At 39.8% G+C, this 72,089-nt stretch overlaps 2 protein-coding genes and 1 pseudogene across 15 annotated transcripts; 2 read left to right on the top strand and 1 right to left on the bottom strand.

The window, feature by feature from the left end:
* Positions 1–24: 24 nt before the first annotated feature.
* On the bottom strand, positions 25–1,071 carry TAAR9 (trace amine associated receptor 9). The gene has a single exon (XM_081530894.1). The coding sequence runs from the start codon at positions 1,069–1,071 to the stop codon at positions 25–27; it is 1,047 nt and encodes a 348-aa protein (XP_081387020.1).
* A 17,019-nt stretch (positions 1,072–18,090) lies between these two features.
* On the top strand, positions 18,091–71,461 carry STX7 (syntaxin 7). 14 transcript variants are annotated; one of them, XR_014065775.1, is made up of 12 exons: positions 18,091–18,177; positions 27,257–27,407; positions 57,323–57,392; positions 59,553–59,646; positions 60,329–60,466; positions 61,238–61,290; positions 61,848–61,944; positions 63,320–63,392; positions 64,125–64,302; positions 66,344–66,585; positions 67,140–67,218; positions 70,095–71,461. XR_014065775.1 is itself a non-coding variant. In XM_081530895.1 (10 exons), exons 2-10 carry the CDS (start codon positions 27,323–27,325, stop codon positions 70,185–70,187), a joined length of 786 nt encoding a protein of 261 aa, XP_081387021.1. In that variant the 5' UTR covers positions 18,091–18,177; positions 27,257–27,322; the 3' UTR covers positions 70,188–71,461. The 14 variants fall into 14 exon arrangements, 1 of the variants encoding a protein (XP_081387021.1); XR_014065780.1 differs by lacking the exon at positions 66,344–66,585 and adding an exon at positions 65,235–65,306; XR_014065771.1 differs by lacking the exon at positions 66,344–66,585 and adding an exon at positions 65,235–65,306 and having other exon boundaries at positions 67,136–67,218.
* On the top strand, positions 39,172–39,285 carry LOC145522093 (U6 spliceosomal RNA; annotated as a pseudogene).
* Positions 71,462–72,089: the final 628 nt, after the last annotated feature.

The raw sequence follows: 72,089 nt of genomic DNA, 5'->3' as shown, positions 1-72,089 counted from the left end.
TTTTAAGTTCCTGAAGCAATCATGTCAATCTATGTCTGCTTCCTCAGAAAACAAATTAATTGTGGATGAATCACTTCTTAAGATTTGGCCACTTATGATAAGTTTTATTGCCTTCCGAAACCATGGATAAAAGAAAGCATAAATCAAGGGATTCATAGCCGAATTATAATAAACACACCACACTAAAATCTCATAAACATAAGGAGGAGTTATAAAATTCATATAAGCATCGATCACGGCATCAATAATATATGGAAGCCAAGAGACCAGAAAAGCTGCCATGGCAATACCCAGTGTTTTAGCGGCTTTTCTCTCTCTCTTTGCTACTCTTTCCTTGTAACTCTCTGAGGAGCACCAAGCTTGGCTGGCTGTACTTTCTATTTTCCTGGCCTGATATTTAGCTGCCAAAAATATCTTACCATATATAAACACCATGACAACAGTGGGTATAAAGAATAAGAGAAAACAGAGTAGAACCCAATTCTGATTCAATGGAGCCTGGCAGCCTCCTACACAGGTGAGAGCAACTACTAGGTCCTCAATCCCTTCCTCGTTGGCCCCCGTGTAAAAGATAGAAAAACTGTATGTGACAGAAAAGAACCAAGAGAGAACAATGCATATTCCTGAAACAGAGACTGTAAACTTGTTTGGATAGGTCAGAGGGTCAGTAACAGCAATATATCTATCGATCGAGATACAGCATAAATGAAATAAAGAAGCAAAACAGAAGGAAGTATCGAAACAAGTATGAAATTTACAGTAGCTCTCCCCAAAGTACCAGCAGCTCTCCACGGACCTCACTGTGCTGAAGGGCATCACAGTCACTCCTACCAAGAAGTCTGCACAGGCCAGAGATGCGATCAGAAAGTTAGTGGGTGTGTGCAGCTGTTTGAAGTGAAGAATAGCAATAATGACCAGCAAGTTTCCAAACACGGCCAGCACAGCCCCCAAAGCGAGGACTGCATATAGAATTGCCCGAGGACCTGGTGAGTAAGGAGTCTTAACACAGGACCCGTTCACGTTCTCGTAGCAGAGTTCCACAGCTTCAGCTTGGGAGAAATTGTTCACCATTGCCTTCTTGTATGAAAGAGTTTAGGGTTCTCCAATTCCCTATTTCAGCAATTTAAAACAAGGAGATGGCAATTTTAAAAGCTTCTGGAAGAAGAAAAAATTTCTAGTTAAAATAAATGAAAGTTAGTAACTTTTCTCTTATTTGGGGGAGCATATGAACTCTAACCTGTTGGTCTTTTCAAAAACTATTCCCAAGTTTTTAATATATTTAGAGTGGGAATTTGTTGCAGAAAGTTATTAAAATACAGTCAGCATTCTTAGTCCAATAATACATTTTATATAATTACATTATATAAAGAAAGTCCCTTTTTTGTGTGTTAGAAAGTCCCTTTTTTGTGTGTTACTTTACCTTTTGAAATCTTGCCTGTAATCTCCTGAGCTGAGAACTAATTAGGCTACCAAAAGCTGAATTTTATCTACTAAGTCATCTCCCCTGAGTAGTCCATCAGTAATGATAAACTGTACTTAATTTTTTCAAGAAGGAAGAAGTAAATGACATCTCCTTCAAATTATAGCCTCAAAAATCCCTATAGTATAGAGTGTAAAGACTAAGGAAATATTTACTCACAATAACTTGCTAAACTTATTTGGAGAGTGTATTTCCTCCACTGCTTATATTTTCAGAATTTGTGGGGAGTTTTGGTTTTTTGTTTTTTTGTATTCCTCCATGGTTTGGACTGCTTGAGATGATCTGGAGAACTATTCTTCCCAAATTGATACTAATATATAATCAGTGTATAAGTATCTTTCTGGCTAACAACCAGTTTTAGAAGTCTAAAATCAGTAAGATTGATTAAAATAAGCAATAACTTACCTAGCCCCTCACCTTTCATCCTTAAAAAAACAGAGACCTAGGTAATACCTGGAATGGTTTGGGCTAGGGTGGGGAAGTGGTAGATTAACTACCTCTCTGGTGGGAATGGATTCATTCAAGAGCATCCAAAATTCAAGGAAATACAAAGTTTGTTTCTCCCAGTGTTTGTTTTTATTTGTTTGTTTCTATACTGAAGAATACAGTCTTCAGACACTTTACAAAAGTCACCAAACAATTTAGTTCAGTTCATTCTCTCATTCATGTCCGACTCTTTGCAACCCCATGGACTGTAGCATGCCAAGCTTCCCTGTTCATCACTAGCTCCCAGAGCTTGCTCAAACTCATGCCCATCGAGTTGGTGATGCCATCCAGCCATCTCATCCTTTGTCGTCCTCTCCTCCTCCTGCCTTCAATCTTTCCCAGCATCAGGGTCTTTTCCAATGAGTCAGTTCTTCGCATCAGGTGGCCAAAGTATTGGAGTTTCAGCTTCAGCATCAGTCTTCCCAATGAATATTCAGGACCGATCTCCTTTAGGATGGACTGGTTGGATCTCCTTGCAGTCCAAGTGACTCTCTAGAGTCTTCTCCAGCACCACAGTTCAAAAGCATCAATTCTTTGGCACTCAGCCTTCTTTATGGTCCAACTCTCACACCCATACATGACTACTGGAAAAACCATAGCCTTAACTAGATGGACATGTGCCCATAAAGTAATGTCTCTGCTTTTTTAATATGCTATCTAGGTTTGTCATAGCTTTTCTTCCAAGGAGCAAGTGTCTTTTAGTTTCATAGCTGCAGCCACCATCTGCAGTGATTTAGGAGCCCCAGAAAATAAAGCCTGTCCCTGCTTCCATTGTCTCCCCATCTATTTGCCATGAAGTGATGGGACCAGATGCCATGATCTTCGTTTTTTGAATGTTGAATTTAAACCAGTTTTTCACTCTCCTCTTTCACTCTCATAAAGCTCTTTAGTTCCTCTTTGCTTTCTGCCATAAGGATGGTGTCATCTGCGTATATGAGGTTATCGATATTTCTCCCAGCAATCTTGATTCTACTTCATGTTTCATCCAGTCCAGCATTTTGCAGGATATACTCTGGATATAAGCTAAATAAGCAGGGTGACAGTATACAGCCTTGATGTACTCCTTTCCCAATTTGGAATCATTCTGTTGTTCCATGTCTGGTTCTAACTGTTGCTTCTTGACCTACATGCAGATTTCTCATGAGACAGGTCAGGTGGTCTGGCATTCCCATCTCTTTCAGAATTTTCCATAGTTTGTTGTGATCCACACAGTCAAATGCTTCAGCATACTCAGTGAAGTAGAAGTAGATGTTTTTCTGGAACTCTGTTGCTTTTTCTATTATCCAATGGATGTTGGCAATTTGATCTCTGGTTCCTCTGCCTTTTCGAAATCCAGCTTGAACATCTGGAAGTTCATGGTTCACGAACTGTTGAAGCCTGGCTCAGAGAATTTTGTGCATTACTTTGCCAGCGTGTGAGATGAGTGCAATTGTGCAGTAGTTTGAGCGTTCTTTAACATTGCTTTTCTTTGGGGTTGGAATGAAAACTGACCTTTTCCAGTCCTGTGGCCACTGCTGAGTTTTCCAAATTTGCTGGTATATTGAATGTAGCACTTGCACAGCATCATCTTTTAGGATTTGAAATAGCTCAACCGGAATTCCATCACCTCTACTAGCCTTGTTCGTAGTGATGCTTCCTAAGGCCCACTTTACTTCACAGTCCAGGATGTCTGGCTCTAGGTAAGTGATCACACCGTCATGGTTATCTGGGTTGTGAAGATCTTTTATGTATAGTTCTTCTGTGTATTCTTGCCATCTCTTCTTAATATCTTCTGCTTCTGTTAGGTCCATATTGTTTCTGTCCTTTATTGTGCCCATCTTTGCATGAAATGTTCCCTTGGTATCTCTAATTTTCTTGAGAGCTCTAGTCTTTCCCATTCTATTGTTTTCCTCTATTTCTTTGCATTGATCACTTTAGAAGGCTTTCTTATCTCTCCTTGCTATTCTTTGGAACTTTGCATTCAGATGGATATATGTTTCCTTTTCTCCTTTGCCTTTGCTTCTCTTCTTTTCTCAACTATTTGTAAGGCCTCCTCAGACACCCATTTTGCCTTTTTGCATTTCTTCTTCTTAGGGATGGTTTTGATCACCGTGTCCTGTACATGTTATGAACCTCCATCCATAGTTCGTCAAGCACTCTATCAGATCTAATCCTTTGAATGTATTTATCACTTCCACTGTGTAATCATAAGGAATTTGATTTAGGTCATACCTGAATGGTGTAGTGGTTTTCCCTACTTTCTTCAATTTCAGTCTGAATTTGGCAATAAGGAGTTCATGATCTGAGCCACAGTCAGCTCCTGGTCTTGCTTTTGCTGACTGTATAGAGCTTCTCCATCTTCAGCTGCAAAGGATATAATCAATCTAATTTCTGTATTGACCGTCTGGTGATGTCCATGTGTAGAATCATCTCTTACGTTGTTGAAAGAGGGTGTTTGCTACGACCAGTGCATTCTCTTGGCAAAACTCGGTTATCCTTTGCCGTGCTTCATTTTGTACTCCAAGGCCAAACTTGCCTGTTACTCCAGGTATCTCTTGACTTCCTACTTTTGCATTCTAGTCGCCTATGATGAAAAGGATATCTTTTTTTTTTTTTGGTGTTAGTTCTAGAAGGTCTTGTAGGTCTTCATAGAACCATTCAACTTCAGCTTCTTCTGCATTAGTGGTTGGGACATAGACTTGAATTACTACCTTGAGAACCCCATGAATAACACCAAACAATAGTAACTATTTTTAACTTCATTTAACCATGAAAAATTACAACCTTGAATCTGAATCTTAACTGAACTAGAGAGTAGATTACTTACTTACTTTACTGCCATCATACCATTGGCTTTCCAGGTGGCTCAGAGGTAAAGGGAGAAGGCAATGGCAACCCACTCCAGTACTCTTGCCTGGAAAATCCCATGGGCAGAGGAGCCTGGTAGGCTGCAGTCCATGGGGTCATGAAGAGTCAGACACAACTAAGCAACTTCACTTTCACTTTTCACTTTCATGCATTGGAGAAGGAAATAGCAACCCACTCCAGTGTTCCTGCCTGGCGAATCCCAGGGATGTTGGTGCCTGGTGGGCTGCCGTCTATGGGGTCGCACAGAGTTGGATACGACTGAAGCGACTTAGCAGCAGCAGCAGAAGTGGTAAGGAATCTGCCTGCCAGTGCAGAAGAGACAGGAGATGTGGGTTTGATCCCTGGGTTTGGAAGATTCCCTCGAGAAGGAAATGGCAACCCACTCCAGTATTCTTGCCTGGAAAACTCCATGGACAGAAGAGCCTGGCATGATACAGTTCATGGGACCACAAAGAGTTGGACACGACTGAGCGAATGAGCACACACAGCATACATATCTCATACCGTAGATTTGGCTTCTGTTGAAAGTGCAGGTTCTTAAAAAAAGCTGGGTGAACACAGTTGTGTGTATGTGTATCTTTTATCAACATGTCTATACTCTGTAGTTAATAAGCTTTGCCAATCTGTGAATTATAAATGTATATGTGTGGTATGTGTGTATATATGTCTGTGGCATTTTCAGGCCTTACTAGTCCATGAGTTTTAAATCAATTCATTTTTACTTTTATTTCTCAAGTTTATACTTATTTAAGTCCTCACTGGTTTAATGGCATAAATCTAAGTCTCCTCCTTAGAACAGATCTCATAGTTACTCCTCAGATTCCCAAGGTAGGTGCATACATGTATTCATAAGCCAGTTTACCCAATAAAATGACCATTTGACACTTCATGTTTCCTTCTTCTGCCACGTAATGGAGAAATTGTTTATTTAACAAAAGTATAAATTATGATGCTTGAAATCTAAATCCTTGAAATAGTAAGTAAAAGTATAAGGGGATTGAGGCAGCTTAACTCATTACTTGGCAAGTCTTTCTTAGTGATCTATTTCAGCAGTAATAATGTCTCCGTTCTTTGACACTTTCATTTTTCCCTTTACCCTGCTGCCCCTTAGTGGTCACTCTAAGCAATACTGGGCTGACCAAACAGAAGATTAAGTTAAAAGCCCAGAAATTGTTCAAAAATGTCACCACCCAACCCCCTCCCCAAAATAAGCTCCAAACCAAACACTTTGAAAAGAGTCTCTGTGTTGACTCAGATGGTAAAGAATCCACCTGCAGTGCAGGAGACCCAGATTTGATCCCTGGGTTGGGAAGATCCCCTGGAGAAGGGAATGGCAACCTATCCCAGTATTCTTGCCTGGAGAATTCCAGGGACAGAGAAACCTGGCTGACTGCAGTCCATGGTGCTGCAAAGAGTCAGACTTGATATAGCAACTGAACAACACCCTGAAAGCATGACAGCTAGAGACTACCCACTTTCTCCCTTGTAAGCTACCCCTGCATACAAACAAGTCAAAGAAAGATTTTTGAACTTGTTTTCATTAGAATCACATGAGGTGCTTAAGATGTCAGGCCTTGCACCCAGAAGTTCTAGAACTGTGGTGAAGTGTGCTTTTTAAATCAAGCACCACAAATGATTCCAGCATTCCACAGATCATTTTTTGAGAAACACTGCCCCAGGGGAAGTAGCCCTGGTAGAAAGGAAAATGCTCTCAACTCAATCAGAAAAATCAGGTCCATTCTTTCCACTCACACTTGCTAAGCACTTTCTAGAGCCAGGCATCCATGTTTGGTGCTAAGAATGCAGATAAAAGTCACAACCCCTAACCTGCTCATGGTCTAGTTTGGGAGAGGCCAAGTAAACAATTACAGAGCTCTGAGATAAGAACTCTGCAGAGAGGGAGGAGGAGCATTCCGGGGAACAAGGAGGGGGTGATGGGAGGTCCCTGGGAGAGCCAGGTTGATGTTTTTATTGTAGAATGTTCTCCAGTCAGAGACTCTGAAGTGAGTAAGGACAGATTGTATTCAAGTTTCTAATTTCTCTCACCCTGAACCCATCTTCAAACTCTCTGGGTTTCAATTTGTTATTTGTATAAGAAAAAGACAGATTATACACATGTCGATTTATACATGTGGTTTTACATACATGTTTAGCTGTTTCTGGCACTTTTCACTTTTACTTGACAGTGTGCTTACAGTTTGCCCTAGTGACAGTGTTTCTAATAGGTACAATGACGCCAAGATGTTATTCACTGTCTCCAAATATCTCCCACCCAATGTTTTATGATCCTATTTATGAATGTGATCCAGATGCCTTAGGAAGATCAGTTGGCTATTCTTTCAACTAAACCAAAGTCCTAACTGTTAAGTTGTGTCTGACTCTTTCTGACCGCATGGACTGTAGCCCACCAGGCTCCTCTGTCCATGGGGTTTCCAGGGCAAGAATACTGGAGTGAGTTGCCATTTCCTTCTCCAGGGGATCTTCCTGATCTGGGACTGAACCTGCGCCTCTTGCATGCATCTTGTGCATTGCAGGCAGATTCTTTACAACTGAGCCACCAGGGAAGCGCAAGGTCCTAATGGCTCACCGTATTTCATTATTAATTCATAATAATCTATCAAATAGAAATCTATAATGCATTTTTGTTTAATCTGTTCATTGATCATGGCACTTCAGTGAATCCCAAGAAAGATCCAAATGGAAAATAAAATGAGATAACATGAGATGAGGGGAGATGAGATGAACAGAGAGCAAAAGGCAAACAATAGATAAACAAAGGAAAAGATGAAGGAAACAGAAAGAGAAATGATTCTCCGTCCCCACTGCACATTTCAGTATCTCTTCCTCTTTCACATCCTAGCATCACAAAAACCTCCTCCAGAGGTCTTAAGCTGAAGCAAGGTCAACATCTATGCACACTGTTTTAATCCGGGCCATGACTCCTACAGTAGCAAGAACTAACACATACAGGGTACATACCCTGTGCTAGGTGCTCTCACAAACGTTGCACACTGTTAATTCATTTAATCATTAAAACAACTGTATGAGGTAATACGATTTCTACTTGATGTGTGAAAATAGAAGTACACAAACTTTGAGTAATTTATGCAAATTTAGGGAAAATAGGTGGCAAAACTAGAATTTCAACAAACTTATATCTTTGTCTTCAACTCTTTTTGTAACTACCTGAAGACAGATTTTTAGTCCCTTTCTCTACCTCCTTAATTCAGTGGCTTATGAAAAAATGAGGCACCAAAATTATATCGATGACTTCAACAAGGAAAAAAGAACTTGGAGGGGAAATGCTTTAGCAAGTTTTGAGTAGAATACCCTTTGAAGGTCATAACTAGGAATATTCAAAGCCACGGCTCAGCTGGATTATTTCCTGAAGTGTAAACTAACTGAGGAACTGTTATAAGAATTTTCTTCAATGTTTTTAACATGCACACTTTTTCTTTAACAGTCTTCAATAAGCTTCCATTCTAATTAACACCAGATTTTTTAAATTGAGATATAATTGGTATAAAGGTATAATTGACATATATCATTTTATTAATTTTAAGTGTGCAACACAATGATTTGATATAGGTACATACTGTGAGGTAACTACTAGAATAAGTTCATTTAACAACCATCACCACACTTACTGAATAACTACAATTTTTTTCCCGTGATATGAACTTTTAAGAACTGTTCTCTTAGGAACTTCCAAATATACATTATACCATTTTTAACTATAGTCACCATATTGTACATTACATTTCCAGGACTTTATTTTATAATTGGAAGTTTGTACCATTTGACAGGTAAGAAAATGGAGGCACAGAGAAGGTAAGTGAGTTGCCCAAGATTACACATCTATAAGTGCTAGAGCTGGAGTCTGAACCCAGGCAGCCTGATTCCAAAGAGCATATTCTTAATCACCACATGATGGTCTGCCTTTCCATCGTCTTTGTTAAAGCCACACTGTTGTCTGTGTGCAAATATCCTTAGGGAATCCCATTGACAGACATTTATTTTGTTCCCAAATCCTTGACACTTAAAATCATATTGTGATATGTCTTTTCAGCACACTTGTTCAGGCAATTCTTCAGTACAGATTTCTAAAGGTGTTGTTGATGGGCTGAAGAGTTAGTACATTGCATTTAAAAGTTTGCAGAAAGGCTGTGTCAATTTATAGAGCTGCCGCACTGTAAGATAGTGTCCCTTTCCCCATATATCTACCCCATTAGCACGATGTGGTATCATTCCTATATTCCCAGTCTCTCATGTGTGACAGTGTTGAGCCCTTTTTCACACAGGTAAGACTCATAGATGCCCTCCTTGTTTATGTATGACTAGGTGGGACAGACTAGGTCAAATTCCCATTTTTAGCCTCATAAATGATTAGCTGAACTTCTAGTCTCTACAAATCAATTAGAACAAAATGCTTGTTTTGTTCAAACTACCGTTAAGATTCCATCTTTCCCCCAGGTGCCTGAACTTTGGTCTATCCTCAGCCTTCCGACAAATGGCCAGCCCCTCCCTAACAGCCTCTCCTGAGAAAGGACTGGCCTCAGGAGAAAGCACTTTCTGATCTTGTCACTCTCTTTCATTCCAAGTCCTGACGCCTAGTTCTTCTTAGCCTGGTTTCCTCCTCTCTAGTAAAGAACTCACCAATTGCCTAACTCTCAAGACCTTAGAGATCTTGTGATCTAAAGGCTCTCCTCACAGCAACAGCTCCTTTCTCTCCACTGCAATAATTTTCAAGGAAATTCCCTTTTCACTAAGTCCGGATTTGTTTTTTAACAGGTCAAAACAACAACCACAAAACAGCATGCTTTATTTTGCTTTTCCTTTGTACTCTTGTTGGCTTTTTAAGTACAATTATTGGCTATTTTGATTTCTTCTCCTGCAGTTTAAAAACTTCTCCAGATACGCTCAGTCCCAGGTAATTTCAGCCATTTGTTTCCAGGAGATCCAACCACCAGGGACAGTCCAACCCAGCTGCATCTCTCTGCCTCCCTAGTCTCTACATGCAAAGTTACCTAAATTTTGGTTTGCTGACGTGGCCTCCTGGGCAGGAATGGACTTAGAAATGCATCTCAACACTGCTAAGAGACTGGACCTTGATTATTCCCATCAATATCAAACTCTCAAAAATTAATAGAATGAATAGACAGAAAAGTAGAAGGATATTAGTAGACCTGAAAAGCACTATGAACCAATTCAATATAAATAAGATTTATACAATTTTCACACAAAAGTAGGATATAAATTCTATTCAATTTCCCATAGACTATAATCTAGGAGACACTGGAATGTATCCAGGGACATAAAATAAGGTGCAAAAATTTCATGGTCTAAAGGTATTGAAATCATACAGAGTCTGTTCTCTTATCACTCTGGAATTATGTTAGAAATCAACATAAAAAGATATCTGAAAATAACCCATATATTTTCAAGTACGACATTCACCAAGGCTCAAATTAATTTTAAAAATGGTACAAAATATTTCTAAAAGAAATATATGTCAATAAAGGAAATAAAATAAATTATTAAAAATTCTTCATTAAACCCAGGGAAGAAAGAAAAAGGTGAACAAAAAGAGAATAAAAGGAACAAATAAGCAATTAGCAGTATGGTAGACTTTAACTGAAATATATCATAGATTTAATTCAAACATACTTTAAATGTGAATGATCCTTACATGTTGGTTAAGATTAAGAGGAATTTGAAATAAAAAATACATTTATAACAGCACCCAAACAAATGAATACATTACATATGACTTACAAAATATGTTCAGGATTTATATACTGAAAATGATAAAACACTTATTAAAAATAAATAAAAGAAAAGCTATATAAATGTAGAGATATACTGTGTTCATGAATTGAAAGTTTCAGTTTTGTTAAGGTGTTAATTCTCTTCAACTGAGAAAGCTTCCCTGGTTACTCAGATGGTAAAGAATCTGCTTGCAATGCAGAAAACCTGGGTTCGATCCCTGGGACAGGAATATCTCCTGGAGTAGGAGATGGTGACTGACTCCAGTATTCTTGCCTGGAGAATCCCATAGTCAGAGGAGCCTGGCAGGCTACAGTCCACAGAATTGCAGAGAGTTGGATATGACTGAGCAACTATTCTTTACTTTCACTTTCCTCTTCAACTGATTTTTGACAAGAGTGCTGTCTACTTAAGATTCACAACATGAGAGTTGCGAATTGAGTTTTATATGGGGCAAAATGAGGACTGCTGACCCGGAGATAGCACCTCAGATAACTCTGAGAAACTGCTCCAAAGAGGCAGTGGGTGAGCACAGCACGTATATGATTTTGTTGAAAGGAGAGTACATGTAATCAGGCACATATTTTTCCAGAAGGCTTTTGCTAGTCTTATGAAGCTTTCTGCTAGTCATGAGAAACAGTCATCACCATGAAGGATTTTAATGCTTTTCTAGATATGAGGAGCTACAAGAATTGGGCTCATAAAATCACCTCCTCAGAACATCTATCTGAAGACCTGTCCTGCCAGTTTTTCCTGAAGCACAGAGTGCCTCATTTCTGCACTCTACCCTGAACTCCTTTCAGAGAGATGTTGAAAGTCAGCAGCTAGCTACAGCAGGACATGATTTAGTCTTCACAGAGGTAGAGGCAAGTATCCATAGCACGTGCCAATTTCTAGCTGACAGTGCAAAGGCAACTCAATGGAGAAAAAAGTCTTTTCTACAATTGATCCTGAAAAAATTAGACATCCATTTTAAAAAAAACAAACCCAAAGCTTTGATATACCCCTCATACAAAAATAAAAATTAATATGTATTATAGATCTAAACGTAAAAGGTAAAACTATACAACTTTTAGGAAAAAATTTAGAAGAAAGTCTGTGTAATTCTGGATTGGGTAATGAAAAGATTCAACAATAGCATGATTTATAACAAGAAAAATTTGGCAAATTGGATTTTATAGCAATTAAAATTTTTTGCTCTGTGAAAGACACTGAAAAGAAAATAAAAAAGACAAGCTAAAAAAATAGGAGGAATATTTGCAAATGACATATTTGTTAAAGCCCCAGAAAATATGAAGAACTCTTAAAACCCTACAATAGGGAGACAACCGAACAAGAAAATGCGCAAACAACTTGAACAAGTACTTCAGTAAAGAAGACATATGGATTTTAAATAAGCATATAAAAATGTTCAATATCGTTAAGAAAATGAAATTAAAGCCACAGTGAGATGCCACTACACACCTATTGGTTTGGTGGTTTAGTCGCTAAGTCATGTCTAACTCTTGCGATCCATGGGCTATTGCCTGCCAGGCTCCTCTGTCCATGAGATTTCTCAGGCAAGAATACTGGAGTGGGGTGCCATTTCCTTCTCCAGGGGATCTTCTTGACCCAGGGATCAAACCTGTATTCCCTATATTGCAGGCAGATTCTTCACTGCTGTGCAACCAGGGAGCCCTATGCATCTATTAGAATAGACAAAATTAAAAAAGAAAATCTAACAATATCAAAGGTTGACAAGGAATTACAGCAAAAGAAATTATCATTCATTGTTGATGGGAATGCAAAATTATATGACCATTTTAGAAAACAATTAGGCAGTTTCTTATAAAATTAAACATATACAACCCAACAATCCCACTTCTAGATATTTACCTAAGTGAATTGAAAACGAGTACTTTTATCTAAACCTGCACACATATATGTTTTATTTGTAATTGCCCCAAATTGGAAACAACCAATAGGTGAAAGAATAGTATTACATAATGACAATGTAATACTACTTAGCCATAGAAAAGAACAAACTATTGATTCATACAATAGCGTGCATGTATCTTAAATGCATGCTGCTAAATGAAAGAAGGCAGACCTCTTCTATGATTCCTTCTCCCAACCTTACACAATCCCTCACCCCTGCCTGTTCCATGCACTTTTATTTCTAAGAAGTACATTCAAGGGCATGTGGCAATCATGGTGATGACATGAAGCCTGAATTAACGTTTTCAGATTTGTGCTTCAAATATTCGGTGCTGGCTTTGAGAATAATAACATTGAATGGAGTGAAGGTACAGATGCCAGTGGATTGGGACACAGACCATGAGAGACAGAGATAAGAGGCCACATATTGACAATATTTAGGAGGTAAAATTAGAAATGAACATACCAATTGTCATGTTGTAATTGTCCATGTAAGATTTCTGTGGGATGTCTATTAACTCTATGTTCAAAAGTGAGAGCAAAATCTGCTCTGTGCTTGGCATTTAACTAGGCACAGGGTGGTCTTAGAAAACAAACAGACTGCAAAGGAAAGTGAGGGTGCCTAAAAACAAGGCACAATGAAACAAGCTTGTTTATTAGATATTAATTTCAACTACCTCTTAATCTAGGACAGATTTCTTAAAACAGATGTGGTTTTCCCACAAATAATCAAAACCAAACTTTCACAAGTACTCTTGTACCTCTCATTTATCAATAAATTCCTTGTCTTGCTCTATTTTTCTTTTTGTGTCTTTTATTTCTCTAGCTGTCCCACAAGATCACATGGCGGTCCTTTAAAAAAATTTTAGTTCAGGGGCTGTCACGTGAATGGACAATTATCTCCTTCTGTTCACTAGAATTTCTATTCTAAACACTGGAGATAACGGCAGTGAAGAGTTCCCTCGCTTACATGGCAAACGTTATTTAGGTAGTATTTATATTAATAAGGACACCAGTATGCAGATAGCAACTCCCACTCAAAAACTTATTTCTGATTGCCCTTCAAAATCTTTTGAGAAGACCCAAATCCCCATAATTGCTAGCCCTGAAAAATCAAAGTCACAAGCCTTCAAACACAGGTAATTTCTGCAACTATAAAGGATTTGTTTTGCAAGAAGTGAAATGATAACCTGTAAAATAAACAGAATTTTTGAGCCCTACTGGGTTCGAGGCACCTGGCTGAATTTTACTAGGGCCTTCCGAGCTGGCTCAGCAGGTAAAGAATCCACTAAGAAGCAGGCTGCTGTTCAGATTTGTTGTTGTTGTTGTTTAGTCGCTAAGTCGTGCTCAGATGGGATAACATAAATATCAGGAACTCTTTCATTTATCTTTTGTATCTCTAAGTTTTGCAAGCCTACCTAAAGTATATCTATTTTTTTCACTTGAATACAAAGGATATACAAAGGCGTGAAATCTTATTTTTAGTTTTCAAAAGAGCTGGAAGAAATCCATTTATAATATATTTTAAAATATGGGAAGTTGGAAGGAGCCCAGGATTCAGACAGTTGAGCTTTGGTTCCGATTCAGTCAGTAACTAACAGGGGACCTGAAGAGACCACCAAGCCTCCACTTCTTCTGCGGTACTTTGTGCTTACCCCTCCCACAGCCCAGGATTCTATCAAACATGATAGGATGTGGAAAATATAGCAGATATCACACAGATAAAAATTCTCCATAATAATTAGGTTCTTGAATTATTGAAATGCCTCTTCCTAAATTCCCAAGTCCAGTCACTTCCTAAATCCCAAGTCCAATGCACAACTTTTTGTTCTTAATTTATTTGAACTTCCTGTGACATGTGCTGTCATTCCCTCCTTTTTGGAAATGTTTTCCTTCATTCTTTACTACACCTTTTCCTGCTTTACTTCCTATCTCTCTGATTACTCCTTTTCAAGGGTTTTCCTTCTCTGCCCTTCCTTAGACACAGAAAATCCACAACACCCCATCCTTATAGTTAGTGACCTCATCTCTTGCCGTAGCTCCAACCAGAGCTCCCATCTGGAACACCAGCTCACATTCTTAAGTACCTAAAAGACACCACACATCTCAGATCCCCAGAATCTTCAATACAGAATGTCCCAAGCTAAACATATTGTCACTTTGCCCCCTCGTTTCCGCACCTCCCTGCTCAAACTGCAATTGCTTTATCAGCAGTCTTAGATCTCAGCTACATCATGTTCTGCTTAACAGTTTCGTGTCTTAAAAGGAGGAGTCATCTCTTTCATTCTCCATATCTAACTGATTTTCAAGTCTTCTTAAATATTTCTCAAAGCAGTCCTCACCTCCTCTTCTCCAGAGTATTTGCCTTACTACAATCCTTCAATATCTCTGATATTGGGGAGATTCTTAAATGGGGGGATACTACTATTGCAGCAGGCTCCTAGGTAGTCAAACCTCTCTCTCTCACTCTTCCATGTGTGCGTGATCAGTCGAGTCCCCATGGATAGCAGGCTGCCAGGCTCCTCTGTCCATGGGATTTTCCAAGCAAGAATACTAGAGTGGGTTGTCATTTCCTTCTCCAGGGGATCTTCCTGACCCAGGGATCAAAGCCAGGTCTCCTGAGTCTCCTACACTGGTTCAATTCAGTTCAGTCACTCAGTCGTGTCCAACTCTTTGCAACCCCATGGACTGCAGCAGGCCAGGCTTCCCTATCCATCACCAACTCCTGGAGTTTACTCAAACTCATGTCCATTGAGTTTGTGATGCCATCCAACCATCTCATCCTCTTGTCCCCTTCTCCTTCCGCCTTCAATCTTTCCCAGCATCAGGGGCTATTCAAATGAGTCAGTTCTTCACATCAGGTGGCCAAAGTATTGGAGTTTCAGCTTCAACATCAGTCCTTCCAATGAATATTGAGGATTGATTTCTTTTAGGATGGACTAGTTGGATCTCCTTGCAGTTTAAGGGACTCTCAAGAGTCTTCTCCAACACCACAGTTTAAAAGCATCAATTCTTCGGTGCTCAGGTTTCTTGATCGTCCAACTCTCACATCCATACATGACTACTGGAAAAACCATAGCCTTGAATAGATGGACCTTTGTTGGCAAAATAATGTCTCTCCTTTTTAATATGCTGTATAGGTTGTTCATAGCTTTTCTTCCAAGGAGCAAGCGTCTTTTAATTTCATGGCTGCAGTCACCATCTGCAGTGATCCTGGAGCCCAAAAAAACAAAGTCTGCCACTGTTTCCACTGTTTCCCCATCTGTTTGCCATGAACTGATGGGACCGGATGCCACAATCTTTGTTTTCTGAATGTTGAGCTTTAAGCCAACTTTTTCACTCTCCTCTTTCACTTTCATCAAGAGGCTCTTTAGTTCTTCTTCACTTTCTGCCGTAAGGGGGGTATCATCTGCATATCTGAGGTTATTGATATTTTTCCCGGCAATCATGATTCCAGCTTGTGCTTCATCCAGCTCAGCATTTCTCATGATGTACTCTGCATGTAAGTTAAATAAGCAGGGTGACAATATACAGCCTTGATGTACTCCTTTTTCTATTTGGAACCAGTCTGTTGTTCCACGTCCAGTTCTAACTGTTGCTTCCTGATCTGCATACAGGTTTCTCAAAAGGCAGGTCAGGTGGTCTGGTATTCCAATCTCTTTCACAGTATTCCACAGTTTATTGTGATCCACACAGTCAAAGGCTTTGGCATAGTCAATAAAGCAGAAATAGATGTTTTTCTGGAACTCTCTTGCTTTTTCGATGATCCAGTGGGTGCTGGCAATTTGATCTCTGGTTCCTCTGCCTTTTCAAAATCCAGCTTGAACATCTGGAAGTTCACAGGTCACATACTGTTGAAGCTTGGCTTGGAGAATTTTGAGCATTACTTTACTAGCGTGTGAGAGGAGTGCAATTGTGCGGTAGTTCGAGCATTCTTTGGCATTGCCTTTCTTTGGGATTGGGATGAAAACTGACCTTTTCCAGTCCTGTGGCCACTGCTGAGTTTTCCAAATTTGCTGGTATATTGAGTGCAGCACTTTCACAGCATCATCTTTTAGGATTTGAAATAGCTCAACTGGAATTCCATCACCTTCAGTAGCCTTGTGATGCTTAGTGATGCTTCCTAGGGCCCACTTGACTTCACATTCCAGGATGTCTGGCTCTAGGTGAGTGATCACACCATCATGATTATCTGCAGCCATGAAATTAAAAGACACTTACTCCTTGGAAGGAAAGTTATGACCAACCTAGATAGCATATTGGAAAGCAGAGACATTAGTTTGTCAACAAAGGTCTGTCTAGTCAAGGCTATGGTTTTTCCAGTAGTCATGTATGGATATGAGAGTTGGACTGTGAAGAAGGCTGAGCGCCAAAGAATTGATGCTTTTGAACTGTGGTGTTGGAGAAGACTCTTGAGAGTCACTTGGACTGCAAGGAGATCCAACCAGTCCATCCTAAAGGAGGTTAGCCCTAGGTGTTCATTGGAAGGACTGATGTTGAAGCTGAAACTCCAGTACTTTGGCCACCTCATGTGATGAGTTGACTCATTGGAAAAGACCCTGATGCGGGGAAGGATTGGGGGCAGGAGGAGAAGGGGACGACAGAGGATGAGATGGCTGGATGGCATCACCAACTCGATAGACATGAGTCTGAGTAAACTCCGGGAGCTTGTGATGGACAGGGAGGCCTGGCGTCCTGCGATTCATGGGGTTGCAAAGAGTCAGACACGACTGAGCATCTGAACTAATAAAGACAAATATGTGCTTTGTGCTCAGTCAGGTCCAACTCTTTGCAGCCCCATGGACTGTAGCCCACCATGCTCTTCTGTTCATGGAATGTTCCAGTCAAGAATACTGGAGTGGGTTGTCACTTTTTACTCCAGGGGATCTTCCCAACCCAGGGATCCAACCTGCGTCTCTTGGGTCTCCTACATTGGCAGGCGGATTCTTTACTACTACAGCTCCTGAGAATCCCCAATACAAACACCTCATTAATTAATTTGGTATTTCTTTCACCTGAAGTAACTGATGGTTTTTATCTAACGATTACTTTATGTTTGAATATTTATCATAAGAACATTCTTTGCTCACTTCAAATCTTGTGAAAATTACTTCCTGCCTTTCAAGGATGCTATGAAAACTTGTCTAAGAGAGCACAAGGAAATTACTCTTCGTTTATTCCTTCATTGTTCCTGTTAGAACTGCAAGACCTGCATATTTATACATTTGCATTTTTTTAATAGACCTGTGAATACGGTCTACTGTAGAGTTATGTGTTGGGAAACAAGACAGGCATGCGCTGATGATGCGGCCTGGAGTCTATGGAGGCCGAAATCACCCGATAAAGAAAACAGCAGCTCTCCATTCACTCTTCTTATTTTTCACATGTAAACTAGGGCGTTCGCCATCTGCACTTCAGACCTCAAAGAACACCTCCTGTGTAATTTTGCAGGAACCCCCATTTCTTAGCTTAGACCCAGAGTGGGCGGGGAAGGCGCTGTCACTCAACTCCACTGGCCAATGAGAGGGGAGAAAGCCCCGCCTCCTTCCCTGGGAGGTATTGCGGGCATGCGCAGTGGGCGTTCCAGCGCCACCACCCATCAGCTGAGAATCGTAGCTGGCGGCTCAGGGGCCCTTGGGTCCCCGCGGCCAAAGAAGGAGAAGGAAGCCGAGGAGGTCGGGGTAAGAGGAGCCTCGGGAGGGGGTGTCCCTGGCGGAGCGCCCCGAAAGCGTGTGTCCCCATGGCTGCCGCACCACCTTGTTTTTTGTACGCGTTGTCAGGTGGCCGCCGCCCCTGCGCTTTGCGGCAGGCTCCCGGGAGTCAGAGGGCCAGCGCTAACCCTGCCCCGGGAGAGCGCTGCTCCCCACGCCCCGCGGGCTGGCGCGGGTGCGCCGTCTGATCAGGCGGGTCCCGCTGGCCCTGCCAGCCCGGCCCGCCCAGCGCCGGCTGCGCTGCAGCCTCGCCTCCGCCCCCGGCCGCCCCGGCCGCCCCGGCAGCGCTCGCTCAGGCGCACCGGCGGGCTGCGCGCTCCGGGGTGGGGCTGGTGCCCGAGCCGCTCCGGCCCAGCTCAGGAATCCAGTTTCTACCTCCGGCTGGACACGAGTTGACCTCTTCCTCTTTTTAACGCACGGATTTAGAAAACGCGCTTTAAAGTTCTCCTGTCGAACACAGAACAACTGAAGACATTTATTTCTGTAGTAAAGGAGCCGTCTGTTTATTCGAAGGCTCATCGTGGTTGGTTTTCAGTTTGGCAAGGAGAGTTTGACATGCAGCCTTTCTTTGATCTTTTCAGTGCAGCAAAGTGTTGGTCGCTCTTTCATGTCCGACTCTTGTGCGACCCCCTGGACTCTAGCCCGCCAGGCTCCTCTGTCCGTGGAATTTTCCAGGCAGGAATACTGAAGTGGGCTGCCATTCCCTTCTCCAGGGAATCTTCCCTACCCATGGCCAAACCCACTCTCCTGCATTGTAGGCAAATTTTTTACCATCTGAGTACCTGCCCTTAATTGATTTGCAGAAAACCCTTTGCAGATACATAAAATATTCCAGGATGCCTCCCTACCCCTCCCCTCTTGTTTTTTAGGTTGTTACTTTCCTTCAATCAGACAAAAAGAAAAAAATGCCCTTCTGGTCAAATGCTGTATAGTTTTTTTCTCTCAAGTTTCTTTACATTTGCTTAGCTCTCATAGACATACGTTAATTTTTGTTTAATTCAGATCAACATATTCTGACCATAATTATATATCATTAAAGCTTGCAGAGCATCTGGAAGAAAAGGAAATGGTTATGAAATGCTGTTCAGTGATACTGGAGGTGAACATTTCTTCTGGAGTTGTCCCGATCACCGCCCCCACGCCCCCAGGGCAGAGACTTATAGCAGTGTTAAACTGTGTGTTATGATGTGGACAGGCCTCTGCTTTGCAGGCTGCTTTAAGAAGTTTGTCCCAGACTTTTGACTGGTTAAGAATTATGCTCTACTTCAGATTTTCTGAAGAAGTTAATATGATACCATGTTAACTCATTAACATCTACATTTTTCTTCAGATATCTTCTGCTGTTCCTGATCTCAAAATCAATCTGAATTTTGATTATGATCCCAAACTTTAGCCAGGGGCTGCTGGTTTAAAAATAAAGCGTATAGAACACCTGCAGTAAGTCTGAGTAAAGTTTGCTGTAATTCTGTTTAATTTGAAAGCTTAGTGCATGAAAGAGTGAAAAATAATTCTTAGGATTGTGGACCAAACCCAGATAGTATGATAATTTAACGGATGGAGGAGCTGAGCTAACAAATGCAGTTAATGCAGCTTATGTAGACAATGCTCATGCCTGTAGTAGAGTGATCACCCTCACATCTGTGGAACATCTTCTGTGGCCCCAGCACTTGTGAATTCCACAAAACTGGCAGACTTGTCTCGCTCATATTTATATTCTGGAGGTAGGAATAGATAATAAATGATGTACCGACAGATCATTTTAAATGATGATTAGCACTATGATGCAATAGGTTAAATCAGCAGAGTGGCAGAATGGTGACTTCTGACTTCAAATCAAAGTGACTGTAGAATACTTCTCCAGCCATGTGACTCGACTTTGCCTGGAGAAGAAGAGCAAGTCACTGAGGGAGGGGGCGGGGGTCATGGGAGGAGCCCTCCAGGGAGAGGAAATAGCATGGAGCAGTGGCCCAAGACAGCAATAAGTTTGGGACATCCTGGATCTGAAAGAAAGCCCTAGAGTTCTCTGTCTTAGTAGTGGTTTTATTAACCCTCAGACTGGGTGTGTGTTCTTAGGAAATAGGTACATTTATTTTACAAATGTTTATTAAGCACTTATTATATATACAGATACTGAAAGTAGAGCAGTCTACGCAATAGACCAAAAAAAAAAAAAAAGCCCCAAAAACAAACAAACAAAAAAACCTGTCCTTCTGGGAACTTATCATTTTGGAGCACAGATTCGAGGGAAGTACTGCTGATGCTCACCATTAAGAAAGTGAAACTGACTATAAACTATTTCTATTGCTTTATCCACACTGCATTTACAGAGTGTGACCTTTATGTTAATGGGAATTTTAAGGCTTCTGCACTGCGCCCTGTAGTAACTAGGAATAATGTTTGATGCTTAAGATTCCTTTTAAAAATCCCTTTTGTTCTTTTATTTATGCTCTTTAGAAACAGTCTTAAGATTCTCAGTACAAGTATTGCACTTTGATCCTCTCTTCCCATCTTTCTGTTTATAGTGTTTTTGTATCCTCATAGAATGCTAATTTTTGAGATGTTTGGTGAACACTCGTCAATAGAACTTTGCTGAAATGGAAATGTTCCATCCATGAGCTGTCCAAGCCAGTGGCCACACATGTGTGAACACTTGATAGTGCAGGTTTAGATAATGAGGTATAGTTATTCTGAGCCATAAAACTAGGAATTCTGAATGGGCTTTCAGAAGTATACAGCATGAGTGCTTTGGTGCATTTTAGCTCTGGGCTACGTGCTAGAGAGTGATGTGCAAAGCAGACATCAGAATAACTTGGTTGATGTAACCTGTGTGCAAAGATCATACACTTTTAAATCAGTTTACAGTTAGCTATCTGTTTCTATGTATTTTACAGTATAGTTGGTTGTTTTGATCCTTTGTTTCTCATAGCTCATCATCAGGAGAGCCAATCACTGTTGTCTTTTAGATATCACTATGAGCAGAGTAAGAGAAGATGAGGAAGCTATGCAGCTGTGTTACCTTGATTCATCATGAAGTCGCCCCAGGCCTATTTCCCCATCTTCTTGAGTTTAGCCATATTTCATACAGGGTCTGCAGAAAGGTGGTAAATTTGGTGTTTCTAAACTGAGTGGCCTTACCTGTCCTTAATTTTGTTATACAGGGCAGCAACAACATGGTTTTGTGTTTTAAAATACAGTAGGCTCTAAGATTCAGCTTCAAATTTTAGCTCTTTTCTTACATTAAGCGTGTTACTTATTCTCATTATGCCTCAGTTTCTTCGTGTAAAAAATCATAATTATTGTTGTACCTATCTCCATAGGCTTGGTGGAAGAATCAACTGAGAAAATAAACATGGAAGTCCTAAACACAATGCTTAGGAAATAGTGTTAGCCATAATCTTGTTGAGTTTTTCTTTCCCTTCCATAGATCAGTTTCTTTTCATTCTTAGCTCAGCACTGAGCCAAGAGAATCACCACTGCACCCTTCCTCTAAGGAAATGCCAACCAGTCCAACAGTGGCAGCCCTTTTGAATGAATGACGCTTAGTTGTCTCACCAGCAGAAACTTCCTCAAATGTAGGCGCTTGAGTAAAGGGAAGAGGAAAACTGGTAGTTTGTAGCTATTTGGTTAATTCTCTGAAGAGCAGAAAAGGAGACCATAAAAGAAAACAGTGGGAAGGCTTATCCTAGGCTTGTTGAGTCTTGAAGGTTAAAGTTAATGCTGTAATATGAAGTGGCAGTCCACGGGAATCAGTGATCATACTCCCCCTCTGGGGGAGAAAGTGGGCCTCAGCTAATCCTTGGTCGGGTGGTCCTGAGACAGGGAAGGTGGTTACGATCTGTTGATGCTGTTCCTGCGGATGCAAGAGCGGAGCTCTCCTTTCTTCTGTGTAGAGTAGGAAAGGTCTTTGGTCCCTGGATGTGCATTATCTCATTTGGATCCTGGCAGCAGGCCCAAATGTTAAGTAGAGAGTTCCCATTTTTGCCAGTTACACTGGCAGCTGAAAAGACAGTTGGTGACTTCCTGCAGCTTCAAAGGCATAGAGACACTACAGGGAGTGAAGAGTGTGACTTGGAGACGTGGATGTGAGACTTATTTGTGTGTGTGTGCACGGAAGAGCACCCCCAAGAGAGTACATAAAGAAGGAAGAGGAACAAGGCCGTGAGCCTAGTTGATAGAGGGAAAGAAGGAAGAAAGATATCAGTGAGCCAGGAGGAAGTTGCCCCCGTCTATACAGTAGAATATTGTTTGGCAGTGAACAGGAAGGGAGAAGGCAATGGCAATGCACTCCAATACTCTTGCCTGGAAAATCCCATGGATGGAGGAGCCTGGTGGGCTGCAGACCATGGGGTCTCGAAGAGTCGAACACGACTGAGCGACTTCACTTTCACGCATCGGAGAAGGAAATGGCAACCCACTCCAATGTTCTTGGCTGGAGAATCCCAGGGATGGGGGAGCCTGGTGGGCTGCTGTCTGTGGGGTCGCACAGAGTCAGACAGACTGAAGCGACTTAGCAGCAGCAGCAGCAGCAGCAGTGAACAGGAAGGAAGAATCGATACATGCTGCAACATGGATGCCCTTGAAAACATGCTGAGAAAAAGAAATCTGTCACAAAAGAACACATTGTATGATTCCTTTAATATGAAATGTACAGAACAGGCAAGCCTGTAAAGACATAAAGTAGATGAGTGGTGGCCTGCAGCTTAGGAGCTTGTTGAGAAATGGGGAGTCGCTGCTAATGGGTATGAGCTTTATTTGGGGGATAAGGAAACGTTCTAGCAGTGATGTCATGGTTGCACAACTTTTTATTAGGAGTATTTAAAAACACCGTTGGATGGTGCACTTTAAATGGGTGAGTGTATGCTGTGTGAATTGTATCTAAGTAAAGCTGCTATGCTCAGTTTCATCCACCTCTTTGGACTGCAGCCCAGCAGGCTTCTCTGTTCATGGGATTATTCAGGCAAGAATACTGGAGTGGGTTACCATTTCCTTCTCCAGGTGATCTTCCTGACCCAGGAATTAAACCTGCATCTCCTGTGTCTCTTGCATTGGCAGGCAGAATCTTTACCCACTGAGCCATCAAGGAAGCCCTTTTCAAGCCCCAAGCTCTTATTGGGGGAAAAAAGATGCAAAATTTAAAGATCTAGTTGGTGGTTTGTAGGGAGCTTGGGATATAGTGTTGATCTCGCTGAATCTCAGGTCCAGTGTAGTTTGGGTCCTCAGCTGTTCAGGTGGCTGCAAGCCCAAGTCCAAGGCTACCTGGGAGTAATCTTACTCCTGCTGCCCTGCTGCAGTGGTTTCTACTGTTTGAGTAGAGGTTTGATTAACCCTTTTATGAAATTGGTTTTGGGTCTCTCTCAATGACTTAGTGAAGTCCATAGGGCTCAGAATAGATGAACTGGACCTGTCAATCAGGGAGGGAGAATGGAGAGATCTAAAACCTCCCAGAAATTCCAGGGTGGCCTCTATACAGCAGAGTACAGGCATGGCCCCAGTACTGTTTTTTCTGTCTGAGCCGTTCCACTGTTGTACTTCCTACCAGCACCGACCATTAGATCAAAGACACATATTTCCTTGTGGTCTCTTCCATCCTGATTACCAGAAATCTCCAGTGGGTTCTTCTTGCAACATATTCAAACCAAACCTAGCATCCAGAGCCCACCCTCTTCTGTGACATCAGTTTTATGGGGCAGCAGAGACAGGTAGTGTTAGAACCAGAACCCTGGAATTGAATCCCACCTCTGCCTAGTGGGTCGTTTGGGGTACCTTTCCAGTTACTTAATCTTCATAAGCCACAGTTTGCTCATTGGTAAAGCCAGGTTTATTTGCCACTACCTACTTTAAAGGGGCTGCAGTCCATGGGGTCACTAAGAGTGGGAAGACACAACTGAGTGACTTCACTTTCACTTTTCACTTTAAAGGGGAGAACTTGAAAATTAAATTAGACAGCCTATGTGAAATGCTTTTCATTTCACAGATGTGCAGTAAACGTTAGGCCATTGCACTCGTTCCTTTTCTGTGTTATCTCCTGCTTACCCAACCATGAAGCATCTGATCCAGCGTTGACCGTAGATTTCCCCTTCCTTTGGTAACTGACACACTGCCTTCATTCTGTCTACATGGTCTGGGTCTGTCTGCCTTGGCTTCATGTCTTTGCCATTGTTGTTTTTCATATAGTCATACTCAGGTATCCAAGTCTTACACCTGAGTTTCATAAATTCTTTTTAGAGAAGGGTGATAGTCATGTTTCCTTTTCCCCATCCCTATCACTTTTGCCCAGCACATGACTTTCTGCTGACCCAACCCACCCACCAGCAGAGGTGGGATTCAGTTCCAGGATTCTGGTTCTGAAGCTATCCATCCTTGCTGCCCCATAAAACTAATGTCACAGAAGAGGGCAGGCTTGTATTGCTTTTATTGTTTTACATTATTAACTTTGTATTCTCCTAAATGGCAGACTTGATTTGAGCATGCTTTGGCATTGCCTTTCTTTGGGACTGAAATGAAAACTGACCTTTTCTCGTCCTGTGGCCAGTGCTGAAGTTTCCAAATTTGCTGGCATATTGAGTGCAGCACTTTCACAGCATCATCTTTTAGGATTTAAAATAGCTCAACTGGAATTCCATCACCTCCACTAGCTTTGTTCATAGTGACGCTTCTTAAGGCCCATTTGACTTCACATTCCAGGATGTCTGGCTCTAGGTGAGTGATCACACCATCGTGATTATCTGGGTCATGAAGATCTTTTTTGTATAGTTCTTCTGTGTATTCTTGCCATCTTCATCCCAATCCCAAAGAAAGGCAATGCCAAAGAATGCTCAAACTACCACACAATTGCACTCATCTCACACCCTAGCAAAGTAACGCTCAAAATTCTCCAAGCCAGGCTTCAAAAGTACATGAACTGTGAACTTCCAGATGTTCAAGCTGGATTTCGAAAAGGCAGAGGAGCCAGAGATCAAATTGCCAACATCTGCTGGATCATCGAAAAAGCAAGAGAATTCCAGAAAAACATCTACTTCTGCTATATTGACTATGCCAAAGCCTTTGACTGTGTGGATCACAATAAACTGTGGAAAATTGTGAAAGAGGTGGGAATACCAGACCACCTGACCTGCCTTTTGAGAAACCTGTATGCAGATCAGGAAGCAACAGTTAGAACTGGACATGGAACAGTAGACTGGTTCTAAATAGGAAAAGGAGTACTTCAAGGCTGTGTTTTGTCACCCTGCTTATTTAACTTAAATTCTGAGTACATCATGAAAAACGCTGGGCTGGATGAAGCACAAGCTGGAATCAAGATTGCCAGGAGAAATATCAATAACCTCAGATATGCAGATGACACCACCTTTGTGGCAGAAAGTGTAGAAGAACTAAAGAGCCTCTTGGTGAAAGAGGAGAGTGGAAAAATTGGCTTAAAACTCAACATTCAGAAAACTAAGATCATGGCATCCGGTCCCATCACTTCATGGCAAATAGATGGGGAAACAGTGGAAGCAGTGAAAGACTTTATTTTGGGGGGCTCCAAAATCACTGCAGATGGTGACTGCAGCCATGAATTAAAAGACGCTTGCTCCTTGGAAGAAAAGCTACGACAACCTAGACAGCATATAAAAAAGCAGAGACATTACTTTGCCAACAAAGGTCCGTCTATTCAAGCCTGTGGTTTTTCCAGTAGTCATGTATGGATATGAGAGTTGGACTATAAAGAAAGCTGAGCGCCGCAGAATTGATGCTTTTGAACTGTGGTGTTGGAGAAGACTCTTGAGAGTCCCTTGGACTGCAAGGAGATCCAACCAGTCCATCCTAAAGGAAATCAAACCTGACTATTCATTGGAAAGACTGATGCTGAAGCTGAAATTCCAGTGCTTTGGCCACCTGATGCAAAGAACTGACTCATTGGAAAGACCCTGATGCTGGAAAAGATTGAAGGTGGGAGGAGAAGGGGACGACAGAGGATGAGATGGGTGGATAGCAGCACCAACTCAACAGACATGAGTCTGAGTAAACTCTGGGAGTTGGTGATGGACAGGGAGGCCTGGCGTGCTGCCATCCATGGGGTCCAAAGAGTCGGACACAACTGAGCGACTGAACTGAACTGAACTGAGCTGATTCGAGCAGATACTTTCTCTTGATCGTTTTGTTTGCTTGTTCACAGCTCCCCAGGGCCTAATGTAATGTAGGGTGTGTAGCAGAGTCAGTTAGTGTGCTGACTGCCCACACCTTTACAGTGTTCCGAGCACACTCAGTGAAAAGATAGTAGAGGAGTAGTTGAAATTCTTTGCTGTGCACAGTCTTATCCACAGGAACACCCCTTTTTATCCTTTTTCCCTAACCATGACTGATGTGTAATGTGGACTGAAGAAGAACAGCACTTCATTTTATCTCCTTCCTGTGGCAGCTGCCCCACTTAGCTTCTTGTCCTAAGATACTGGCTTCCACAGCAGAATTCTCCTTGCTCTGTCAGGAGTGTGCGTGTGATGGGCATTTTACAGGGTATTTCCTTTTTTCTTAACTTGTTGGCTCTGCTCTTTCAAATTGAACCTTTTTTCCCATTAAAATTAGAGACCCATTAGTGAGCTGTTCCTGTGTAAGTTAAATGAGATAAAATGAAATTTCTGGGGAAAGCCTAAAATCTGTGTGCCATATAATTCATAATTGAATAACTCTTTTCTGCCAGGAATTATTTTAAATGTTGGAGAAAGAGGGATAAACAGTATGTGGACCCTGGCCTATAGCTGCTCACAGTTTAGTTAAGGAGAAAATATACAAATGGTTAAAATGATACACAGAAAAGGCACTTTGTAAGTCATCCTTTGCGAGATCAAAGATGTTTCCAAAGGGAATGGACAGTTTGAACCTTATTTTATTTAACATGTTTAATTCAGTTCTGTCCTATAAAGTCCATTTTAAAAAATATCAACATGTGAGTTTTACTCTTTGACGTGTTCCTTTGCTAAATTTCAACCCTGTTAGGTTCACAAATTTGTAAAATGTAAGGAGTAACTTTAAAATAGGTATAATTATGTGACTTTTCTTTTATGTTATTTAGGTAACTGCTGAGAAAACTGCACTGCTCACCAACAGCTGATGAAATTAGCGAACAAGCAAATCAACCATGTCTTACACTCCAGGAGTTGGTGGTGACCCCGCCCAGTTGGCCCAGCGTATCTCTTCCAATATCCAAAAGATCACACAATGCTGTGAGTTGAGTTTTAAATTGACTTCACTGTTTGTTTTCAGTTCTTCATGGGAACTTGGTGGAGATTCAGAAATAGACAACTAGTGTTCCTCCAAGAAGAGATTTAAAAAGGCTAGACCTCTTTAGAATGAATGTAAGAAATAATTATGTTAGAAGAGATAACAGTTAACTGCATCTTTCTGTAGTGTGTTAGGCAGCTAATAAATGTTCATTAATGAAAGATTTAAAAATGTAGATACTAAGGTTTGCTTTAAAACTATCTGATTCTAGATGAGATGATCTGATGAAATCTCATAGCTGTGGAACTTGGAAGCACTGTCAAGTTTTAGGAACTTTTGTTTATTAAAAATAAATCTGACTGGATATGATTTAGGTTAATTTTGTCAGGGGTAAATGTGTGGTACATTATTAAGGACAGGATGAACTAAAACAGGGGTATTGTTATCTCCTAAGGCAGATGTAGAAGATAACCATCTCGATTCCCCACAGATTATCCTTTGCTATACTTGTCAAAGACAGAACACTAGAAAGCTAGTTTAATGTGTCATATTTTTAGGAATTATTACTCCTCAGGGTACATATAATAAGAATGTTTTAAAAAAATCACAGATCTGAGCTATAGGTTTTTTTGACTTTTTGTTTCTGAATCACAGCTAATCCTATACCTGGATTATTTTAGTCATTTTGCAGTCAGTATTTTGGTCGTCCAGACATATCTAAACTCTTTCAGGACATGTTAATCTACATAGTTTTATTTTTCAGCCTACTTCGTTAAGGCTACTCTCTTTACCAGAATGCTGACACACTGGAACATCTGAAATGTTTTCAGATGACCAAATGTGTTTCTGTAATCATTAACTTCCCAACAGTTATTACTCTACCTGAAAGATTGAAGTGAGATATCCGTGTGTTTTGGAGTCAAAGGGAGTAAATTAGATTACAGATGATTCTAAAAAAGTGCTGCTGTGTTCTGCAGGGTAAAGTAACTCATGTTCGGATTTGGGGTAACTCTAGTTTACTTTGGCTATTCTTGGAGCAAGGAAGGGAATAGCATGGAGGTCCCACCTTATCCCCTGCAGAGTCCATAGGATTGGTGCACTGGTGCTTGTTCCAGTTTGTCCCGGAGCACTGGTGTTGAGTCCACCTTGCTCTTCTGGCGTCAGATCTGTTCTGGTAGTTAACTAAAAGGGCCTCTCCTATCTGTGGCTCCCTCACTGCTGATTAGAAATAATGCTAGTCTGCCTCAGGCTACCTGTGGGAAGATAAAGAGAGTTTATAATTTAATTTGCATATGTGGAAAATCAGGACCTTTATCCAAAAAAGGAGGCCAGGAGGTATTTTTCCATAGGATAGGATTGGTATCTTACTCTGGGAAAGCTAAATGGTATCAGGAATTCTGGGAAGAAGATGGGAATGACTATAGTGCCCAGAGATTACAGAAGCAGTGTGCACTTAGTGGTATGAAGGATGCATGGATTGGAAATGGTGTGTGAGCTTGAACTGGAAGGAAGGTAGAGTTAACTTCAGTTAGGTCACGCTCCCTCAGAAAGAGATAGGTTCACAAGGCCAGCCAGATGATATGAGGTAAATTGGACCAGAGCTGGATACTCATGGTGTGGTTGACAGCTAAATATGTGACTATATTGTGGTTTGGGGCAGTCTTGGAGTATGTGGGAGGGTGAAGAGAAGACCCGAAACTCTTGTTTTTAACAGCCTTGTGAAGAGCCGTTAAAGAGACTGGAAATATTCAACCCCGGGAAGGTACAGTCACCACCTTCAGATATTTGAAGCACTATCTTGTCTGAAACACAAGAAATATACTCTGCTTGATCATAGAGGCCTCCAAAGATGAACAGAGCCATGGTAGTCAGTCTTCAGCTTACGAAGGAATAAGGGCTTTTGAACAATCCTAGTTGTTTAGAGATAGAATTGTCTACCTCAGAAGCAGTGCAATTCTTAGCAGCATATGGTGGTAAGATATTTCTCAGGTCTGTTACTCAGAGTTTTAGATACCTGAATAATGGTTCAGACTGAGTGACTTTAAAATTTTGATATTAAGTCTCTATTCATTCAGCAAATAATGTATTGAGCACCAACTGCTGGCTCGTCACTGTTTAAGACCCTGGGTATCCAGCAGTAAACAAGGTCCAAAAGGTCCTGTTTTGTAGTTTCCAGTGTGAGGAGAAACCAGTGGTTTTTTTCAAAAAATTAATGAGCAACTTAATTTCCCATGAAGAAAGAAAAATAATGACAGTGATTGGAGAGCAGGTGATTAGGGAGAAGCTACCTTAGCTTAGAGAATCCTCTGAATGCGGAAGAGGAGGGGCTGGTAGTGAGAAGATACTGGGGGAGAGCAATTAGTTGGAAGCCACAGCTGGTAGTTTTAAAAAGCAGTCCAGAGCTTAGGGTGTTCAGAAACCAGAGAAAAAAGAAAAATCCAGTGTGGCTGATGCACAGCACTTGAGGCAAGAGGGGCAAGAGGCAGAGCTGGGAGAGGAGGCCAGTCAGGTCAGCTAGAGCCTTGGAGGCCATGTGAGGCCTTGTGGAGCTTAGATTTCATTCCAAGAGGCAGGGAAGAGACACAATCAGATCTGCACTTTGAAAAGATGACTTTGGCTGCTGCTTAGAAAACAGACTTTGAGGAAATAGAAGGAGGACACCCTGGCTGTGTCAGGGTTTTGAAGAGAAAGATGTTGCCTTGCCCCAGAGTGGTAGCTGCGGAGGTGGAGGGAAGTGCTGGATGTACTGTGGAGGCACAGCCAGCAGGACGTGCAGTGCTTGGGGTGGGGCGGGGGCGAGAGGGAGAGAGGAGACCTGGATGATGCCATGGTTTTTGCACTGAGCAGCCAAGTGGATGCTGGTGAGTATGTACTAAGATGGGAAAAACTACAGTTCAGGAGATGTGGGAGAGTTTTGTTTTGCTCAAGTAAATTTTGAGATGTCTTTTAAACATCTAAGTGGAGATGTCAAACATCTAGTTTAGATACATGAATTTGGAGGCCAGAGTGGCATCAGAATAGAAATGATATTTAAAACTATAAGTCTAAAATAATCACATAGAAGGGAGTAGAATTCAGAGGGCTGGAGCATTAAAAAAAAATGTAGAAGTTGGGGAAGCAGGGAGAAAACAGCATAATCAGGGAAGGAATGACCATTAAGGTAAGAAGAAAATCAATCTCTGCTGGGGTTCCAGAAATTAAAAAGAGTGTTTTAAGAATGAGTGAGGCATCATGTGTCTAATGTTGCCAAGAGACTGAATAAGATGAAAGCAGAGAATTGAATCTGGCAAACTGGTGACTTTGAAAGAATAAATCCCTGGATATATTCCAGAGATGAAAAGCTGGTTCAGCCTCCGCAAATCAGACCATGTGATGCATACACTGCATTAACAAAATGAAGGATAACAATCATATGATTATTTCAGTAAATAGAGAAAAATCATTTGACAGAATTTAACATCCATTTATGATAAAAACTCTCAACAAAGATGTGTATGGAGGGAACTTACTTCAACATAGTAACATCCATAATAACAAGCCTGCAGCTAACATACTCGATGAAAAGCTAAAAGCTTTTCCTCTAAGATCAGGAACAAGCATAAGGATACCCATTATTGCCACTTTCATTCAAAAGTATTGGAAGTCTTGGACAGAGCATTTAGGCAAGAAAAATAAATGGAAGGCATACAAATTGGAAAGGAAGAAGTAAAACTATTTGTGGATCACATGATATATAGAAAACTCTGAAGACTCCATCAAAAAACTAGTAGAACTAATATAAACAAAGTTAGTGATGTTACAGGTTACCAAATCAATACTCAAAATCCATTGTGTTTCTATACACTAAAAACAAACTATCAGAAAGAGAAATTTTAAAAATTCCATTTACAATTGTATCAGAAAGGGATAAATTTAACCAGGGATATATATTGAAAAATACCAGACATTAAGAAAAGAAATTGAAGGAGACATATGTAAATGGAAAGATATTCCATGCTCATGGATCAGAAGAATTAATATTATACCCATATTACCCACAGTAATCTACAAATTCAATGTAATCCCTACCAAAATTACAATTGTATTTTTCATAGAATAAACAATCTTAACATTTGTGTGGAACTGCAGAACATCCTGAATAGCCAAAGCAATCTTGGGGAAAAAAAAGCTGGAGTAATCACGCTCTCTGATTTCAAACTATTATGGAGCTATAGCAATTAAAACAGTATGGTATTGGCATTAAAAGCAGACACATAGGTCAATGAAAAAGAATAGAGAGTCCAGAAATAAACCCATGTATATATCATCAATTAATTTTCAATAAAGCCAAAAATATATAGTAGAAAAAGGAGTCTCTTCAATAAATTGTGTTGGGAAAACTGAACAGACACATGGAAAAGAATGAAACAGGACCACTATCTTACACAAATAAACAAAAATTAACTCAGAATGGTATAGACTTGAACATGAGGCCTGAACTATACAACTCCTAGAAGAAAACGTAGGTGGTGAGCTCCTTCATATAGGTGTCAGCAATGATTTTTTGAATTTGACAACAAAAGTGAAACCTACAAAAGCAAACGTAAGTGGGACTACATCAAACTAAACCTCACAGCAAAGGAAATCAAAAAGACAAGAAATAACAGGTGTTGGTGAGGATGTGGAGAAAAGGGAACCCTTATTCACCATCAGCGGGAATGTAAATTGGTGCAACCGCTATGGAAAACTGTATTGGAGGTTCTCAAAAAATTAAAATTACCATTGTGCTGTTGTGTTAGTCACTCAGTCATAGCCGATTCTTTGCGACCCCGTAGCCTGCCAGGCTCCTCTGTCCATGGGATTCTCCGAGCAATAATATTGGAATGGGTTGCCATTTCCTCCTCCATGGGATCTTCCCAACCCAGAGATCGAACCGCAGTCTCCCATATTGCAGGCAGATTCTTTACCATTTGATCCAACAGGGATTACCATATGATCCAGCAGTTCTACATCTGGATTTTTATCCAAAGAAAACAGAAATGCTAACTTGAAATTGTATCTCACTCCCATGTTCATTACAGCTTTATTTATAATCGCCAAGATACAGAAGCAACCTGTGTCCATTGATGGCTGAATGGGTAAAGATGATGTGGTGGATAGATAGATACATACAGTGGAATATTATTCAGCCATTAAAAAAACCTGAAATCTTGCCATTTGTGACCACATGGATAGACCTCAAGTGCACTGTGTTAAGTCAGAGAAGGGGGCAATTACTGTATGATCTTTCTTGCATGTGAAATCTAAAAAAAAAAAAAACCAAACCAAAACCAAACTAAACTTCTGCATATGGAAAACAGATTGGTGGTTGTAAGGGGTGAGGGGTGGGAGAAATGAGTCAAAAGGTTAAAAAAAAAAAGATGGTTCACAGATTTGGAAAATTCAAAAAAAGAAGAAGAAAGAAAGGCGGTGTCCTGTCCATGTTCCAAGTGTAGATGGAGAAAAGGAGGCAGAAGGACTGACCTGTTCCACTTAAAGGGACTTCCCAGCACCCTCTCACCTCTGCGTATAATACTGACCAGAATTTAGACAGAGTCACATGGCCACTGCCAGGAAGGCTGAAAGCATCTTTTAACTGGATTACAGTGTCCTCACTAAAAATAGGGGATTGCCCCATTTGAGAGAGAAGGGAGAAATCAATTATTTAGGAGGCAACTAGTAGATTCTACCATAGAAATAGAAAGATGATCAAAGAAAAGGTGCATTTTTTTTCCCACTGCACAAGGGAGATTCTGGTGAAAGTATACTTGTGGAAGAATCGTCTTTGAAGGTGAGAAGCTATGGGAAATAGACCACTGATAAGGGATTTGCCTTTTTATCCACTGTACAGATTTGTTGCAAAGTATAGTCTGGACTCGAAATTTGATGGGTAAAGATGGAAAGTTTCTGAGTTCTGAACAAGATAGGCGGCACAGGCATCAGATAGATAGTGGGAGAGAAAGTTGTTAGTAGTTTATGGAAAGAAGAGAAAGTAAACTACTTGTGGTTTGGCAGCTGAGAGAATGGGTGTACCAGGGAAGCAGAGGAAGGTTGTCTTTTTTAAATTCTAAGATTAAATGTTTAAATGATGGGAAGTTTAGATTTCGGTAGAGCAAGTTACTGCTAAAAATCTAACCTACCATCATCAAGTGTGCATTACTGATAAGGGCTCTGCAGAAATCACATGGAAGTGAAAGGGAGAAGTGTGAAATTTCAGTTCAGTTTTTTCCCCATCTGGTAATGCTAATAATATTGAATGTGATTGAATAAGATGATACTTTGCACCACATTTAGGTGCTTCTCTTCACACTACATTTGCATCTTTTGAATTTGTGTCAGTACAAATTATCTAATTTTACAGAAGAAATCAAAAGAGAAGATGCTGTAAGTAAGGAAATATTCTCATATTTAGAATACGTACATCTATTCAACTGACTCTAAAGTCTTCCTGAGTATTTCAGTGGGAAAATTTATTTTCATATTAGTTTTGATTAAGATAAATGAAAACATGTAAAATACTAAATTGTATGATTTAATTTATACAAAAAAAAATATTGAGTTGTATGGTTTAATTTATACCAAAAAAAGCAGTCAAAAGACTTGAATCTTGGAGGAACCCCAAAATAGCATTTAGTAGAATTGGAATTTTGTGAGTTTTCTTAACAGTATTCTGGCAGTTCTGTTTTGCAAAATGTAGGATAGATGAAACAAAATGTTTTTAAACTTAAGTGGGTTTTTTTTCCTCCCTATTAAGCTACTTTTTGTTACAAATAATATCCAGTCTTATTGATTTGCTTTACTCATGATGTATTTAAACCACATTACAATAATATAATTTATATTAAGCATAAAATATTTAAATATTCTAAATATGTAAATGTAAAGTATATTAAAAATAAAATTATATTGAAATAATATCACTTTCTAAGTATATGTAGTAAATAGATATAATAAACTAGAACTTTATTAGAGATTTCTCTGTGTAGCATTTAAAATGATTAAGAATCTGTTTTTATCCTAAGGGAGAAAATGTTCTGTTGACTGTTAGTCAGCAAGGTGTTTGTTCTCCATTTTAACAGTATTCTCTATCGCTGGCCTTCACACGGAATTAAATCTTTCTTAGTTCAGTGTTCTAGGCAACCATTCCCAGTAGACTGAAGTTGACGTACAAATAAAACCTATTGTTATCCAAAGTCCAGAAGATCATAGTGCGTCAAAGACATGCTTAGATTTTGTTCTCAAACTTCAGTTTAGTTCTCAAGTTATTTTTTTAAACAGTACCATTTTCATTAGCAGTACAAGGAAAGGAGATATACACTCGTTTACCCTTTAACATCTTTATTTTGTTTGAGACATCCTACCTGTGACATACAGGACAAGGATAAGCAAGTCTCTGTGGGATAAAAAGGCTTGAGCCTACTATATGAGGTGAACCAGAAGAGGGTGTTTCACAGGGCCCCTTCATCCTGGTGCAAACACACACAATTCAGAGAAGGACTCAGGAGACTCAGGACACACGGAACACACAAAAATGCATGTTTTTGAAAGAAACAGGTAAATATATTGACATCCCATCGCATAATTAAAGACTTTTTTCAGTTTTAAAAAGTAGTATTTTATTTATATATATATATACACACATGTATATAGAGAGAGCTGTATAAAAGTTATTACTGTAGCTCAGTGAATTATGTTACAATACCACACGTCAGGAAGTAGAACATTGCCAGCCTCTTGTAGACCTTCTCATGCTTAGAGCCCATCCATACTGTACAGAGATCACCAGCATCCTGACTTCTAATGTCACCGATTAATCTTCCTGGTTCTTAACTTTATCTAATGGAATCAAGTAATTTATGTTAAACTTCTTTCTCCCATTAGGTTTGTGCAGTTCATCTGTGTTGTTGCAGGTAGCTGTCAGTCCTTTGTTTTTGTTACTGTATTCAGACATACCGTATCTAGTTTTTCTTTCTACTGTTGCTGGACGTTTGGAGTGTTCCTGTGTTTTTGCTTTATTTGGTTTTTGTTTTTTTCCTTTTATGAACAATGCTGAGCACTCTTGTACATTCTTTTGTTTCATGTGTATGTCTGGGAATTGGGTTGCTGTGTCATAGGATAATGTGTATGTTCAGCTGTAGTAGATACAGCAAACCAGTTACCCAAGTAGTGGCGCCACCAGCCACTGTATCACTTTATGTTGCTCCAAATTCTTGCCAGTGTTTGACATCTGCAGTCTTTTAAATTTTATCCATTTTAGCCACGGTTGTGTCCCATTGTGATTTATATTGCAGTTCCCTGATTAGAACCAGACTTCAGAATTTCGCTGAGTGGGGAAAATCAATGAGACAATAGGAAAAGTTTCTAATTAGGCAAGCTCTGTGTGCGTGCATGCACATTTCCTGAAATCAGATCCAGAGAGCAGTGTGACCTGAGTAAGCTGTCTAGTCTTCCAGGGCATGATTTTCTTACATATTTTTTCTGCGGGCTGGATTATGGTCTCTTCTAACTTTAACAGGCTATAATTTTAACCAAGTGAAATTGGTTAAACCAAGTTAAAAAAAAAAAGTCCTGAGAGCTCTTCTAACATATGTGAGATTATTCTCTTTGTTATTAAAAAACCAGTTGCCATATCTGGACCCTTCATGCATGCTTTTAAATTACCATAATGGAAACAGTCATCCATAAGTTACAAGTAGTTCCACTAAGAGCTATGTATTATTTCTAAATATTAAGAGGTGGGAGAATTGCAGTTACAAGGGATTCTGGAGTGAATCATGTCAGAATTAACTAAGTTATGAATTGAAGGAAATTGATAGATAGAAAGAACCACAGTTGACCATGAAACACATTCGTTGAGGTAAAAGTTTCCCATACATATATACTACAGTAAGTCTTAGCAGTGCTAATAAGAATTCTGGCATTTGAGTATTGGTTTAAAGAATAATCTAAAAGAGGAAGTTAGAGAGTGGCTAAAGCTTGCTTTTGGAAAATGAACAAAAAACGATCCATTGGTAACTTTATAAAATATGAATGTGTATGTGTAGAAGTTTCCTGCTTTTTAGCAGAAAAAATATGCGTGATATGTCGTATGTACTTGTATATGTGTTCCAGAAGATTTGAGAAGTCAGGACTTTGTAGGGGGGCGTAAAATGTGTGAACTGAAGCCCATATTATAAAGGTTAAGGGAAGGTGACTGAAAAAGATTTGTGTTGAATCTTTATTGTTTTATTTTTTTTAATCATATATCTCCTATAGATTAAAGCTGTTGATTCAACACAGATTTGTTTAGATTTGAAGTAAATTGTAGACCTGGTTTCTCTGTGTTGTGATTTCTTTCCTTGTTTATTGAGAAGGATCAGTGCCTGGCTCTTATCCTCAGAAGGTCCTTAGGACTTTGAAACATAAAAATCTCTATAATAGTGTGAGCCCTTTTGTTCCTTTTGAGAATGAATGCAGTTCTTTTAACTACAGTCTGGTGAAGGACACTTTTTTTGCACCTTAACACATGACTGTAAAAAAAAGGAAGCTGGTATCATCAACTTCTCCTTTTTGGTTGCCAGGGCAGACTTTTCCTTAAAAAAGGATCACCAGTTCTGATAAGTTAATGAATTGATTGAAACGGTGTATTTACCTAGGAAATGGAGGTGTTTCCTTCCTTTTCCCAGGGTGATTGGTTGGTGGGTGTTGGTGGAAGGGCAGGAGTAGAAAACATGGTCTCTCCCCCCCCCCTTCCTTAAGATGTGATACAGCAAGTCTACTTCTGATGTCACATGTCTGAAAATACCTGGTTGAATTTTTTTCCTCTTGAGGAGAAAAGCTTAAGTAGCTTTGAATTCACTGTTGTGATTTTCTTCACGCCTAAGGTGTTGACATGGAACAAAGGTAGGGGTAAAAATTCATGTCTTAGTCCAAGGGAATCTGAACAAAGAGCAGCGACGCTTTCTTCTCTCTGGTGATTTTGCCTACGTGACCGAACGCGAGTGTGGTTTACAGCTGAATGTGAGTGAACGCTTTCTGTTTGTTTTAGGAACTAAAATTTATGAGCTAAAATAAAGATACGGCTCCAGGGAGCTCTGTCCCTCACTGGTTCACAGTATGTAAACCATCTGTGCTGAACATGAACTTTCTTACCCTTGGTCCCAGCCTCAGTCCCTAGTTCTGTGTAGTCTTTGCTCCCCGTTTGCAACCTAAATGCACATCCTGTTGGTCCTACCTGCCAAATTTGTCCTTTCCTCTCTGCCTCTGCTGTCACCACGCAGGTCCCAGCAGCTGCTCTTTCTTCTCTGGGTGACAGCAGCCTCTGAATTGTCCCCCCGGCTTCCATTCCTGCCCGCCTGCAGTCTCTTCTCCATACTGTAGCTGAGGTGAAGGATGTCAGACCACGTCAGCCTGCCATGCCCCACCAAACCCTCCAAGCCTGACCCTGCCCTCGCTCTCCAACTCCTACCACTCTCCCCCTTGTAGATTTCAGCCACAGTAGCTGTCTTTCCCCTGATTGAACAGTTGAGCTCCTCCTTAACTCAGAGTAATGGCACTTGCTTTTCCTCTGCCTCAAACATTTTCTCAAATCTTCGCACAGTTGGCTCCTCCTTGGCGTTCAGGTCTCAGCCCAAAGGTTGTGTCATTAGACATATCTTCCCTGACCTATCGTTGTGCTTCCTCCACTCGTTCTTTCTCATTAAACAGTTTTGTTTCTGTGACGCCTTTCGTCAGTAAGTCTGTTGTTCAGTCACTCAGTCGTGTCTGACTCTCTGCGACCCCATGGACAACAGCACACCAGGCTTCCCTGTCCATCACCAACCTGGAGTTGACTCAAACTCATGTCCATTGAGTCAGTGATGCCATCCAACCACCTCATCCTCTGTGGTCCCCTTTTCCACCTGCCTTCAATCTTTCCCAGCATCAGGGTCTTTTCCAGTGAGTCAGTTCTTCGCCTCAGGTGGCCAGAGTATTGGAGTTTCAGCTTCAACATCAGTCCTTCCAATGAATATTCAGGACTGATTTTCTTTAGGATGGACTGGTTGGATCTCCTTGCAGTCCAAGGGACTCTCAAGAGTCTTCTCCAGCACCACAGTTCAAAAGCATCAATTCTTCAGTGCTCAGCCATCTTTATGGTCCAACTCTCTTCTATTGGTATATTAAACTACTATAATTGTCCACTTATTTTCTGCATTCCCTACTAGAATGCCAGCTCCTAAAGAGAAAGGACTTCATGTGCCCTGTTCATAGCTCTGTCTGTCCTATAAGAACAAATGAATAATCTCACGTAGGTTACTCTTTATCTATATAACTATGCCTGTCATGTACTAGCCATTATAAATATTTATTTCTTTTCTTATCTTTGAGCTCATGGCAGGAATCTCTTCTCACTCATTTGGTAATGAGATGCTGTCCTGTGAATTCTTCTGTATTTCATCTTTATGATTTTTTTCTAGGTGCCAACATTTTTTCCTTTACTACCAGAGTCTCTAATCTCTTCTATGGCAGGAGGTCATACTTTTATGCAGAATTATATCCCTTAAGAACTTTGCATACAGAGGCTATTAAGAATTCATTGGATGACAAAGGATAGAACAGAAAGGAGAGAATAGAAAACTTCAAAGAAGAGAATGTTATGATTTCAAGATGTGACCCTGGAGGGAAGGAACACAGTTTGATCAGATGGGAAGCGCTCAGCAATCCTGACTCCAGTGCTACAATGTAAAATCAACTGAATGAGGACAAAACAAGTTTTACAAAGAAATCTTAGTGCTCACTTTGGCAGCACATATATTAATACTAAAAATGGGATGATACAGAGAAGATTAGCATGGCTTCTGTGCAAGGATGACATGGGGGTGAAAAGATATCTTAGAAATCTCAAAGGAAAGGCACAGTACCTTTCTATGAGCCTGGTTCTGGGGTGGGGTACCAGTTGTTGAATGTGAATAATGGAAAGGGAAAGGGGAGTGAGAGGGTACAGAAATCACTCTATGATGCATGGATCCATGCAGCATTTGGAAATCCTAGGAACATTTCATCTAGAGGGGGATTGGATTGCTGCTTCAAATAGTTGAAGGAATGTCAAGAGGAACCAGAGATCAAATTGCCAGCGTCCATTGGATCATGGAAAACGCAAGAGAGTTCCAAAAAACATCTACTTCTGCTTTATTACACCAAAGCCTTTGACTGTGTGGATCACAACAAACTGTGGAAAATTCTTCAAGAAATGGGAATACCAGACCACCTGACCTGCCTCCTGGGAAATCTATGTGCAGGTCAAGAAGCAACAGTTAGAATTGGACATGGAACAACAGACTGGTTCCAAATCGGGAAAGGAATACGTCAAGGCTGTATATTATCACCCTGCTTATTTAACTTATATGCAGGGTACATCATGAGAAACACTGGACTGGAAGAAGCACAAGCTGGAATCAAGATTGCCAGGAGAAATATCAATAACCTCAGATACGCAGATGACACCACCCTTATGGCAGAAAGTGAAGAAGAACTAAAAAGCCTCTTGATGAAAGTGAAAGAGGAGAGTAAAAAAGTTGGCTTGAAACTCAACATTCAGAAAACTAAGATCATGGCATTTGGTCCCATCACTTCATGGCAAATAGATGGGGAAACAATGGAAACAGTGACAGACTTTATCTTTTTGGGCTCCAAAATCAGAGCAGATGGTGACTCCAGCCATGAAATTAATAGACGCTTGCTCCTGGGAAGAAAAGCTATGACCAACCTAGACAGCATGTTAAAAAGCAGAGACATTGCTTTGCCAACAAAGATCCGTCTAGTCAAAGCTATGGTTTTTCCAGTAGTCATGTATGGATGTGAGAGTTGGACTATAAAGAAAGCTGAGTACCGAAGAATTGATGCTTTTGAACTGTGGTGTTGGAGAAGACTCTTGAGAGTCTGTTGGACAGCAAGGAGATCCAACCAGTCAATCCTAAAGGAAATCAGTCCTGAATATACATTGGAAGGACTGATGCTGATGCTAAAGCTCCAGTACTTTGACCACCTGATGCGAAGAACTGACTCATTAGAAAAGACCCTGATGCTGTAAATGATTGAAGGTGGGAGGAGAAAGGGATGACAGAGGATGAGATGGTTCGATGGCATCACTGACTTGATGGACGTGAGTTTGAGCAAGCTCTGGGAGTTGGTGATGAACAGGGAAGCCTGGCATGCTGCCATCCATGGGATCACAAAGAATTGGACACGACTGAGTGACTGAACTGAACTGAACTGTCAAGTGGAAGAGGATCTCCTTTCCTTTTGTATGATATTAAGGAGAGTAATTAAGAGTTGAGTAGAAGGAATTGCAGCGATTATGAGTGGTCCTTCCAGCAAGGTTTTCTGAGGCTGCTGTGGACTGGTGCAAGTTACTTATTCATCCAGGTGTTTGAGTGTACATCAAAGATACTTGACAAGTATCTTAATTTGTTCATTAATTTTTTTTTTTTTTTTTACCTTCCTCTCTCGTAAGCTCTGTCAGGTTCCTTGTTGTGGACTGAATTGTGTTCCCCTATTCATTTGTTGAAGTCCTAATCCGCAGTGTGACTGAATTTGAAGATAGGGCCTTTGGAAAGGTAATTAAGGTTAAAATAGGTCATAAGGGTGGTGTCCTAATCCAGTATGACTGGTGTCCATATGAGAAGGGGAGAAACACCAGGAATGCCCAGGCACAGAGAAAAGGCACATGAGGACACAGCATGAAGAAGGCCACCTGCAAGCCAAGAAGAAGCCTCGGGAAAAGCCAGCCCCGCTGGCACCTTGACCTTAGGCTTCCAGCCTCCATCCGGAACTGCAAGAAGATAAAATTCTGTTGTTTGAGCTGCCAGTCTGTGGTATTTTGTTATGGCAGCCCTCGCAAACTAAACACAGCCCTGCATTCCTTGGCATGTTGCACTGGGATTTAAAGTGACGGGAAACCCAGATAATGCTGCAGTTGGCTTTTGAATCCCAAGATTCTACACTTTATTGAAATTTATTGTATTTCAAAAGTAATATGGGTTAGTGTGCTTAAGGCAGGCATTGATATAGAATGAGAGAAGAGAGATTTATATTAACTTCTTTGATTTTTTATGAAAAACTCAAGATTCTGAAAGATGTTTTCATTTACTGAATAGCACAATAGGAAGAGTAATTCATGGACAATATATAAGTACCTTTATTAAATAGTCCTTTGTTATAAGATTTCTTCTGTTTGAAATGATTACTGATAATGACCATAATGATAAGCCAAGACTGACAGTGTGACATTAGTTGATTTTTCGGCTCTTGGTTTTTGAGCATGTAAATAAATGGAACTTGGATACACAGATAAGAGAATGTTCTCATCTAGATATCATTACACTAGGTATTTTCTCTATATAGAACTCAGAAGGATTCATTTGTAAAAACAGTGGTAGGTTCCCCCACTGTTAAACTTATGATCTTAGGATAAAGTCTCCATGAACAGAGGTTTGGTAAGTGCTGTATGGCACAGTCATATGCTAGAGGACGCACAGTGTTGGACTCAACTAGAGTTTTAGATTTGTCCAGTGGTTAAGATGAGTGGAGGGAGGGACTCGAGGACACAAACCGGGGAGTGAAGATAATGGTGTTTAGGCTGGCTGTGGAGTGCAAGTTGGGTCAGGAAGCCAGTGAACCTGGGGGAAGGGGGAGGTTGCGTGAAGGAAAGTGGCAAAGAGGCAGGACTGAAGGGTTCTAGGTCCTGGGAGTTGTCAGAGGCTTGTTGGGATCAGAGTACCAGTCGGAGAGAGCTAGACATACAGGAGGTGGTGATTTGTAAGCAGTGTCTGTGAAACTAAGGTTATGGAAGAGTTAATGGTTGTTGGTAATAAGAAGGCATTCGGTTAGATCTTGGAGTGTGTGATTTTGAGAGGATGAAAGATAAGCTCATTTTGAAAGAAGTATACAAAGAACTGGGGCTTCCCTGTGGCTCAGCTGGTAAAGAATCTGCCTGCAATGTGGGAGACCTGGGTTTGATCCCTGGTTTGGGAAGATCCCCTGGAGAAGGGAAAGGCTACCCACTCCAGTATTTTGGCCTAGAGAATTTCATGGACTCTATAGTCCATGGGGTTGCAAAGAGTTGGACACGACTGAGAAACTTTCACTTTCGAACAAAGAACTGAGGCCAGGATTGTTGTTCAGTCGCTCAGTCGTGTCTGACTCTTTGCGACCCCATGGACTGCAGCCTGCCAGGCTAGGATGATGGCAGGGCTATCAGCATGGTTGTTAAGATCACCAGGAGCTGAGAGAGAGGAATCAAGAGTGACAGTGAGCCTGTAGCTAAAACCATCAGAAAGTCGGGTGTGTGACCTGAACAGCCCAGAATGACACCCAGTATTCCTGGGGCTCGTGCTTTCTGTGCATCTAACCTGACCTGTCATTTAGTCTTCATTGCATAAAAGAATTCTGAATTCTTTTTCTTTCCCAAGTGCCTCTAGTTTGTACTTCGTTGATGCCTATTATCCAGCCCTCTCACCTAGGAGCTCTTTTGTGATCTTCCTTTAAAACTGCAATTGCTTCACTGAGTTTAAAAAAAAAAAAAAATTCAGTGCTATTTTGGGTTATAATTTTCACCTTATCCACTTCTGTGGTTACATTTTTTTCCTGCTGCAGTTTCTTCATAGGGAGTTTTGCTGTTCTTTTCCACAGTTTTTTATAGTCTTCTGCATGGTTGCTATATCTGTTCTTTCTGTTGTTATTCAGTGGAGTGAGTTTGCTTTTCCTGGCTGTGAAGGGAGAGGGAGGAACCCAGACTCTACTCTAGGGCCCCTTCCTCTCTGTACTGCCCCGAGGCACTGTTTCCCACACCCCCGTCTGCCTCTCAGAACGGAGCCTGGTGTGGGAGGGCTTTTCCCTCCAGGGTGGTGTCCCCCCATCACTCCACTGACTCCCCAGCGTTAAGCTGCTGCTGTCTAAGGTGCCCCTTTCCTCTTAGAGAAAGGTGCCGCTTTCAGAGATGGGTAGCCTGGGGGCCCGAGAGTGGTCCCAGCCTCCCGTTTCCAGCTCCCCCAGCAGAGTGCTGCCCGTTCCTTCTCAGCCCTGCTCCTGGACCCCTCCTCGGGGTGCGGTCATCGTCTTCTGCTGGTGTATACTTCCTGGTGACATCTTGGGGCTCTGCCTCCCCTGTTCTCATCTGCAACACCCCCTCACTCCCTATCCACACACATGGCTTCTCACCCAGGATCTGCTCTTTTCTGTTCCTTTTGGCCACATGTACAGATTTTTGAGAATTTTTTTGTTGTCTTGGTTTCTCTGAAAATATAACTTGTGTAGGTTTCCTTCCCCCAACCCCCACTCTGTTCTTTATGGCTTGGGGTGGGGGGAGAAGAGGCAATAACATGTGAGTAGCAGGGTGTTGCAACTAAAAGTGATCAGGAATTCAGACTGAGATTAACAGTTGAGGAAGCAAAGTCATATAAGCTGGAGGGGGAGCTTCCTCACACGGCTAGTACTGCAGCTGCTTTTGGAGCAGGGGGAGGCCATCAGCGGATGGCAGGAAGGAAGCACATCCAAGAGGTGAGGTGGGTTGAGGAGGGGTCAGGAAGGCTGGAGAACTGGAAGGAGTAAGGCTTCCCCGCTGGCAAGCCCCCCTGTGTTAGCTTTGTACACAGACTACCCTCTCAAGGGGCCGCGTCCTACTCTGGGCCTCTGTTAACTCCTCATTCTAGACTCCCTCTGAGCAGGTCAGCTGGGCAGGCCCACGTGAGAAGATGTTATGTCTGAACATCTTTGCTAAGTCAGAGCTTGCAATGTTCTGGCCACCTTCGAATTCCAAAGTACTGTTTACATACAGTTTGCAAATGACTCACTTTTGTACTTTGTTCATTTTTAAGAACCATGACTTCAGATTTAACTTTTTGTTAGTCTACAGGAGCTTTAAAATGCCCGAAATTGCAACTTTGTTAGCCTGTGTGCCTTTCTCAAAATATCTGGGAAGAAAACCAATGAGGAATTTAAAATTAAATGTGTTGTGAATGGGAAACTGCTTCATGGAAGCAGGACTTGCCTGCGGGTGTTGGAGTGCCAGGAGGGAGAGAGCACAGTAAACCAGAGGTCTTGGCCCCGACCGCACAGGCTTCACCTTCAGCTTCTCAGCTCAAGACTCACTCTTTAGAAAATCCTTCATTTTCCTCCTCACCTTGCACATCAGTTTTTTCACTCACGAAGAAGATAAGCTCCCTGTTCAGGTCACAAGACAATATATTGGGGGAAAAAAGCCCATAATTATTTCAGTAGTTTTCTTTCAGGTTTTCTAATGAGTTTTTCTACTTACCATGTGGTTTTTAGAATTACAGTATACTTTTCTTGGTTTTTCCTGATATAGGAAAGTAAGCCTAGGTCACTGGATTTTTTTTTTCTTCAAACCTTTTTGTGTTCAGACTTATTTTCAACCGGCTGATGCAGGTATTTTCTCATGGTACATTATCTTATGCACCTTGTACTGTGTAATGATTAGCCCAACCTAATGATTCTAACTCTGATTATCGTAAAGTTACCAGTAATAACATCTTGTGTTCTTTTATTAGGTTGGTACAAAAGTAATGCAGTTTCAGACCGTGAATTTTAAATCGTTATCTGTTCAGTTCAGTCACTTAGTCATGTCCGACTCTTTGCGACCCCATAGACTACAGCACGCCAGGCCTCCCTGTCCATCACCAACTCCCGAAGCTTACTCAAACTCATGTCCATTTAGTCGGTGATGCCATCCAACCATCTCATCCTCTGTCATCCCCTTCTCCTCCCGCCTTCAATCTTTCCCAGCATCAGGGTCTTTTCCAGTGAGTCAGTTCTTTGCATCAGGTGGCCCAAGTATTGGAGTTTCAGCCTCAGCATCAGTCCTTCAATGAATATTCAGGACTGATTTCCTTTAGGATTGACTGGTTGGATCTCCTTGCAGTTATAACTAGGCTCAAACACATCTGTATTAAATCAGAATAGGAACCATTACAATCAACCCATTCTTGCTTATTTGAGAAATAAGTTTGTGTATTCCTGTAGCATAAAAATTCATGCTTCAGGATTCAGCAAACTCTTGGAAAGTGTTTTCTGCGTTGTGCTCATTGTGAAAGCGTTTTTCCTGCAAAAAGTTGTTGAGATGCCTGAAGAATTGATAGTCGGTTGACCAGAGAGGTCAAGTGAATGTGGCACATGAGACAAAACCTCGTAGCCCCATTCGTTCAACTTTTGAAGTGCTGGTTGTGCAATGTGTGGTCGGACATTGTTGTGGAGAAGAATTGGGCCCTTTCTGTGGACCAGTACTGGCTGAAGATGTTGCATTTTTCAGTGCATCTCATCGATTTGCTGAGAACACTTCTCAGAGGTAATGGTTTCACCAGGATTCAAAAAGCTATAGTGGATCAGCCGGGCAGCAGACCACCAAACAATGACCATGACCTTTTTTTGGTGAAAGTTTGGCTTTGGGAAGTTTTTTGGAGCTTCTTCTCGGTCCAGCTACTTAGCTGGTCATTGCTGGCTGTTGTGTAAAGTCCATTTTTTGCCACACCTCACAATCAGATTGAGAAATGGTTCATTGTTGTTGACTAGAATAAGAGAAGACAACACTTCAAAATGATGATTTCTTTGGTTTACAGTCAGCTTATGAGGAACCCACTTACAGAGCTTTTTCACCTTTTCAATTTGCTTTGAATGCCGAATGACTGTAGAATGTAGATGCTGAGTTCTTCTGCAACTTCTCATGTAGTTGTAAGAGCATCACCTTTGATAATTGCTCTTAATTGGTCATTGTCAACTTCCGATGGCTGGCCACTGTGCTCATCTTCAAGGCTTTTGTCTCCTTTGCAAAACTTGCCAAACCACCCCTGCACTGTACGTTCATTAGCAGTTCATGGGCCAGATTGTTGACGTTGCAAGTTGTCTCCACTGTTTTATGACCCATTTTGAACTTGAATTAAAAAATTGCTCGAATTTGCTCTGAGTCTTTGAGATGATTGAATGACATCACCAGCTCAATGGACATGAGTTTGAGTAAACTCCGGGAGTTGGTGATGGACAGGGAGGCCTGGCGTGCTGCAGTCCATGGGGTCTCAAAGAGTTGGATGCCACTGAACTGAACTGAAAAATAAATATAAAGTAAACAGCAAGTAATGCATTAGCAAAAAAACACAAAGCAAGAAATGTCCATTAAAATGATATATAACATAACCACATTTATTTAAGAATGTATTCTAATATCAAACAGCAAAGTTCAACAATGCAAAACCACAATTACTTTTGCACCAACCTAATAGAAATCTATGCCATTTTACAATGTTTTTAGATATACCATCTTCTATAATATTGATGCTTAAAACCACCCTTTAAAATAGACAGTTTGATAGATGAGGAAAGCCTGGAGGCTAAAAAAAGTTTGTTTTTATTTAGAGTTTGTTTAATATTTAATTGATTTTTTCCTATTAATAGTTCAGTTTCTCACTTGCATGTAACTGCTAGACATGGTCACTGTCAGGTAATAGCTGACTTCCTTCCTAATTGGGGGTTATAACTATCTTGTCTTGATTTATATTTACCATTATCTCTACAATTCTCATAACTTTATCAGAGTTTATTAGATTTCAACACCCTCCTACAGCATGTTTCACGTTTGTTAATATATGTTAATAAGAATGTTCTTATTCTTCCTTTTGTTGTAAGAACAGCACCTTCAATGATTGCTTCCTGATTGGTCATTGTCAACTTCCGATGGCTGGCCACTGTGCTCATCAATGACTTCCAAAAGAAAAACGTTAAGTCTCTTCATACTATTCTCTCTCATTTAGTAAGCTCTTTCTGTTTCCAGTACAAAGGTCCTTACGTACATTGCCCCAAGTTGAAGTTCATGATGACTGAGGAAGAGGTGATTTTCCCTCCGCTTGACTGTGAGGCAGTTGGAGAGATGAGGTCAGTTGCCCAAGGTCAGCAGCCAGGAAGGAGTGAGGTCAGATTTCCAAATCAAGCTGTCTGGCTCCCAGACTGCTTGCTGGTCAGTGTTAAACTCGACTTCCTCTGTGTGATGTGGGTGAGACTTGAGTCAGAATCTCTAAACCACTTGCCCACGTGTTTTAATAACCGTTATTTTTTTTCCCACAATTGACAGTTTCAACTGAGTTATTTTGGATTGAGCAACAGCTGTTTTGTGCTGAAAGAGCAGGTGGTTGTATTCTGTTCTCTGTTAATTTGGAGATTTTTTTGAAGGTGGTCTGTGTGCCTTTTAGGGCTGACTCAGGGTGTCCCCGAAGCCTGGCCACTGTCACTGGTCAGACAGCATCCTCCGTGGTCCCCTGGGAACTCTGACAGGTGGTATCAGTACATAGCCTCGGATAGCAACTGCTACCTGCAGTTGTCCTGACAAAAAAAAAAAAAACCCCTTTGCTATGAAGCGGTTTTTTCCTTAGGTCATCCACTAGATGGCAGCAGACTCTTATGGAACACAGTGGGTGTTTGGTACAGACAAGAATGAAGAGGCAGAAAGGGCATAGTTTGAGTTTTATATAAATAATAATGCACTTTTCCTGGATGTGTAGGAAATGGTGTTCTCCTTATGTTATGGAAAATGTAATATACTTTAATGTTACCTCTCTAGTAGTAATAGTGCAAATAGTTGTAGATTGTGAATAATGCGAAAATAATTTGTTCGTTGTATTCTTGTAGTGGTGCATCTTGATTTAATCCTATTTCAGTGTATTAGGTGCGTTTTTCTTCAAGTAACTGTTTATGGTTATGGAAAGAATTAATTCCTTAATTTTCATGTTTCACAAGGGTTTTTTTTTTCCTTTCAAATTAGACATTTGAAAGTCTCTCTCTAAAGCAGTTTTTTATAAACATTTTTGAGTATGTCAACATGAGTAAGGCAAAAGATCCTATGAGCCACCATCTTAAAACTAGGGAGATAGTCAGAAACTGGAGAGTAATAAAATAGATTGGTAACGATTCATCAGTTACTCTGCAAAAATGTTCATCCAATAAAATGAAAAAGTAACCATAATTGTTTCTAAATTAAGTGAGAAGAGCAGCAGTTGAAAATAATAGCTGACACAAGCCAGCACCTTTAATGTACCAGTATCATTTTGTTGTTGTTCAGTCTCTCAGTCATGTCCAACTTTTTGCGACCCATGGACTGCAGCTCGCCAGGTTTCCCTATCCTTTACCATCTCCCAGAACTTGCTCAAACTCATGTCCATTGAGTCGGTGATACCATCCAACCATCTCGTCCTCTGCTGTCCCCTACTTTTCCTGCCTTCTATCTTTCCCAGCATCAGGGTCTTTTCTAATGAGTCAGCTGTTTGCATCAGGTAGCCAAAATATTGGAGTTTCAGCTTTAGCATCAGTCCTTTCAATGAATATTCAGGGTTGATATCCTTTAGGATTGACTGGTTTGATCTCCTTGCTGTCCAAAGGACTCTCAAGAGTCTTCTCCAACACCACAGTTCAAAAGCATCAATTCTTCAGCACTTAATCTTCTTTATGGTCCAACTCTCACATCTGTACATGATTACTGGAAAAACCATAACTTTGACTGGACGGACTTTTGTTGGCAAAGTAATTTCTCTGCTTTTTAATATGCTGTCCAGGTTTGTCATAGCTTTTCTTCCAAGGAGCAAGCGTCTTTTAATTTCATGGCTGCAGTCACCATCTGCAGTGATTTTGGAGCCCAAGAAGATAAAGTCTGTCACTGTTTCCACTGTTTCCCCATCTATTTGCATGAAATGATGGGACCAGATGCCTTGATCTTAGTTTTTTGAATGTTGAGTTTTAAGCTGGCTTTTTCACTCTCCTCTTTCACCTTCATCAAGAGGCTCTTTATTTCCTCTTCGCTTTCTGCCATAAGGGTGGCATATTCTTTCTGAAAATTGCAGAGGTTCAGCTTCTTATACATGCATGCTCAGTGAAAGACGCAACACTGCTCAATTTTGTGTGAAATAGACTTAGTAACATAGTGCACTCAAGTACCATACTGAACTCAGTTATGATTACAAAGTTTTAGTAATTTTTACTAATTTAGGACAAGGATCAGCCCATTTTTACTATAAATGGCCAAATGGTAAACATTTTAGGCTTTGCAACACACGTGCGGTCTCTTGTATATTCATCATCATTGTTTTGGATTTTGTTAACCTTTTCAAAATGTAACAACCATTCTTACCTGGAGGGCTATATGAAACGAGGCTGAAAGCCCCCACAGGCCATATATGGCTGACACTGATGTTTAAGAGGGTGATGCTGGTCATATGTAATGTGGTGTCTATGGAATCTTGCTCATACAGCCTGAAGAAAGGACAGATGTTTATTTCCTCATCAGCGTCAGCAGGGCAGAAGGCTCCTTGTGGTCCATGGTAGGCCTTGAAATGTACTTTGAACACCACTTGAAGCACCAGAGCATCTCAGCTCAGCTCCTTCAGTTTTGCATGCCTGTTTTTCCTTTCTTTGCTTTGGCAGCTATCATACCTGAATTATGAAATAATCTTTTCAAAAGTCTTTTACTCTTAGCCCTTTTAGCGCTTTGAAAAATATTGTTTTAGAAACTAAAAAGTCTCAACTTCATGTGTATAATAAAATTGAACTAATACCATATAATATTTCTCCTAAATTTGATTCAGTAATTTCAGATGTGTGTTTCCATAGGCTCTTCATCACCTGATCAGATGGTACCTTCACTCGTTCTCAAGTTTGTGTGCTTAGTCACTCAGTTGTGTCTGACTCTTTGCGACTCCATAGACCGTAGCTTGCCAGGTTCCTCTGTCCATGGAGTTTTCCACACAAGAATGGTGGAGCCTGTTGCCATTTTCTCCTCCAGGGGATCTTCCCCACCCAGGGATCAAACCCGCATTTCATGTGTCTCCTGCATTGGCAGGTGGATTCTTCACCGCTGTGGCACCTAGGAAGCCTGCTCCTCAAGTTTAGAACTGTACAGATTAAAGAAACAGGAATGATTGTTGCTATCCACATATCCTGGTGAATAGTAGGTACCCAGACCATGTTGAATGAACGAATAATAAAGGAGCATACCTACCTCTCTTTTTTCTTATATATGCCTTGTGTTTTAGAAATATCTAAGACTTCTTATATAAGATTCAGTCTTTCTGATGCTGTTTTGTGGCTCAGTTTAAAAATATTCGTTGAGTGTCAACAGTATGGTAGATGCAAGAGATCTGATAATGAACAATGAATGCTTAGTTCTTTCCTTTAAGGAGTTTATTTACTCTTGTGGTTGGGGGAACCAGTTGGTAATCTGAACATTTCAAGTTATGTCTTAAGTATGATATCGAGGTTCGAATCTCCAAAGTAAAGTGTCTGATATCTTGCACTTCAAAAATAATACAAATGCCTCCTCCATTAAGGCTTTTTGGATTGTCCTTCATTAGAATGCCTATGCATGGGTCCTTGTTTGAAACATTACTGGAGCATTTATACTATGTATTGATACTTTTTTCCCTCCTTTTCTAGATTGCATACTGCTTGAGTGTAGGAGGCCTTGTTTTACATTTGCATTCATGAAAAACATCGAGCACGCAGTTAATTAAATGCACTCAGTTAGGCAAAGCTGAATGGTTGCCTTTATGAGAAGCTTCATTTTATGAGATATTGTGTTATTCAGATTATTGTTTTGGAGTGAAAAGAAAGTTGTCAGCTAAAGCATTGACTTGTAAGCAACTTTGGTATTTATGGAACCTCAATAGCATTAAGTCAGCCTAGATTTTGATTACAAGTAGCTAAGCTAGTTTATGAGTCTGGTCTTTCTTTTTTTGTGATTGTTGCTGGGACTCTGTCATTATTAATCACCTCAGTACTCATAATGGAGGTAAGCAAAGCTCAAGGACTCAGAATGGTTTTGTGACTGTACTGTCCAGTTTGTTCCCCATAAGGACTGGTTCTGTAATGATACTTCCCAGTGGTGATATTATAAACCAGAAAGATCCAATGTCATAAGAATTTGGGGTATCAGATGGCCAAAAATATCCATTATAATTCTTTTCTTTTGTTTCCTTTTTTTTCATATTTAAGCTTGAAAAAATTAAAAAGCCCCATTTAGCATGTGGCTGCTATTGCTCATACAACCCAAACTCCTCTCCCATCTCCACTGACAGGTAGAACCAAGACATGTTTATTTCCTGCTTCCAGTGCCAGATCTGTTTGGTGATTTCCAGTCTATTCCTCCTCTGATTCAGCACATGGGGGTCACAGTATTTCCTTAGTCTGTGGACCAGAGTTTAAGTGTAACCACTAACAACATGCCCCTATATAACAGTGGAGAATAGAGATAGGGAAGGAGACAAATAGTTAAAGTATCTACATTACAGAGCAAGGAAGAGAATATTGACAGGTGTTGTAGTCTGCCGCTTAATGGCTGGAAACAAGGCTGCAGTTTCTATTAATCCTTTTCTCGTGGATAGCTATTCCATGTTCCTTTTACCTTCTTTTTGTACCTCGGCTGTGGAGTAACCCAGACTTTCAAACCCGGATCCTTGTTGCTCCTGCTCACGTGTTAGATCATGCTAACTTTTCTGATTGAAGACGGCAGTATTAGCTAGTTCCCTCCAGCTCACTTCCCAAGGTTTGTTTACACTTGTCCCTCTGACCTTGCCCTGGGCACACTTTTCCTTCATCTTGATAATGGCCTCAGTGGACCTTGTGCTACCCTGGCCCCAAGTGGCGCCATGTAGTCTCAGCTTCCACTCAGGTGGAGCCACGGTTACACTCCTTACTTGAATGTTGTCTCTAAATCATCTCAAGGGATGGAAGAACGTTTGCAAATGGGTAATTAGATGTAAAGGTGAACAATTTCTCTTCACTTTCGCACCTTAGGTCCTAAATCTGAGTTTTCTTTGTGGATATGGATGAAGCTGCACCAGAGAGTGGTGGGCCTGTGCGAGCATGAAGGTCCCGTGGGATTGCACTCCAGCTTCCCAGATACTGTCTCTCAGGTGACACCATAACTGGGTCTTCAGAAGGCCATTAGACATTCTAGAAATCCAGCAGCTTCCAGATAAAGGAGTACTGGCAGACCAAGGAATTCTTGGTCTTTGGAAGCTCTGTTGTTTTTTTTTTTCTCTGTTAAATTGAGTATCTTGATCAGGAACACTGGGTAGAATGATTGTGATTGATGTATGGATTCAGAAGCCAATGGGATCATGGTGGGGAGGGCAGCAGAAGAAGCAGGACAAAATCCATAGTGCTGCTATTTCAGTCAATATAAAATTCCACCTCCGCCAAGATGGAAGGGCTCTAATCATCTTGCCGCTGGGTGACTGGTTCATAACCCCCAAGAATGGTGCCACATTGTATATTTACTTTTGATTGCTGCTGGCTGCAAACTGCTGGCTGCAAAATGGTGTGGCATCGTCAGTAATCATGTTAATCTGAGGAAAGGGAAGTCCATGTTGGCAAAGTTTGTATGCAGTTTTTGATTCTTAAACCATTGCTGGTTGTTTATTCCATTGAACAAGTGCTGTAGAAGTTGGAGTGAGGCAGGTTGACTAACATACAAAATCTAGAAAGAGATACACCAACAAGATAGTGAAAGTGTCACTCAGTTGTGTCTGACTCTTTGCAACCCCACAGACTGTAACCCACCAGGCTCCTCTGTCCATGGAATTCTCTAAGTGAGGATTCTGGAGTGGGTAGCCATGTCTTCCTCCAGGGGATCTTCCTGACCCAGGAAATGAACCCAGGTCTCCTGCATTGTACGCAGATTCTTTACTTTCTGAGCTACCAAGGAAGAACCTATCAACAAGATAACATAACACCTAATATGTAGCAGGCAACTCAAGTCACTGGGTCACCTAGTACATCACTGTTTACTTTTTATCCAAGAATCAGTAGTAAGACTAGAACTATTCCTCAAAAGGGTAATATTGGCTTGACAAAGAGCATCATTTTGCTCAGTGAATCTAAGGAACTTCTGTTGTTTTTTTCCTAGTGGACCTTGCCACTAGTTTTATACAGAACAATGAAATTGCACAGGTTCTGGAGTTACCATTGGATCAAGCAGGTCATTGAAACCAAGTTGTAGAACTGCTTGTACCACCACTTGAACTGGCAGGATAGCCTTTTCTGTTGGGGAGTTCCAGAGCCAGTAGCTTTTTAGGGCATTCAGTACAATGGATTGGAGCCACATAGAAAGTCTCACTAAGCCTTATTTCCCCATTTGTATTTGAGACTGCAAAGAAAAGCAACTTGTCATTTACTCTGCAGGAGTATATCAGTGATCCATACGGATCAATGGGCCAAGATTCTTCACTAAGGAAACAGGTCTCTGCATTAATTTATCTTCTGTCTGCTGGCATAGTTCCATCCTTCCAAGGCACCTAAGAGAACGTGTGTCTTCTCACTTTGCAGATTTTAAAAGCACATGTAAGCAGTGTATTGGACTTGTGTAGTGTCTTGTAGGAGGAAAGGATCAATAATCTTGACACCTGACTTGTACAGTGATAAAGAGGGTGTATAACCCTAAGATAAGACTTTGAAGACTTGCCACTCACCCCATCCAGCTGAAAGCATACTCCTCTTGTTTTCTGTTTTTTAGGATACAGCAAAAAGTGTTTACTGTATCAGAAGGTTTGTACAAGGTGCCATCGATTTTGATGATGTGTTCTAGCAAATAGATCACATTTTGAGGAGCATTGCAATTGGCTGCTGCTGCTGCTGCTAAGTCGCTTCAGTCGTGTCCGACTCTGTGCGACCCCATAGACGGCAGCCTACCAGGCGCCAACGTCCCTAGGATCTCCAGACAAGAACACTGGAGTGGGTTGCCATTTCCTTCTCCAGTGCATGAAAGTGAAAAGGGAAAGTGAAGTTGCTCAGTCGTGTCCGACTCTTCGTGACCCCATGGACTGCAGCCTGCTAGGCTCCTCCGTCCATGGGATTTTCCAGGCAAGAGTACTGGAGTGGGTTGCCATTGCCTTCTCCTTTGCAATTGGAGTCACCATTTAAAGAAGCCTGTGCTAGCCATCGTTGCTATTAATGTTTGCCTTCCCCATCCTGTGGACAGGCCAGGCAAATGGGAGTAGGAGAGGCTTCACAGCTCTCAGCTTGTCAGGTCTTCCTGACATTTCTGAGCAGTGCACAAGAAGAGGTGTGGCTGATAGTCATCTGTTTTGTTGAAGTGTAGAGCCCTGGGGCTCCCAGTTATGTCGTCCTTTGCATATGAGTCCTTTCTCAGGGAGAAAGGATAAAGACTTGGGTTACTCAGTGTATCTGTTTACAAAAACCAGGGAAATAACCATTTGGTGGACTTAGGCTCCCTCCCACAGGGTCTATCAGAAGCATGTCTACTTAATTTCTTTTTAATGGCCAAACACTTTTATATAGCATTCATGCATTAAAATTATATATCCTTTCTAGGATTGACACTTTTCAGTCTTTTTTTCTTTTTCTTTTCTTGCTATTCATGTTTTCAGTGAATATTATTAAAGGTCCTGTTCCTGGCCTACTTTTGTACTGGCTTGTCTGACCTTTCCTCAGTGATTTCTCATTCTTTCTACATGATGGATATTGCTCCTCCCTATGTCTTTACCTTTATGAAGATTTTTGCTTATAATTATATTACCATCTGCTTATTTTTCTTGACTTTTTCCAATCTGGTATATGAAAAGTTGATTGTCAATGAAGTTGAACTCCCCATATGTTTATTTGCTTGTCATTATTTTAAGATGACACTTTTTACCTTTTTTTCATTGGACTATTTTTATATTTCCAACTTATAGGAGTTTTTTTCTATATTAACAGTATTAACCCCTTTAGTCATCATATGCTGCAGGCATTTTCTCCCATGTACACACACACACACGCTTTACTTATATGGATTTGTAATAAAGATACATATTTTTCATATAGCATCTAAAATTTTTGTGTATTTTTTGCCAGTTTGATAATATTTTCCTTCATGGTTCTTAGTTTTGTATTATACTTGGATAATATTTTGTACCTGTGCCAAAATCATAAATAAGATTGTGTAATAAGTAAATTTTTTATAGTTTTATGTAGCAGTTTAATAGTTTCAATTTTTAATGTTTATTAGTTTTTTACAGATTTATTTTGCTTCATGAGGTAACACTGAGTTCTCTTTTTTAACCCCCAAATGGTTGGTCAGTTTTCCTCATGTCATTTATTGAGCAGTCTATTTTTTTTTTCACTTACCATGGCCTTTTTAAAAGACAAGAATCCTCTGGAAATAACGATAAAGGCCTGCATCAGTTTGTCTTAACAAGCATACTTTTTTCGAAAGTGAAAGCTTTAAACCCCAATAAGGTAGCCCAGAAGAAGCTACTGAGGTTGAGAAGAAAATATATAACTTATTGTACAAAGCAGCCATAAGTTTTAAAACAGCAAACAAAGTTTCTCACCTCACAAAAGAAAACATCTATTACCCAAAAAAAAGCAAAAAGAAATTCCTTTGTAACTAGCTGAATGGTTAACAGTTACTATATGTTTCCTCTCCAATATTTATATTTTTCATCTTTGACTTGAAAGCAATATTCATTACATCATCCTGAGTGAACAAAAGTAATCCTGTGTTTTGGAATACAAATCATTCCCTTGATCCCATAAATAAACAATGACTTTTTAGAAGCATTTAAGCTATATAAATAAACGACTTCTTTTAAATGAAAAAGAATGGGTGAGTTGGATCATTTTTCCCTAGTTCTTGGAAATGTGAAAGTTCTTTACTTTGAGATGGATTTTCAACTTATCTCTGCTTGACATTTTATTTGTGTACATAAATGCATAAAACTAGAACCTTCCCCTTTGTAAAGAGCCCTTTTTTTTTATTGCTGTTATTACAGTGGTAGACTTCTGAATGGTGAACTTATCATGAAATATTTAAAACTTACAGAAGAGTAAAAATATAGTAGAGTGATCTTTTTATGTACACTTTACCTGGGTTCACCAGTTGTTGACATTTTGCAAATTTTGTTTAGTCTTTCTCTCTCCAGATTCAAGTTTCTCTAGTTGTCTCTACAACTTTTCAAAAATAGTTTTTGTAGCTATTTTTTTTTTTTCTGAATGAGAAGCCAGTCAAAAATTGTACACTGGGTGTTTTAGTATTTTGTGTTTTTAATTTAGAAAGTATTTTGTGCTTTTAATTTAGAAAGCTTTCCTGCTTTTATATATTTTTTTCTTTTGTGACATTGATATTTTAAGAAGTACAGATCAGTTGTTTTGTAGATTATCACAAAATCTAGATTGGTCTGATTTCTTTCTCATGATTGTGTGTGGTGTGTACTCAGTTGCTCATAGATTCCAGTTAAATATTTTGGCAAGAAAAACACATAGGTCGTATTGTGACTTTCTTGTTGCATCATGTCAGGAGGCTCATAATGCGAGTTTGTACAATTGGTGATCCTAAATCTGGTCATTTGTTTTAAGCAACAGATTAATCTTCTATAAAGTTAGCCCAAGTTAATGACATCTATGTGATGATAATTTGAGGTCATGTGAGGATTCCCATGGTTTTAGCATCGTTTGATTCTTGCCTGAATTGCTTATTACATAGACAGCTGAAAAATGGTTTTTCTAATTTTGTTATTCCTCCTTAATTTATTAACTGTAATTCATTCACTTGATATCCCAGTGAATCATATTTTCCTCAGAATTTTTGTGCCAGTAGAATTTACATGACAGTCCATGTGCCATTGTACCAAATGTCCTGATGGAATAGGGAAGAAGATAATAGTTTTGGATCATAGTTGCAGTTTCACATGTTAAGGTACCCATACAATACATTGTCACTAATTAGATTTGAATAAACCATTGATTTTTTTCCTCAACTAATATTTTCTATATTTATCTCTTTGTTTTCCCTGTCTTTTTCTAACTGTCCTATTGCTTGTGTTAATTTCTAACTTAATTTCTAATGGCCTAACATTTGTAATAATTACTATACATTTACTTTCTATCATAATAGCTGCAGAGATACAGAGGACTCTGAATCAGCTTGGAACACCTCAAGATTCACCTGAATTGAGGCAACAGCTGTAAGTATTTAGTTAAACAACAAAAAGAAAATAAGGAGGAAAAACCACCTATTGTTACGTTCGTTTGATAGTGTGTAGTGTTATATTTATTGGAGAAAACAATGAAAATTAATAAGGTTTTTCTTCTGCCTCGTTTGTGCTCAGTTTTTGTGTAAGTTTTTTTCCTGTCCAAAGTGGGCAGATGTTTTTCTTTATTTTAAAGAATGGGCTTTCTCTATCAAAGCAGAACTTCTTTGGTTACCTAATACTTTTTAATAGGTTGTTTTTGATGGCTTTAGAAAAAAACAGTACTCTCACCTTCTCTCTGTGTGAGTCACTTCTCATAGCTTACAATCCCTGTGATGGTTTTTATTTATTTCGCTTAGATTTCATTGCATATCCAGTATGAACTATGCCCCCCAAAAGCTTATCTTTACATCCTTGAATTTCAGAAAGCATTAGCCTCTGTTTAAAAAGTAAAAGATATAATCAAGTAATGGACTTACATATTTGAGTAAATTAATATGCTGTGGAACAACAGCGACAATACTTTGTGGTATTACAGATTTTACAGTGTATTTTTACACCTTTTCTCATCTGAACCTTACAAAATCACAGTGAGCTAGATAGATCAAAAGAACTATTTCCATTTTACTTATAAGGAAAACATTTCTGTTTGGAGTTTGACGGTTTGCCCAACATTATTCTAAACCTGAATCATTTTTAAATGTTAGTTTAGCACTATTGCCAGCTACAAATTTCAAGTAGTATGTATGTAATAAATGAAATGCCAAACATTAGCTACAGAAGGAAAAGTTGCAAAAAAGAAGAAATTAAAAGATAAGTAATAATAATTCATATTTTTTATGAAGTACAGTTTGAGGAATTTATAGTTGTCTTATAATTTATATTGCATTTTTCTGCAGTGGATAGATATCAGGAGGATAAACATGTCCCAAATCTAAATAATAAGCTATCATTTATTAAAATAAAGTAAAACAGAACAGAAACCATAATTCTTAATAGTTAACAATATTTTGCTAAGGTTAAGAGTGGAGATTCTGAATATGTAGACATCATTAAAGTCTTTTTTTTATAATTTTAATTATATTACTTTTCATAAAGATTTATAAAAGGCATATAAAGATAGGGCATTTGGTAAACATATATAAGTGCAGTATAATTCCTCGTCAGTCAAATATAGATATCTATATACTAAAAGATATTATCATATAGTTTCTCATTATTTTAAAGGACCCTAAGTGTAACCAATACATAGGAAACTCAAACAGGGGCTCTGTATCAACCTAGAGGGGTGGGATGGGGAGGGAGATGGGAGGAAGATTCAAAAGAGAGGGGATATATGTATACCTATGGCTGATTCATGTTGAGGTTTGACAGAAAACAGCAAAATTCTGTAAAGCAATTATTCTTCAATAAAAAATAAATTATTTTTTTAAAAGCAGAAAAAAGAAAAGCAAAAAGCAAAAAAATAAATAAATAAAATGAGAGATAATATATATGAGAGGTACTGATGTTATGACCTGTAAAACATCACATGAATACAAGCTTATTTTAAATGTCAACCTCTTTAGTTATAGATCTTACTTTTCACTTTATAAGCTAGTTAGCGAGATAGATACAGATAACTATATAATTTACCTCTTTCACTGTGTTTGGTTTTTTTTACAGAGAAGTGCTATCATTTTTTTTTTCCTATGGTGAACATAAATAATAGTAAATTTGTACTATTATTCATTGTGACTTCTTTTTTTTTTTAATAAAGTATCTATAGGATATAAATACTCAGGTAGAAAAATAAGAGAGGCTGGCTGTACCCTGAGAACTGGACAGAGTTTTAAGGCTCCCACATCCCCCAGATCTCAAACATCAGACATTCTACAATCTCACGTTGGCTTTAGTCATCTTCTTTTCTAAATAGCTGCTGATATTTATTTCTCAAAGCTTGGTTATCTCCATATGGGAGTAAAGCACCTTCCACATAGTTATTTACTCAATATTTAGAGAACCTGAGAGCTTTGTTTTCGTAGAGAAAATTTGAGCCAGTCTCTAAAAAATGATTTTTCTAAAACTGTTCATCAGGGTTGAATCGAGTGGCAGAGTTACAGCTTCAAGAAATACCTTAGTTCTTTGGCTCTGATGCACGTTTTCTCACTTTAGCCAGCAGAAGCAGCAATATACGAACCAGCTTGCCAAAGAAACAGATAAGTACATTAAAGAGTTTGGATCTCTGCCCACCACCCCCAGTGACCAGGTATGAAGCTTTAAGACACACTGTTGATGTACTGAATGTGAAAGGAATCAAATGCATTGTAGGATCTTTGAACTGTTGTACTAGAAAGGAAATCAGAGGGGAAAAAAATCTATTTGAGATTAGTTCAGCGAACACAAAACTGTATTTAATTGCCCAGGTAGTATCCTGTGGTTCAGTAAAGCAAAAATTATTTCCATGCAGTTGTCCTGACCCATAATTAAGTAAGTGCTCAGAAAATGCTTCCTGACTAATTGTTTCCTGGCCTTTCAGGACTGACTTCATGCAACATGCATGCTCATTCAAGATGTGAGGTTTCCTAGGGGCACACGTTTTTATTACCCTGCTTACTTAGTGGAAGTTATTACTTAGGTGAATCAAAGGTTTTATTTCCATTAAAATAATGAAGAAGAGGAATTACTTTAAAAGTGTGGCCTAGTTTTTAGGATGAAAACTTGAGGTGAAAAATCCAACCTTTGCCTCAAGATAAATATGCACAGTGTTTGAACACATTATCAGATTGAGCAAAATGTTACTGAGTGTTAATCAGTAAGGCTCTGTAATAGTGTGAGTAAAATTTTCAGAATTAAATAAAGAGCCAGCTACTAGCAAAACAGCTTTTGCAAATTCTATAGAACTTCACAGCTTGATTCTAGCAGGGTTCTTTTCCCCGCCTCTCCTCTAGCGTCAAAGGAAAATACAGAAGGATCGCTTAGTGGCTGAATTCACAACATCACTGACAAACTTTCAGAAGGTGCAGAGGCAGGCTGCTGAGAGAGAGAAAGAATTTGTTGCTCGAGTAAGAGCCAGCTCCAGAGTATCTGTAAGTATTTAAAACAGCATTGTAAAAATGAACACGGTATTCCCCAGGGATCCTGTAAAAAACTACATGGCATGTTTTTTGAGTCTTAAAAGACCTGTGACTATCTTGGAAATTGGTATTGAATATTTATTTTCAGGAGTTTCTGCTCAGTTTTTAAAAGGATGATAATTGCGTATTATTGTGGTTATTCTGTCCATGTCATGAAACAAAAGATTACAGATTATGTAAAAATACAGAAACGTTCTGTCAGAAGATTAGGAATCAAATTGTGATTTGCACCTGAGGCTGTTACTTTATTCCTGCTGGAGTAGAAGACTCTTTACTCCTGGGTTATATGAAGATGATTTGAAATGAACAGAGTGAATGTATTGTGTGAATATGGAAAATGAACTTAGACCTGGAGAAGATAAATGGAAGGATAAGTTAGAGTGGAATTTTGATTTAATCTAATTTTAAATCTCCCTGGAAACTATCATAAGTGTTTCCTTGTTCCTTACTGTAGAGGTTCCAAAGCTACATTCTGTTTTAATCAAATATTTATTATTTGGCTCTTGAGAATATTTAATGAGTTCCTTCCATGTCAGCTTAGGTATAATTTTATTATTACTTGAAGTAATTGACTTAAAATATTAGAACAAGAACTTTTCTCTTTTCTTACACCTATACTCCAGTGAGTACATTAATCAGTTTAAATTATTATAAAGGAAAATATGTGTGTTGTGTGCTTTTCCTTTGTGCGTTCTCAATCCATTCTGTTACTAAATTATTTAGGGTGGTTTTCCTGAGGAGGGCTCCAAAGAAAGGAATCTTGTATCCTGGGAAAGGTAAGAAGCATAAAACAGTATACAGAGTAAAAGATAATTTTTCATATTTGTTTTTTACATCATGGTCTTAGGCAAAATTAGTTTTCAATATATTATATCATGATTCCTAAGTTATTTATCAATAGAAAACAATAATACATTTGAAAAAATTTTTAAATAATTATTATAAAATATATAAAATTAGTCCAGTATAGTAATAATACTCTTTAAATAGTTATTTATCCAAAAAATATTATTGAATTAATTTTTAATTAAGATTATTTTTGATATAGATTATTTTCATGTGTGAGGTTTAAGTCAACCAAAAAGAAATACTCACTTGCCAGATGTAATAGCTTCCAATAATTAAATAATAACTTAAAAAAAAATCATTGAAATGAAAATGAATAAAATTTGGCTAACATTTCTGTTATACTTTTAGAAGTTAAGTGAGCAATTCTGTGACTTTGAAGCAAAAATGTTATTCAATAAGTATTTCTGTAATAAGAAAGAAGCCCCCTTGTTTCCATACCAGTTTTTCTTTGTTTTTTTTTTACATATTCCTTTCTTTTTAATAGCCAAACTCAGCCTCAAGCTCAGTTGCAGGATGAAGAAATTACAGAGGACGACCTGCGCCTTATTCAGGAGAGAGAGTCTTCTATCAGGCAACTCGAAGTAAGCTTTACATTGTAGAATTGAACTGCCTCACTTAGTGAGCTTGTTCTCAAGATGCTTAGGTGATGCTGGGAGAAGGATCAAGAAAGAAAACTAAATAAATATCAGCTCGGTGGCATTTCTCATATAAGTTAGAATCATTGCTTTTAAAAAGAGTAATCTCTTTAGAAATTGTGCTAGGAAGAGAAAATATACTTCCCTACACTCCAAATTTTCTTTTTTTTTTTTTTTAATTCTGTTAAGTCATCTCAAGGCACCTGAGCATTGAGAAAAATATCAGTCTAGAGATAAAGTTCTGTTCACAGAGTCTGGATGGCTTCCATGGCACATAACACACATCACACCTGCATGAATAAGATTTCTTCCAAGGGCTTTAAATGTATTTTATTTCCCTTTAGTACATGTAGGATATCGAAGAGGTCTAAAAGGTTTATAGCCTTAGTTCATAGGGAACCGACCTGTTCCCTGGAAAGTGGCCTGATAATAGCTAACAATAGCTATCATTTATTGATGGATTCCATCCACCAACCACTATGTGATAAATTGTTTGTGTTGTCTCATTTATTTTTCATAAAAGTAACTTAACTGTGTCATTATCACTCCCCATGTTACAGATGAGAAAACTAAGTTCTAGGATGATTGTGTAAATTGCCCCACTCTTCCTGAATAAAGTATTTATGTGTTACTCTTTAATCAGGCAAAATAATAGTTATATATTAAAGAAAATTAAATTTATAACTTATTTATCCATCACTATTACATTGCATCTTCAAGTTTATTAATTTGAGAATTTGAATTTACACCTCGTGTTTTATTCTTTTAAGGTGTCAAATTGAGGGACTTCCCTGGTAGTGCAGTGGTTAAGAATCCACCTTCCAGTGCAGGGAATGTAGGTTCAGTCTCTTGTCAGAGAACTGAGATCTCGCATGCTGTGAGGAAGTTAAGCCCACATGCCACAACAAAGACCCCGCACAGTCTTAAGGTCAAATTGACATATAAATTTTTACTAGAATATTTTCAGTGTTTTTGAGGAAATACTGTTTGTGATAACAAGACAAATCAAATTGCATGGTGTAAATTCAATAACGCACCACTTTTCTCTCTTATGTAGATCATTCATTTCCATTCCAAATCACTTGATAGTCTTAACATCGCAAACTTGTTTTACAGAACTGGTTGCTGTTATTCAGAGTCTACTTACTTGGGATTGCCTATAGTCAAATAGTTTTCTCATATGCCCAAAATGTATGTTATTAAGTCCAGATGCATGCTCACCTAGGTATGAGTAGTAGTTTGGGTTTTTTAAAAATTTTCCCCCTTTGTGGATTGGGGACTGAATTTCCAATTACAATAACATGTACTTTTTTTCTCTTAGGCTGATATTATGGATATTAATGAAATATTTAAAGATTTGGGAATGATGATTCATGAGCAAGGAGATGTAATAGGTAAGCCCTATATGTGAAATATCATCGGGTGGAAGCAGACCACATACAGTTTCCCTGTGGTAACTTCTCAACCCAGAGTAACTTACCTCCTTTTCTCTCTTTGGGTCCTCCTGGAGTCAAAAGTACCATGTCTACAACAGACAAAGCACCACCCTTGGCATTATCTAAAACAGATCTCATTTGTGACTCCTACTGGTTGAAATGACCAATTTCATGTATCTAAGAAGTCCCAAATTTAATCAGGGTCTGCTGCTGCTGAGATCATGGAAGGTACCATGTAACATCATCCTAGCTCATTCCCAGGACCTCTGGTTTCTGTCTTACCCCAGTTTAATTCTCATCACACCAAGACTTTGGAGAAAATGTCTTTTCATAATGTGCACACTGTCTTCTCTTCTCAAGTAGAGGGAATAAGTAGCCATTTGCCTAAACATTCATTCTCATAACTTTTTTAGCATATTAATTTAGTAGTACTACTTAATTACTGAGAATTCTTTTAATTCTTTTTTATAAACTCTGTAAGACTTCCTTTAAATTTTAAATGTAATCATAATTCATATAGGATATAATTATCAGCATTGATCAAGATTCTGATCTTCTTTATCATTTTTAAGTATGGAGATATTTGTGAGCATACTAAAGATATATTTAATGTTTTCTGAATTTGGTGTAGTTTAAATACTTGGACCTATAGTTTAATTATTATTTTTCTATTCTTCCTCTCTTCTGTAGTCCCAGTAGATCACAGGGTAAAACTTAAGAAACCATTCATTCATCCAATAAATATTTATTGAGTGCCAACTACATTCAGGCATAAATCTAGGCATTGAGGATTCAGCTGAAATTAAACAACAAATAAAAGGTATTATAATCTAATTGGAGGAGAGAGACAATTACAACAGAAAGAAAAGTAAGTGGTGGTAAGTGTTTATGGGGAAAATAAGGCCAGATTGGGGTGAGACTGCAGGTACTGGGAAAGGTGCTGCTTTTCAGTGTGGAGTCAGTAAGGGCAGGTGACGTTTTAGTGAGGACTTCATGGAAGTAAGGAAGCCAGCAGGAGAAGGGGTTCCAGGCAGAGGGAATAGCAGGTGCCCTGGCCTTTGGGCAGAAGCATGCCTGACATTTTAAGTGAATGGAGTGAGCACGAGGAGTATGGAGACAGTGTCCAAAGTCAGAAGGGACTAGATCACAAAGGCCCCTGAGCCAACAGTTTTTATATTAATAGAGGAGAAGCCACAGGAAGATGTGAGCAGAAGGGCGTAATCATCTGACTTAGGTTTTAAGAGACTCACTTGGACTGTTGGGTTGAGAACAGAGGTTGGGAACATGAGGTAAAGGGGAGGTGTCTGGGCTGGGGTCTTAAATCTGGGCATCACCTGCACATGCATGATATTTAAAGCCATGAGATTAGGTAAGATCACCTGGGAAGTAAGTATAGATAGAGAAGAGAGGGACTTCCCTGATGGCTCAGTAAAGAGTCTGCCTGCAATGTAGGAGACCTGGGTTTGATCCCTGGGTTGGGAAGATCCCCTGGAGAAGGGCATGGCAACCCACTCCAGTATCCTTGCCTAGAGAATTCCATGGACAGAGGAGCCTGGCAGGCTACAGTCCGTGGGGTCACAAAGAGTATGACACGACTGAGCAAGAGGAGGTTCTAAGGACTTATAAATATTTAGAGCACAGTCAGCAAACTGCATCCATTCATTTATGTGTTATCTACAGCAGATTTTGTACAACAGAGGCATAGTTGAGTATTTATGACAGAAACCATAAGAATGAACTGCAAAGCTTCAAGTATTTATTATCTGGCACAGAGAAAAAGTTTGTCGATCTCTTATTTAGAGGCTAGAGAGCCAAGAAGGAAGCAACAAAAATGACCAAGAAAGAATAGCCAGTGATGCAGAAGAAAACCGCGTGAGTATACAGTTTTAGGATGATGTGGAGGAAGCATTTCATGGTGATGACCCGTCTGCTCTCTCAGATGCTGCTGTTGAGTTAGGTGAGCTGAGGATTAAGAGTTGACCGCTGAATTCAACAGCATGTAGGGCATAGATGACCTCAGATGAGAGCTGTGCTGGTGAAATAGTGCAGGTAAAAGCACGATAAAGTAAGTTCCAGAGAGGCCAGGAGGAGAGTGACCGGAGATAGTAAATGGAGACAGCTTTTTCTAGGAGTCACGTGAGGTCCTAATTGCCAGTGGATGTGGCATCAATGAGAGATTTGAGGGTTGGCTTGTGTTTAAGATGGCAGCAATAGGATTGATGAGAAAGAAGTGTTGATAGTGAGAGGGAAGCAATTGCTGGCCTGAGGTCGTTGAGCTAGGCAGCAGGAATTGGGATGAAATGCATGCACGGAGGGGTTGGCTCTCGCTGAGCACAAATGGGTCCCCCACAACCGTGGGAGAGAAGTCTGAGCACAGAGATGGTTGCATGTGGTAGTGGGTAGGGTCAAAGGAGATTGTGGAAGTGTCTTCTGATTGTTCCTGTTGTCTCAGTGATCTAGAAATAAGGTCCCTGGTGGAGAATGACAGTGAGCGAGGAGGCATGGGAAGTGAGAGGAGAAAGTGTGACTTATCTTCCAGGAGTTGGGGAGATGGGGCAAGAGTGCTCTGCAGTCAAGAATTTAAAGTGAAATAAGTCAACCCTGGTGACTGTTTTGTACCCACATACAGCTGCACAGGATAGGTTGGGGTTTTGTCACCTAAGTGTGACTGCAGTAGGGGGGAAGAGGGCTGATGATGAGTGCAAGAAAACAGTGGCAAATGACTGTCCATGGAGTTGAAGGTAAGGAAGAGGGAAGTGAGGACATGAAGTATGTAAGGGGCCATGAAAAAGGGGTAGGATCACTAAAGTTGGAGTCTCAGGGGAGAACTCTCAAGGTAGCAGGTGGTAGTCAGAGAGTGAGACCTGGAATGGAGATTATAGAGATGCTGCAACTGCTGGTAATGACAGGTTTGGCACGTGACCGTGGAAGTGATGGCTCAGAAAGCGTCATAGGCAAAGTCTATGAAAAATGTGTGTTCAAAGAATTAAGAGGCCTGGGTATTTGAGGGTCAGCAGTTGGACATTGAGATCACCAATATGGATAATAGTAGAAGCATTGAAGAGAACATCAGTGGAGCAGGGGCTAAAACATTGAAGGAAAGAGAAGAAAAGACATCTCGGGATGCCTGCTGTACTGCAGAGTGAAAGAGGTAGGCGTGAGTTCTGAAAGTCAGCAGGGAGGAGGAGGAGACAGCAGTGATCCATGCTACAGATGTAGGATGTTCTACCCCCAGTTCGGAGGAGGGGAGGAAGGAAACCTGTCACCACTTGAGAAGGCTGTGAGGATGCTCAGGGAGCCTAGGTTTCAGCACAGAAGGAGGTCGATGCTGGCCACTGAGCAGATGACGGTTTTCAGGTCTCCCTGTTTCCCCTGAACCAAAGTTCACAATGCTTTGCTTGGTACAGAGTTGGCCATCACAGAATGCAAATTCGGTGACAGTACTTTTGGGGTTTACCAGGTAGAACTGGAGTACGCTGTAATGAAGATAATCAAGTTCATTTTCTTCACATTGTTTCTATATTGTTTGAGGCACCTGAGAAATACAGTCGCTAAAAGAAAATTCAGCCGTATGCATATGAACCTTTGAATAATGAATGTACTTAATCTTAACCATGAATAAAATTAGGTGATTTGCGCAGCTCTGTTACTAGTGCATCAGCACCTGTTTAACAGTTTTGTGTGTGTGTTTTATTTTAAAGATAGCATAGAAGCCAATGTGGAAAATGCCGAGGTGCACGTCCAGCAAGCAAACCAGCAGCTGTCAAGGGCGGCAGACTATCAGGTAATATCAACTGTGCTAAACTGTCTTATAACTTGGACTCTTAAGTGTGTGTGTGTGTGTGTGTGTGTGTGTGTGTGTGTGTGTGTGTGTGTGTGTGTGTGTGTGTGTGTGTGTGTGTGTGTGTGTGTGTGTGTGTGTGTGTGTGTGTGTGTGTGTGTGTGAGTGTAATCATGTGGCTGGAGATGTTAAAATTTAAAATCCCATGGAAGACAGGCCAGAAATATGCCAGTCCATTAAAACTGGGTTTAGCCTGTCTGTTCTCAGGATTGAACAAGTGTTGTGCCCACAGGAACAGGCAGTTGAGCATTGAGAGTCTTGTGGGGAGCAGTAGACAACTCCAGTCTTTTCTGGCAGCTTCTGGTCTCCAGTGCCATTTTCACATTTCAAACCAGAAACCTGTTTGATAGCAATTTCCCTCCATTTCTTGCTGTTCCTTTCTGCCTTTCTTTTTGGTCTCTGATACTTTGGACTAAAGAGGCTAAGATCCTCATCCCAGAAAGATGTCTCAGGCCCTGTGGAAATTTTATTAGCTTGGAGTGTCCTTGACCAGTGGGTATTCGGTCAGCATTCAGCAGACCCTTCACCAGGAATGAACTGATCCCTAAAGTGAATCAGGTACATATGAGTCAAATATAAATATATACAGAAGACTACAAATATTAGTACCATGAACTATATCATTTAATATGTAAATCTTTGATGTTTAACAGAGATAAGTTCTCTTTGGGAACCCCTAAATACCACCCTAGCATTTGATTTCCCTTTTAAAACTTCATTATTTGTTGATGTAGTTGTTCATAATTATTTTCTCAGAAATTGTCACCTTCCTATAAAATTTCTAAGATATTGTCACCATCCTAGGCCTTTTTAATTGCTTTTCACTTTTCTCACTGATCTTAGAAGTTCCCTTTAGTTTTAGTGCAGTTTTTTCACTGGACGAATCAATACACATTCAGTAGCATGTCAGGAACAATGAAGCTGGATAGAGGATGCTGTGTTATACAGCCAGTTGTGCTCACCAGCAGAGTAACTCGTGTTTACTGTCTTCGTGCATGAGATTCAGACATGCAGCTCAGCAGAGTTAATGTCACCGCATCGTAGACTGAAGGTATCATTCATGAATAGTTGAACACACACACACACATGGTAATCTGTAACCACCAGCTGTTAAATCTGCTCAGGTAGAGTGTTCAGCAAGATTCATCAGTGACTAGGATCCATGTCGTTTTCATTTTGCTTTTGAATTTTCGGGAGCTGTAGATATATCCCCAGATTTTGCTTTTCCTCTTCCTTGTGGAAGGAAAACCTACAGCTGCTCTGGGGAAAAAGGAACACATCTTCCCAAGCTAAACCTTCAGAGCCAGAACTGCCCCCACCGTTAATCCCACAGGACCTGGTTGTTACTGTTGTTGTTTAGTCACTCAGTCGTGTCCGACTCTTTGCGACCCCATGGACTGCAGCACACCAAGCTTCCCTGTCTTTCACCATCTCCCAGAGTTTGCTTGAATTTATGTCCCTTGAATTGATGATGCCATCCAACCATCTCATCCTCTGTCGTCCCTTTCTCCTGCCTTCAATCTTTCCCAGCATCAGGGCCATTTCCAGTGAGTTAGCTGTTCGCATCAGGTGGCCTAAGTATTGGAGCTTCAGCATCAGTCCGAGTGAATACTCAGGGTTGATTCCCTTTAGGATTCACTGGTTTGATCTCCTTACTGTCCAAGGGGCTCTCACAGGACCTGGAGGGATGAGAAAAGAGCCATGCAGCACAGGGGCTGGGAAGAGAGCAGTTTCCCAGTAGTCCCACTTGGCAGCCTTGATATTAAATGATGCCTCTGCAAAATGTGGTGTGGTGCTTCTAAATAGTTTGGATAGATTAAGAACATAAAAGAAGGTGGAAAATGCTCTCATCACCATAGTACCCAGAGTCTTGCCATCCCTGGAGATGGTGCCCCAGGGAAAATAAAATTCTCTCGTGGAACAGTTGTCATTGTTGATAAAGGCACATTACACACGGGTCTGCAGTAACCAGGTAGAGTCAGGGAAAATACATGGGCAGGATGAAATTGAAATGAACTGTGTTTAATATATGAAGAGTAGTATTTTGTTGAAAAATTATATGGTCACATGGAATACTAAACAGTATTAATAGTTTTTTAAGAAAAATTGAGTCAGAAACATATCTTTTTGGTAAATTTTACATTACTTCTGGTTGACCCAAAGCAAATTTACAGACTTTTCTACTTTGTAAGAAAAAAGATTCCTGGATGTTGTCATGAGATAGACAAGCCATTAGAGAAATATAGAAATCTGCAGTTGGGCCAGGAATGAAGAAAGCTCAACCTTTATAATTTAAAGGAGTGTTTTTTAAATTTTTTTAGCTCTTTTTAAAAATTTATTTGATTGTTGAAATTCTGAATGCAGTTTCCATTCATATTTAGGGATGAGAACGATTTGGGAAATTTAAGTAAACTTAGGAAACATTGTCAAATATTTGCTGATATGGTCAGAGAACTCATTTTGAAGAGCAGTTTTTTGATAAAAGTTTAAAAATTGATGTCGTTAAGCTGTTTTTTGTTTCCACATGTAGGTAAACTCTATCGCTTGATTTTTATTTCTCTGTATCTTTCCCAACCACACATCTAGAAAAAGCCCCAACAAAAGTTGAATAATTACCCCCTGAATTAATACCATTAATTCAAGAATATATTTTGAAAGCATAGTACTATATGTATTGAAAAGCAAAAAAATATAGCCCCAAACTTGAGGGCAAGAAATTACCATTGATTTTACTCTAGAGATGAACCAAATGATTTTCACTTGCCATCGAGATGCTCCGCTACATCTGTAAACGTGTTTTTTGTTTTTTGCATCTGCAGCGCAAATCCAGAAAAACCCTCTGCATCATCATTTTTATCCTTGTTATTGGAGTTGTAATTATCGGTCTCATCATATGGGGAGTGAAAGGCTAAGATGATAAAGGAGCACACTACTGCACTACATTATGTAAATTATGTAGGAAGATTCCTTTAATCATGGTGGTTTTTTTATTATATTATTTTAAAGCAGTTGCCTAAATGATGGTTCCCGTACTCTGTTATTTTTATTTGGAAGAAAGCTTTCTTTGGATTAAATCTTATATTTTCTAATGCTGAAAGTTTCCCTGTATATCACTGCTGGCATAACATGTTCATGCTTTTCAATCTAATAACCGTTCTGCCCACATTGTATTTGCCTTTCATTTATAATTTATTTATCCTGTTGACTTAGCTTTCGGAAATTAGTAAATTTAAAGGTGTGCGTGTGTTTTCTGTGTGCATCTTTCCATCACAATGTAACATGCACCCATGTTTGTGTTACTTTGATCACAGATCTTCAATTTAATTTTGATTTGTGCCAGCAGAGGAAACACTGTCAATAACTTTAAAAAATAACATATATGTTTGTGTTTGGTATTTTGTTTGTTTTTTTTTTTTCCTGGTTCACAGCAGCATAAGTTGTCTATTTAACTTTTATCTTTGTTTTACTCTTAAGACCCTTGTTTATTTTCAGTGAAGTCAGTGAATAACTTCCTAGTATATCTTTCACTCCTGATGTGTAGATAGTAAGCATTTGTTGTAGATTGCCTAGTAAAATGCTAAGAATAGATTGTTTTTATACAGGTTCTGTTGAGCCTGACATTCCTTTACAAGGAACTGTGTTGTCAGTATAAATGTTTAATGTGATCTGGAGGAAGAATATGACAAATCAGCACCTATTGTGTTAGAATTCTAAAGATCCCAAACTTGTTATTCTGCTGTGTATCTCCACAGCTGTTATGATGGAAAATTAATTACCTTCCCTTTTGTCCTATAGAATAATGATTACATTTGTGTCCTTGGGTCAAGATTACTTTGGGGAAGTAACTTTCCCACAGTTACTGTTTTTGGGCACCTAACACTTAAAATTCTGGGGTTCCTTTGCATATATCATTTTGTACCATCCTGCATTAGCAAATGAATTGGATGTTTGCCAGTTAACTCACTTGCCTTTTTAAATCAATGTTGTTTTAATGCGCTAATCTGAATACTAGAAAGAAGATCATCTTTATAGTTTGTATTTTATAATGTTCTTAAACATAGCTGTTTGATAGTGAAGGCAGTGTTTTACATGGCAAGCTGTGAGACTTCAGATGGGAACAAATGAAATATTAAGTAACTAAGTAAATTGTATCTTTGCAACCAAAATAAAGATGATTTTAAAAGTGCCTGGAGAGTTTTATTTCAAGAGAATTCCGCTTCTGTGGGACTTGATACTTACCTGACACTTTTGCCACTGTACTACCTGCAATCTCAACAGAAGTGTAACCACATGGCTACCATTTTGCATCTTGCTGGAGTACCAACTCACTCAGAGTTTTTATTTTGGCCCTCTTAAAAGGTTTTGCTGCTAATAGGTAGAAGCTGTTTTGCTTGTTACCAAAACACAAGAAGAGCCTGTAGAAAACTGTTTTGTGAGTGAATGACTAGAAACGTCAAGACTGTGTTCACCTGCATGAGATTGCTTTATTGAACAGGATGGGTGGTGCAGGCAGGAGAATCCTTACAAATTCTGCCTATTCTGAAGGCAGTGCAAGCCCATCAGGCCTGCTGGAATGTGATCCTTCTCTGTAAGTGCACAGAGAAGTGTAATAAGCCAGTCTCTTAGGACTATTTATGGCTGCCACAAATCAGCTCAATTTTCTGCCATGATTATACTGATAACGTGTTTATTCTCATACAGGCAAATGCATCTACTTCTGTTTATTTCATGCTGAGTTCCCAATAACAGCAAAAGCACTTAATTTGGGAGACATGAGTTTAAGCACCTTAATTTAAAATATAATATTTTATAAA

Source organism: Giraffa tippelskirchi, chromosome 9, assembly GCF_054371585.1.
Source record: "Giraffa tippelskirchi isolate mGirTip1 chromosome 9, T2T-mGirTip1v1.2.pri, whole genome shotgun sequence".
Lineage (NCBI taxonomy): Eukaryota > Metazoa > Chordata > Mammalia > Artiodactyla > Giraffidae > Giraffa > Giraffa tippelskirchi.
This window is presented reverse-complemented; position numbering and strand designations above follow the sequence as displayed.

Coding starts and splice junctions, on each gene's coding strand:
- STX7 (XM_081530895.1), top strand. CDS start 27,323: ATGTCTTACACTCCAGGAGTTGGTGGTGACCCCGCCCAGTTGGCCCAG. Junction 57,393..59,552: donor CCTGAATTGAGGCAACAGCT/GTAAGTATTTAG, acceptor TTCTCACTTTAG/CCAGCAGAAGCAGCAATATA. Junction 61,291..61,847: donor AATCTTGTATCCTGGGAAAG/GTAAGAAGCATA, acceptor TCTTTTTAATAG/CCAAACTCAGCCTCAAGCTC.
- TAAR9 (XM_081530894.1), bottom strand. CDS start 1,071: ATGGTGAACAATTTCTCCCAAGCTGAAGCTGTGGAACTCTGCTACGAG.